The sequence below is a fragment of the Nicotiana sylvestris genome, chromosome 6 (assembly GCF_000393655.2).
Source record: "Nicotiana sylvestris chromosome 6, ASM39365v2, whole genome shotgun sequence".
In the NCBI taxonomy this organism is placed as follows: Eukaryota; Viridiplantae; Streptophyta; class Magnoliopsida; order Solanales; family Solanaceae; genus Nicotiana; species Nicotiana sylvestris.
In genome coordinates, this window is record NC_091062.1 from 169,848,113 (window position 1) to 169,920,201 (window position 72,089).

At 39.8% G+C, this 72,089-nt stretch overlaps 4 protein-coding genes and 1 long non-coding RNA gene across 5 annotated transcripts; 2 read left to right on the forward strand and 3 right to left on the reverse strand.

The window, feature by feature from the left end:
• Positions 1 to 10,589: 10,589 nt before the first annotated feature.
• Positions 10,590 to 32,556, forward strand: LOC138871665 (uncharacterized). The gene is made up of 2 exons (XM_070149560.1): positions 10,590 to 10,760; positions 32,371 to 32,556. The coding sequence occupies exons 1-2, from the start codon at positions 10,590 to 10,592 to the stop codon at positions 32,554 to 32,556; spliced, it is 357 nt and encodes a 118-aa protein (XP_070005661.1).
• Positions 32,557 to 42,442: 9,886 nt separating this feature from the next.
• Positions 42,443 to 48,709, forward strand: LOC138870075 (uncharacterized). The gene is made up of 2 exons (XR_011400301.1): positions 42,443 to 42,728; positions 48,130 to 48,709. It is a non-coding gene; the product is annotated as an uncharacterized lncRNA (long non-coding RNA).
• On the reverse strand, positions 44,050 to 47,032 carry LOC104248834 (cytochrome P450 76T24-like). Its single transcript, XM_070147650.1, has 5 exons — positions 46,839 to 47,032; positions 45,580 to 45,954; positions 45,320 to 45,405; positions 45,204 to 45,232; positions 44,050 to 44,571 (listed from the first exon to the last, which is right to left on the reverse strand). Exons 1-5 carry the CDS (start codon positions 47,030 to 47,032, stop codon positions 44,050 to 44,052), a joined length of 1,206 nt encoding a protein of 401 aa, XP_070003751.1.
• A 1,016-nt stretch (positions 48,710 to 49,725) lies between the features above and the next one.
• Positions 49,726 to 53,935, reverse strand: LOC138870074 (geraniol 8-hydroxylase-like). Its single transcript, XM_070147624.1, has 2 exons — positions 53,021 to 53,935; positions 49,726 to 50,572 (listed from the first exon to the last, which is right to left on the reverse strand). Exons 1-2 carry the CDS (start codon positions 53,900 to 53,902, stop codon positions 49,949 to 49,951), a joined length of 1,506 nt encoding a protein of 501 aa, XP_070003725.1. The 5' UTR covers positions 53,903 to 53,935; the 3' UTR covers positions 49,726 to 49,948.
• Positions 53,936 to 67,457: 13,522 nt separating this feature from the next.
• On the reverse strand, positions 67,458 to 67,874 carry LOC138871666 (uncharacterized). Its single transcript, XM_070149561.1, has one exon. It carries the CDS (start codon positions 67,872 to 67,874, stop codon positions 67,458 to 67,460), a length of 417 nt encoding a protein of 138 aa, XP_070005662.1.
• Between the last annotated feature and the right edge of the window lie 4,215 nt (positions 67,875 to 72,089).

Consider the following 72,089-nt stretch of genomic DNA (forward strand, 5'->3'; position numbering starts at 1 on the left):
TGTAGATGTTCGATTGGAGATATCAAGGCATCTCTCAGCCCAAAGACCTTAGGTTTATAAGCATGCGTTGCACTCTTTTTTTCATAGACGTCTCAAATGGGCTTTACTGGCAAGGTTTTAACGAGGCAACACCTATATACTACCTAAGGAACATTCAACAAGTATTCAAGCTTCTTTTTAATCAAACTCGAATACTGGGGGGGCATCACCCTCGGAGGTTATGTTTTTTGAGAAAGATATTTCACGCCTAAGAAGGCCTCGATAGGAAAACTTTGTAACGGGACAAACGGCCAGATGAATTGTGTCCATATAGAATAGTCGAGCCCTGACGGCAGAGCATGTACGCATGTATCAATTATTCGAAGAAGCATTCTATTAATATCAAAAACACCTTGTGTCTCAAAGAAGTCTACTATTATACGAGCTCTACACTTATAATCCTACAGGAAACAAATGAAGAGCCAAAGCATAAAAGCACCCCCGAATACTCGTGGACTGTCATCGACAGTCAGTATATCCGAGTCATTGAAAACTCGGACTCATAAGACCTCAAGGTTTTACCCCCTCGAAACAAAGGCCAAAGCCAATATACTCGGGGACTAACTTTTTGGACAAGTTCGAAAAGTTATTGGGAAAAAGGTTCAAGTGACATACATGAAGGCTACAACCATATTAAATACTACGGTCATATAAAGGCTACGGCCAAAATAATACGGCTTAGAGACATCCAACTTCTTCCATAAATTAAAGGCCTTCTAACATTAAAAACCGATTAAATTAGGCTACCCATAGCAAAAGCAAAATATAAAGGGTTTCGATAAATTCAGACTCCGACATATTCAAGGGCTTCGATAAATTCATCCCTCGAATAATCCAAAGGCTTCGATAACATCAGCCTTCGGAAAAACCTCAAGGGGTATCCGATTATTATTACGCAAACAAGTCACAAATAAGGTTCTGATACGTGGAACCCTTGAAAAACCCAACGGGTGCAAAAATACATGCTAAGGCATAACTAAAATTTCACTAAGTCTTTTAGCCGAAATGAGGGAAATATTATACATCCATTTTAGAGGCCGAAACGGTCAAATTTAAAGAGCCTAAGGGCCATCTTTAAAAGAGCCTAAGGGCCCATCGTTCTGAGCTCACATCAAAAGTAATTTGAAGTTTAACTCAAGGATCATCTAAAACCTTAAGGGTTACGATCTTGAGCAATAAAATCCTACTCGTTTACTACGAGTTTAGACCTATACTCAAGCTTAGTATTTGAATCATCGGAATTTTTCATAAACAGAGACAAAAGTCGACACAAATCAAGGAGAGAGCAAAAGATACTTTATGTTCATTAAGGAAATTTACAAAACATATTACAACTCCCACAAGGGGCTCTTACACAAAAAAAAGGAGCCTAATCTATTTTCGAGGCCATATTCGCGGGGGTGTCGGCTTCATCTTCTGGAGCCTCTTCCCCTTCGGGAACATCTTCTTCACCTTTCTCGTCCCAAAGCCACTCTCACCACATCCTCGTCATCGTAAGAGACAAGAAACCTAGCATTGGTTTCCTGCGCCTTTGCTTCTGCTATCTCCCCGGCGAGGTTGAACCCTTGGGCATGGATTTCCTTGAGAGTCTCCCTAGGATCTTGGCACTTAACTAATTCATTGCTCTGTCTCTCCCGATCGGAGGCCTCCCTCAACTCAGGTTGAACGGTCACGGCTTTTGTCATGTATATAGCTATGGATTTATCTGCCGCAGCCTTCATCTTCTCAGATTTGACCTTAGCATGAATAGCTTCAGCCATAGCCTGTGTAGTTTCGGCCCTGGTTTTAGCCAGCTCGGCCTCCAAGCCCTCGATTATTCTGGCCTGAGCCAGACCCTTCGCTTCAACGCCTCAGAGCTGAGCTTCAGACGAGGCTAGTTGGGCTGCAATAACTTCCTTGTCAGCAGCGAGTTGATCCATGTTCTTCTTCCACTATGACAATTAGCCCGAACTTGTTCTACCTCACCCCGGAGCTACCCAATCATATTCATCTTTTACTGCAACTGAGATACCGAAGTATTAGCCTTCGAAGTAAGGCCAAGATGGCCAAACTCTGTTAATCACAGTTACCTACTCGTCTAGCTCAGACTCGCTTTTTTGAGCTTTGGCCAACGCGATTCGGAGATCCTTAAGCTCATCTTCCTTCTGGCTACGGAGGATCCTCAAGGCCTTCTCTCCGCCCGAAACTTTCTTAAACTCGGCCTCACATTGGCTCAGTTCGACTCTAAACTTTGCAACGGTTCTATACATGAAATGGAGACATGTCAGTCGAAAGAAAATAAAGAAAAAATTATAAAGCTAAAAGTAAGTAATTACTCAGGAAAGGAGTTGTTGAGCCTCTTCAAAGGTAGCTGACGCATCATTCAGGTCATCGGCATCCTCAATCCCAACGTAGCAACTCTGGAAAAGATCATCCTCGATGACTTTGCTCGGATCGGGCTTGGGTAGAGCATTGGCTTTATCAATTGCCCTCTCGGAGTAAGTCGGCAAAGAAAGGGAATGACCTATTGTTGTGGCCCCGAGCTCCTCACTCGGGGCATTCTTATTAGCATTAGGGGACTCAACGTCTACCCCTTCCAATATAGTTGCTGAAGATGGAGGGACAATCTCAACCTCCGGGGACATAGGGGCCTGGCCCGTTCCTTCTTTCAGGGCATCCTCACCACGGAATGAGGTTTCGGGTTCGGAAGACTTGGCGGCCTCGACTGGCTTCTTGGTCCGAGTCACAAATGCTAAATCTTCAGCATCTGGGGAGTCATGGGCCAAATCTGCACCCGTTTGAGCAAATCTTTTCCTCAACTTTTGAGCGGAGGGTCTCTTGTTTTGAGGATCATCGGGCTTCGAAACCCTTTTCCTTTTATTGTCCTTCTCGGACTTTAGATTTGAAGGCTTGGATTTTTCCTCAATCGGAGCCGGCCTTATTTCAGACTAATTTCCGAGGCCTGCACAAGTAGGCGTAAATAAAATGTTGCCAATATATGAAGAGCATTTGAAACTGTTGAAAGACACCTACCGTGGTTCTTGGCCTCCCACTGGCCCTTTGCTAATTCGTGCCACTTGTGCTTGTTGTATGAGGAAGTGGAAGCTAACTTTCTGACCTAATCCTCGAGGTTGGGCGCTCAAGCTGTGGCTGCCAAAAGAAAGATAGGGACATTATGGAACATGAAAGAATAGGAATGTATACAATAAATACGAACTCCACTTACGATTAAAATTCCACTTCTCCAGGAATGACATTTTTTCCTCATGGATGATGTCTGAAGTTCTTACTCTAACGAACCGGCTCATCCAACCCCAGTCTTTGGGTTCATCGGTGTTGGTGAAGAAGGACTTCGTTGTTCGGTGTTGCAGCTTGATGAGCCCTCGAAATAACTGGGGCCGATACAATCGAACCAGGTGGCTAAGGGTGAATTCCAAACCCTCGGCCTTTTCAGAAAAGTATTGCATCATGATCACGATACACTAAAAAGAAGGGTGGATTTGACTGAGGGTGATTTCGTACATCTTGCAGAAGTCTATCACCACCGGATCAAGGGGACTCAATGTGAAGGGGTAAGTGTAAACACATAAAAACCCCTCCTTGTGGGTAGTTATGCTTTCATCGGGCCTTGGGATTTGAACCTCGACCTCATCTCCCCATCGATAATCCTTCTTTACTTAATCAGTGAGTTGCTCCGTTATCAAGCTAACGTATTAGGAGACGTGCTCGCATCGGCCTTTGACATTGGGAGGATTGTCAATACCAAAGTCCTTCTTGATGATGCAATCACCAGGGGTGATTTCCTCAAGTGTTGGAGACACCACCATTGTGGCCGGTTGGGAGGCAGAGGAAGATGATGTGTTGTCCTTTTTGGGGACCGTCTTGGAAGTTTTAGCTATGGTTGTAAGCTAAAGAGTGCAGATGCACAGGGATGTGGTGCTTCCGGCAAGAGCTTGGTATTTTCCGGCGCTTGAAGAGGCGGAAGAAGTGAGTGATTGAAGAAAGAGATGAAGTTGGGAAAAGATAGAAGAAAGGGTAAAGTTCTTCGCTTAGAGAAAATGCCTCATATTTATAAAGGAGCAGCGATGGTTTGGCAGCGTTAGTGGCCGACCATCCCTGGCGTGCATTCAATACTTTTGGGGAAGTGGGCCCATGGGATGTTCGGTCACTTCGAACGTTGGCATTACGAGGATGATATAATCAATAAGGGCTTCGGGAACCAACCGTTTCATATCATTTCATTCTAAGAAATGCGGGGACCATCTGTATACGGTCAAAATCAAGGAGCCCAATTTCGAAGTCTTGAATTAAGCTATGAGTCCGAGTCCGGGTGACTCAGAGTAGGGGTCGGACCCGGTTGAAGGACGCACACCTCGGGGAAGCAGATCGAAGGCCTGGCATGGCCTACACCAAGGGCAGTCCATTCTCGAGGGCACTCAAGAAAGAGCAGAAATTTCTCAAGGACACGTGGATGAGGGCATAAATTAGAGGATAAGATTTGTACGAATGGTACAGGTCCGTACTAGGTTGTTATACACCTGTACCAATAGAATTATTTACCTCAATTAAGAATGTACTATATTGGGATTTTCTCCTAGGGGACCCCAATCATTTTGTAAGACGCATTATCCATTGCGATAGAATATTCTACTCTGCTTTTCTGGTTTAACGTGCTCTACAAGTATTTTTCAGCTTTATTGCTTTTACTTTATTGTTCATATTCCACTGCTCTTAGCTGACCTCGAGGCCACAAATAAAGTCGAGCTCGAGGTCCCCCTTGTTATAGTTACACTGGTTTGGTTCATCAATTCTTATTACTTAAACTTAATATTACTTGTATAATCACTAGTATTAAAATAAATCACATATCTTTAAAACCACAAATTATCTTTAATTGTTACTTCCAATTTTCGAGGTAAACCATTATCTTTGCATAAATGTCCTTATTGTCAGCCTCGTAATAATTTGATCTTTGGGCAATGCATGTCTTTATTGTGGGGCTACAGCTGGGATTGAGTTAAGGGCTCGCTTGGTATGAGGAAAAAAGGATAATTAATCCCGCGATTAAATTTGAGACGAGTTTAACTCATATTTGGTTGGGATAAAATCATGGTATAACTAATCCCGAAATTAATTATTCCGGGATTGTAGTATTTTTTTATCCTTATGAAAGCGTGGAATAACTAATCCCGAAATAAGTAATCATGAAATAACTTGTTTCCAACCAAACAACCCTTAAGGCGGCAACCATCACTTCTCTATATAGCTTTATGAAGAAAAAAATATAGCTTTATGAATCACTTCTTTGCAAGAGCGTACCACTTTTTGTAATTATTATTTTTTCCTCCTTTATTTTTTTAATCATGAAATTCTAGGAACTAGGAAGATATAAACATTATTGATTTTGAGATCTCTTGATATGAATCAAGTATAGCTTGACTTGTTAACCCTCAGGTCAAAGCTTCGTTAGCCTGCATTCTTTTTGTTTTCAAAGTTTATTTTAACAAAGCCATTCACAAAATACTTTGGCAATAGCGCCATTCGCAAACATAGTATTATTTGAAAAGTTAGTTTGCAAAAAATATCACATTAAAACTTACATTTTGAGTAGTTAATTAATTTTAATTTTTGAAAGCTGTAAAAAATATAATTAAGAAAATTAAGATCAAATCCGAATATAAGAAATAATTTGTTTTATTGAAAAAATTTAAATTTTCCCTTATCCTCTTTGAAATTGCTTAATGTTATCGTTAGACGACATTTGGTATATTTATGGCTTTGTTGTTACCAACTCATCTCATACTTTACATTAAGGTTTAAAATTATCTTCTAATTGAAGCATGATACCTTTACTAATTTTTTCCTTTCCTTTATGGCTTGCTGGCTGAATTAGCTAGCTTCAAAGCGCTTATTTGAAAGGAGTAATATAACACCAAAAGTTTGAAAATGAAACTTTTTTATAAAATTGGGGGAGGGGACATATAAGATTAGACCAAAAGTTTAACGTGGGGTAGAGGGCGGGAGATAAGATTAGTCTAAAAGTTTAACGAAAAGTAAAGTTGCTCAATTTTATGTCATGGTCTATAGAGTCGTTACAATTAAAAATGGGATAGAGTTCAATTATAAAATGCAGAAGGACCTCTTTACAAAACACAGAAAGGTTGGAAGGTTGAGATTTGTTCAACAGGTATAGATCAACGGCTCAGATTAATTCCAAAGGAAACAAATAACGACTGGAGGGAGGAGAAACCAACAAACCTCTGGAAACTAAATTCTTCTCTCTCTTCTGATTTCTCTCCCTTCAATCCAAATTCTCTTCTCACCTATATCTGCTCTTCTTTCTGTTGCAGACTTGAGCTCATCAATAATGGTGTTCATCAATTAGTGTTTCTTATCATTTCATTTTCTTCAATTTTAGTTGTAATAGTTTCACTTAGTCAATAAATCGAAAATTGTCCCAAAAATTACTTGTTATTTGAATATTTTATAATTATGGTTTGGCTTGAGTCGAGCTTAGAGCTTGACAATTGGTATCAGAGCCTTGTCGATTTCCCGCCAAATCAGAGATACTAATGGTTGAAGGAACTCCCATGAAAGTTATGGATAAAAAATTAACCCATCATGACAAGCTATTGGCTGAGCTGAAAGAGGAACAACAAGCTTTGAAAGACACCCAAGCCGGAACTCAAGGAACCTTGGAACAACTTTTTGAAAGGTTAAATATCATGGATTATAGGCAACCTAGGCCACCTGAGCAAATTCCCGGAGTTGGAATTGGACTACTTCCCTTACCGGCTGAGAATAGAGCAGCTAGACCACAACAAAGGCAAATTCCTAATCCAAAATGGGAATTACCAAGCTTTGATGGTACTAACCTAAGGTATAGATTCAAAAATGTGATAGATTCGTCAATCTGTATAAGGTAGCTGATGATCTTAAAGTAGAAGGGGTTGTGTTTCTATATGAATGGCAATACTAAGTTATGGTATAATTCCCCGATACTAAGCAGGGGAGTGATTACATGGGATGAGTTGAAGGAGAAGGTATGCAATTGGTTTGGGGAAGTGCTAATGGAGGATATAGTGGAAGAATTTAGTCGACTACAACAAACAAGCAATGTGGAAGATTATCTGGTAAAGTTTGATGACCGCTCAAATGATAATGAGGAACCCTGCACTAAATGAGGCACATTTCTTTCTAGCTTTGTAGGAGGCTTGAAGGATGAAATCAAGTATTTAGTGAAGTTATTCAAACATAAAACCTTGAGTTGAGCCATTAAGCATACTACAATGTAAGAGAAGGCTATTGAGGCTGCCTTGAAGAAGAACCAGCCAGTGGCAAGATTGACCACTATTGTTAAAGCTTCAGTTCCAACACTGGTGCAAAGACCAACTACAGCTGCTACATCCAAACATGGTCCCTTGATACTGACTCTAGAGGTGTATGAGTATAGAAAGGCCAACCAACTATACTTCGGATATGGAGAAAAGTTTGGTTCTGGTCACAAGTGCCAATTCAAACAACTACAATGTTTGACTGGAGAAGTGGAGGAAGTAGCTACTATACAAGAAGAACCCCTACCTGAGATAGAGATTGAATTAGACATGGGACTAGAAATGCAGGAGGTTATTTGCTTTAATACCTTGTCTGATACTAATATGGGAGTCAATACCATACTAGTCAGAGGAGTGTTTAGAAGAAAGGAGCTAACTATCTTGGTGGATTCAGGTAGCACTCACAACTTCATTAACGAGATTACTGTCAAGGAGAGTGGCTACACACCACTGTTTTCTAATACCTTAAGAGTAATAGTGGCTGATGGCAATTACATGTATACCAACTCTGTTTGTCCCAAGTTCAGCTGGAAGATGGGTGAAAAATTATTTGAAGAAAACTTGAGAATACTACAGTTAGGAGGTTGTGACATAGTCATTGGCAATGATTGGATGAAGAAGTTCAATCCAACCAAATTTGACCATGAGAAGTATTGTGTGACCATTGGAAAAAAAGGCAATAAGGTGGTGTTATAAGGCATCACCAACAGGGGCAATTAGGATGGACCAGTGGAAGCACTATGGGAAAACTAATAAAGAAGGGCCAAACTCTCATGGCACACTTATTCTTGGTGCAAGCAGTAGCAGCAAAAGAGGAGGAGCCCATTGATTCCTCCATCCATACAGTATTGATCACCTATCAGGATGTGTTTGGTAAGCCTAAATCCTACCGCCTATAAGGGACCAAGATCATGAAATTCTACTCAAACCAAGATCTGCTCCTATCAGCCTGAGGCCCTACAAGTATAATTTCTTTCAAAAAGAAGAACTAGAGAAACAAGTGAGGGAAATGATGCTTAATGGGATCATTAAAGATAGTCAGTCATCCTTTTGTTCACCAGCTTTACTAGTAAAGAAGAAAGATGATACTTGGAGGTTTTGTGTGGATTATAGAGGACTTAATGAGATAACCATCAAAGATAAGTATCCAATTCCAATAGTGGATGACTTGCTAGATGAGTTATTTAGGTCAGTTATTTTCTCAAAAATTGACCTTAGGTCTGGGTACCACCAAATCAGGATGAAGAGTGAAGACATTTACAAAACTGCTTTTAGGACTCATTTGGGACACTATAAATTCAAGGTGATGCCATTTGGGCTAACAAATGCTCTAGCTACATTTCAAGCATTGATGAACCAAGTTTTTCAGCCTATACACAGAAAATTTGTGTTGGTATTCTTTGATGACATCCTCATCTATAGTAAATCTCTACCTGAACACTTGACACATCTGGAGGTAGTGTTAAAAATCCTGAGAGCTTAGACCTTGTATGCAAAGAAATTTAAGTGTTCTTTTGGACAATCAAAGGTGGAGTACTTGGGGCATGTGATCTCTAAGGAAAGGGTATCTACTGACTCTAAGAAGGTCAAGGCTATAGTAGATTGGCCCACTCCTACTACCTTGACAGGTTTGAGAGGCTTTCTGGGATTAACAAGCTATTACAGAAAATATGTGCTCAATTATGGAGTTATTACTAAACCCTTGACTGATTTTCTTAAGAAGGAAGCCTTCAAGTGGAATGAGGAAGCTACAACTACCTTTGAAACTCTGAAACAAGCCATGATCAAAACCCCAGTCTTGTGTTTAACTGATTATTCGCAAGACTTTATAGTGGAGACTGATGCTAGATAGAATGGTATAGGTGTTGTGTTATTACAAAGGGGGAAACCCATTGCTTAGTTGAGTAAAGTACTTGCTCCTAGACATAGAGGAAGGTCTATTTATGAGAAAGAATATATGGCTCTCTTAAATTCAGTAGAAAAATGGAGGCACTACTTGCAAAATAAACATTTTATAGTGAGAACTGATCATCATAGGCTCAAATTCCTACTGGAACAAAGAGTGACCACTGCCATTCAATAGAAAGGGTTAACTAAACTACTAGGACTTGATTATGAAGTTTAGTATAAGAAAGGGGCAGAAAATAGAGTTGTTGATGCACTCTCCAGGCAATTGAGGGTCAATAAGGTGAAACCTTGTCTAATACAGCTGAGTTCATGGCCATTAGTGTAACAATTCCTACTTGGATACAAGAAGTCAGTAATAGCTACGAAGGGGATACCCATACATCTATCTTAATCTCTGAGGTACAGTGGCTACTCAAGGACCTCATATATACCATTACATAGCTGGAGTATTGAGAAAGAAAGGTAAGATTTACATAGGGGATCATGATCCACTCAGACAACAATTATTGATAACCTTTCACGATTCACCAATTGGAGGGCCTTCAGGCCACCTTGGCACTCTAAAAAGGCTTTCACAATTGTTCTATTAGCCTAGTATGAAACAGATGGTGATTGACCATGTATATGCTTGTGATGTGTTCCAAAAAAACAAAGGAGAAAATGTTCCTTACCTGGCCTACTGCAACCTTTACCCATTCTAGACCAGGTTTGGAAACAAATCACCATGGATTTTATTGAAGGACTACCAAAGTCTAAGGGCAAGGAAGTGATCTTTGTGGTAGTTGATAGGAGGTCAAAATTTGCTCATTTTATGACTCTTGCTCACCCTTACACTGCAGTGAATGTGGCTAACAAGTTTTTCAAGCAAGTGCATACCCTGCATGGGTTACCTAACTCTATAGTTTCTGATAGGAAAAAGGTGTTCTTAAGAAACTTTTGGCAGGCACTATTTAGGTTGCTGGGAACTCAACTTCATTTTACTACTGCCTACCACCCTCAGAGTGATGGCCAAAGTGAAAGGGTAAATAAATGCATTCAGAATTATCTTAGGTGCATGACTTCTCATAGGCCAGTACAATGGAAGCAATGGTTACCCCTAGTTGAGTGGTGGTACAATATAAATTTTCACACCAGCTTAGGATGCACTCCCTTTGAAGTCTTGTATGGCTTTACTCTACCACAGTTATCAGTTGGGCCATTGTTAGATACTACTGTCCAAGCTACTAGTGATGTTATTATGAGAAGACAACAGGTTCAACAACTGTTGTAGGATAATTTGATAAAGGCTCAAGAGGGATGAAGTTATATGCAGATCAAAGAAGAACTAAAATGGAATTTCAGGCGGGCGACATGGTTTTTCTAAAGCTCCAGCCTTATAGACAAACATCCTTAGCTCTCAGAAGAAACCTCAAACTCAGCTCCAAGTTCTATGGGCCATACAAAGTCATTGCCAAAGTGGGGCAAGTTGCTTACAAACTAGAACTACCTCCTACCCCTAAGGTATACCCTGTATTTCATATTTCTCTATTGAAAAAAAAGGTTGGACGTCACGACCCCAACCCCGGTCATGATGGCGCCCAACACACTGCTAGGCAAACCCGACCATTCAACAACATTATCCCAAATTCTTATTCAGATTATAGATAAATATCACAGAGAATTTACTAAGTCATTTCATTCAAGTGTATAATTAATAATAAAATCTGCGGAAGTTCAATTAAAATACCACACCATAGCCCAACAGAATCCGGTATCACGAATATGAGCCTCTAATACAGAATATCCACCTATTACAAGTCTGTCTATGAAAAATACGGAATAAAAGATAGCGATAGAGGGGAGAGATCAAGGCTGCAAAAGCCATGCAGCTACCTCAATACTCCCGGATACTGCCTGCTCAGCTAAACAATTCCTCACTTAGCCTATGGTGTACCTGAATCTGCACGCAAGGTGCAGGGAGTAATGCGAGTAATCCGACCTAGTGAGTAATAAACATAAATAAGGCTGAGAATAAGAAATCATGGAAAAATACAAAGTAAACTATAACTGGCAGTTTAGAACAACAAATAGTGAAACAACAAGTCAATTAAGTCAGAGTACCAAATACTGAGACAGGTATAACAGATAAAAACAAATGCATGAGTGAAATGCAATGCATATAATGGTACACTCTAGTACCCACTGCGGCGTGCAGCCCGAGCTATTCATTTATTGATCATCGACGGCGCTCACTAGGGTGTGTGCAGACTCCGGAGGGGCTCCTACAGCCCAAGCGCAATATCAAACCATCTCGTGGCATCAAATTTAGGCCCTCGGCCTCATATCAATCTCAGTATAATCACCCAGGCTCTCGGCCTCAATATCAATGTAATCAACCAGGCTCTTGGCCTTAATATCAATATAACACTGTTGCGGCGCGCAACCCGATCCATGCTCAGTCCAGAAATCATCATAAGCCCCTTGGGCATTTGTAAAACAGTAGTTCTCAACCCGAAATGTCATTTAGAAATATCATTTAAGTTTTTAAATCTTAGAAAATGGCTGAGTTTGCAAAATAGTATTTAATACCTTGGACTGAGGTCAAATGATATGCAAAATATGTGAAAGCAGTGATATCAATCCCTGAAGGATTCAAATAATTGGCAAGAAGCCCAAATGTAACAATTAAATCCAAGTAAGGATGATTCTCAATTTAGTTCAAGTAGAAAGTACAGTAAAAACATCTCCCGGGACGAACCAAGTCACAATAACCAACGGTGCTCTACCCCACGCCCGTTATCCGGCGTGCAAGTCCCCTCAATATAGCGTTACGATGTAAAATTCCGGGGTTTCAAACCCTCAGGACATCATTTACATCAATTACTCACCTCAAGACGGTCAAAGCCTAGCTCGCTATGCCCTTGCCTCTCAAATTACCCTCCTCGTGCGACGAATCTGCCTAAAATCACAACGAATATGTCGCATTATGCTAAAGAGACAATACCCAATCGAAAGCAATCGAAAAATATCAAAATTCACGAATTTGACAAAACCCGAGCCCCGGGCCCACGTCTCGAAAAATCAGAAAATTAACATCACCGGATTCCTTGTCTCTCCACAAGTCTATACATACCAAGAACTCCCAAATCTGAGTTCAAATGACCCATCAAATCCTAATTGTTTAGTTTCAAAATTCAAGCTCTAGTTCTTGATTTGTAGGCTTGTATTTCATGAATCTTGTGACGATCCGAAGGGTCATCACCGTAGTTCTTCCTTGTTCCGCGCTTTCGAGGCCTTGAAAACCTCGCTTTTAGTTGTCTCGATTGGTGTACGTAGTTCGGGCGCGTAGCCGGAAAGTTTTTATGTTAGAATATGTGAATTATGTGAAACATTTGATGAATTTTGGTATTAATATGCATAATGTTGACTTCGGTCAACATTTTGGGTAAACGGACCCGGACCTGTGATTCGACGGTCCCGGAGGGTCCGTAGAAAAATATGGGACTTGGGCGTGTGCCCGGAATCAAATTCTGAGGTCCCAAGCCCGAGAAATGAATTTTTGAAAGAAATTGTTTTTCTGAAATTTGATATGAAAATTTGAAATGAAAAGGAGTTAGAAAATATAGGTATCGGGCTCGTATTTTGGTTCCGACGCCCGGTACAAGTCTTAAATATGTGTTAAGCACTATCTGTAAAGTTTGGCTAAAAACGGACGTCATATGACGTGTTTCGGACTAAAAATGGAGAATTTGAGTTATGAAAGTTGAAGAAAAGAAAATCATGTGTTTGAGGCTTGATCCTATGTATATGATGTTATTTTGGCGATTTGATTGCACGAGTAAGTCCGTAAGATGTTTTTAAGGTTGTGTGCATGTTTGGTTTGGAGCCCCGAGGGTTCGGGTGAGTTTTGAATGGGGCCCGGGAGGTCTTGGACTTAGAAAAAAAAATATACAGGTTCAGATGTTGCAGGCCCAGCGCGGCCGCGGCCATTTCCGCGCGGTCCGCGTTGGCAGCCACGCGGCCGCGGTGCTTTTCTGTGCGGTCCGCGTGGTGGGGTTCAGAGGGTCGACCAGCGCGGCCGCGCACCAAATCAGTGCGGTCCGCGTTGGGTGGGTTCAGAGAGAGCCCACTTCTTCCCTCCCTCGGCGCGGCCGCGGTACATTTCCGCGCGGTCAGCACTGGTAACCATGCAGTCGCGGTGCATTTCTGCGCGGTCCGCGCCAACCCCCAGCATATATATAAATTCAGGATTTTCAGTCATTTTTTCCACTTTTCAAAAACCCAAAACCTAAGAGGCGATTTTCCAAACAACTTTTCTTCTCCAAAATGATTGGTAAGTGATTTCTAACTTAATTTCTTTATTCCTTAACATCTTTTAGCATAATTTCAACTTCAAATCAAAGATTTTCATAGGAAAAATTGGGTGTTTTGGGTAGAACCTAGGTTTTCTACAAATTGAGAAGTTGGACCTCAATTTGGGGTCCGATTTAAAAACAAATCATATATTGGGATTCATGGGGGAATGGGTAACCGGGTTTTGGTCCGAACCTCGAGTTTCGACCACGTGGGTCCGGGGGTATTTTTGACCTTTTTGGGAAAAACCTTGAAAAATCTATTTTTCATGCATTGGGGATGATTCATTTAGTAATTATTAATGTGATTAAGTAACTTATGACTAGATTCGAGTGGATTGGTGGTGGAATCAAGAGGTAAAGCTATACTAGAAGCGTGAGTTGAGTTTGGAGCATTCGAGGTAAGTGTTTGTTCTAACTTTGGTTTGAGGGAATAGGATTAGGATGATATTTTCTACGTGCTAATGTGGAGTACGGTGTATAGGCACGGTGACGATTATCTATGCACCGGAGTCTAGCATGACTGTGAGTCTTGATTGCTTTTAATTCGAATAATGTGACACAAGTTCCTTGTTTATTTGATGAGTTTTCATATAATGTGAACGGTTGAGGTAAAATTGTGATTGGTGTACTTTTGGAGCGTTAGCTCGAATATAATTGTGTTAGTTGAGGAAGAATGGCTTTAAAAGGAGAATGTGTTGTGAATACTCCCTTGCCGGGATGTGTAGACTGATATATATATATTCTTCCTTGTCGGGATATCTTGGGTTGTTAGTTGTACCCTTGTCGGGTTAAAGGTATTGAGTTGTTATTCTCCCTTGAAGGGGTCTACTATATGAAGTTAGATATTATGAACTATATTATGGGATTGTGTGGCACGCCGTCCACTTATATATGATATTATGGGATCGTGTGGCACGCCGTCCACTTATATATGATACTATGGGATCGTGTGGCACGCCGTCCACTTATATATGATACTATGGGATCGTGTGGCACGCCGTCCACTTATATATGATATTATGGGATCGTGTGGCACGCCGTCCACTTATATATGATACTATGGGATCGTGTGGCACGCCGTCCACTTATATATGATATTATGGGATCGTGTGGCACGCCGTCCACTTATATATGATATTATGGGATCGTGTGGCACGTCGTCCATTTATGTATGATATTATGGGATCGTGTGGCACGCCGTCCACTTATGTATGATATTATGGGATCGTATGGCACGCCGTCTACTTATATATGATATTATGGGATCGTGTGGCACGCCGTCCACTTGTATATATATATATATATATATATCAGGGAAACCGGAGTTTCTTCTGTTTATTTCCGATATTTCATTTTTATCTGTTACTCCCCGATAGCATGTCCCCTCCCAGTTTTACTTTGTATTATCTTGTTATTGTTTTCTTGCACTTGTTGTATATATATCTGTACAGGTTAATTGTGGTAGGTACTGTCTAGCCTCGTCACTACTTCGCCGGGGTTAGGCCAGGCACTTACCAGCACATGGGGTCGGTTGTGCTGATGCTACACTCTGTGCATTTTTGGTGCACAGATCAGGGAGCAGCTTACGGACCGCAGCAGTAGGACTTCTGGGAGCTATCTTCAGTCCAGGGACTCTCGAGGTAGCCTAGATGGCGTTCGCAGGCCGAAGTCCCTTTCCATGTTTTTTGTTTGTTTATCTTGTATCAGACAAACATGATGTATTTTCCCTTCAGACATTGATTGTAGTATTCTGTAGTAGTCCGTGAGCTAGTGACACCAGACTCTGGGTAGCATTTTGGTTCAAACTTCCGCACTTTTGGTTTTCAGTTGCTTTAGATTTAAAGTCTTCCGCTTAGATTTTGTCTCGTTTATTATATTGTTTGAAAGAAAGCAGGAAAGGTGTTTTAAATATTTGGCTTGCCTAGCTCCGATAGTAGGCGCCATCACGACACCCGATGATGGGAAATCCGGTTCGTGACAAGTTGGTATCAGAGCCCTAGGTTTCTTAGGTCTCACAACTCACGAACAAGCTCAGTAGAGTCTGAGGGATCAGTACGGAGACGTCTGTATTTATCCCGTAGAGGCTACCGAGTTAGGAAAACTTCACCTTGTTCATTCTTGTCGTGCGATTCTGTTTCTCAAGTACTGATTGTCTTTCCACTCTGTTCTTTTGCAAATGGCGAGGACATGTGCTTCCTCTTCTACCGCGCAACAGCCTGAGCCCCCAGCAGCAGCCCCTATTAGGGGCAGAGGGCGAGGCCGAGGCCGTGCCAAAGGCTGAGGCCGGGGCAGGGCTCAGCCCCGAGCAGCATTTCCAGCGACGGAGCCTCAGGTCGATTTTGAGGAGGAGGTTCCGGCCCCAGCTGTTCCAGTGGGCCCAGCTCAGGTCCCAGAGGGTTCCATAGCCACTCCAGTGCTTTAGGACACTTTGGTCCGGCTGGTAGGCTTTATGGAGGGCATTTCTAGAGCGGGTTTGCTTCCCAGAGCTCCAGCCACATCTCAGGCTGGGGGAGGAGTTCAGACTCCCGATACTCGTACTCCAGAACCGGTAGCTCCTCAGGCTCAGGTTACAGCAGTTCAGCCAGCTGTGGCAGCCCAACCAAGTATTGCGGCTCAGTCCAGCGATGGTGCGGCTATGTCCGCGGATGCTTTGTGGAGGCTTGATCGTTTCACCAAGCTCTTCACTACTACATATAGTGGCACTCCCTCAGAGGATGCTCAGGATTTCATATTCAGTTGTCATGAGGTTCTACGGACTATGGGCATTGTAGAGATCAATGGGGTTGACTTCGCCACTTTTCGCCTGGCAGTATCCGCCAAGACTTGGTAGAGGGATTTCTGTTTAGCCAGGCCAGCAGGGTCGCCATCATTGACCTGGGATCAGTTTTCAGAGTTATTTCTGGGGAAGTTTCTTCCAGTTACTCAGCGAGATGCTCTTCGCAGGCAGTTTGAGCGTCTCCAGCAGGGTCCTATGACGGTCACCCAGTATGAGACCCGGTTCATTGATCTTGCTCGTCATGCCATTGTGATACTCCCCACCGATAGAGAGAGGGTGCGGAGGTTTATTGATGGGTTGGCCCAGCCGATCCGTGTTCAGATGGCCATGAGTGCCGGTAGTGAGATTTCATTTCAGGAGGCGGCAGATGGTGCCCGCCGGATAGAGATGGCACTTGCTCAGGGAGGTGGTCATGGGTCTGATAAGAGGCCCCGTCATTCTGGTAGATTCAGTGGTACCTCGTCTGGAGGTAGGGATTCTTATGGTAGAGGCCATCCTTCGAGGCCCTTTCAGTCAGCTCTCCAGGCTTCTCATGGTACACCAGGTGGTCATGGTTCTCAGCCGTAGTATTCTGACCAGCAGCTCTTCAGTTCACCATCAGCACCTATCAGTGCACCACTACTTCGTTATTCTCAGCAGCCGAGGGCTTGTTATACTTGCGGCGATGTGAGTCACATTGCCAGATATTGCCCTCGAGCTTCCAGCAGCTCGCAGCAGCAGGGTCCTCGCCCGATGATCCAGGCACCAGTTGCCCCACAGCCTGCCCAGCCAGCTAGAGACGGGGGTAGAGGACATAAAGGTGGAGGTAGAGGTCTTAGAGGTGGAGCTCCGACCGCTAGAGGTAGGGGTCAACCAGCAGCAGATCGTCCCAGGGATATGATTCAGGGAGGTGGGGCCCAGCCCCGTTGTTATGCTTTTCCAGCCAGGCCAGAGGCTGAGTCATCAGATGCTGTGATTACAGGTACTATTCTGGTCTGTGATAGGGATGCTTCTGTGCTATTTGATCCCGGATCTACGTATTCATATGTGTCGTCCTATTTTGCACCCTATTTGGTTATGCCTAGTGACTCGTTGAGTATTCCTGTTTATGTGTCAACACCGGTGGGTGATTCTATTGTGGTCGACCAAGTTCATCATTTTTGTATCGTAGTGTTTGGGTGTCTTGAGACCCGTGTTGATTTGTTGCTTTTGGACATGGTCGACTTTGATGTTATATTGGGGATGGACTAGTTGTCCCCGTACCATGCTATCTTGGATTGCCATGCCAAGACCGTGACCTTAGCCTTACCGGATTTACCCCATTTAGAGTGGAGGGGGACTTCTGGTCATTGTACCCGCAGTGTTATCTCGTATGTGAAAGCTCGGCGTATGGTCGAGAAGGGATATTTGGCCTATTTGGCGTATGTTCGCGATTCTAGCGCGGAGGCCCCTTCTACTGATTCTGTGCCAGTTGTTCGGGAGTTTCCTGAGGTTTTCTCTTCAGACTTGCCGGGTATGCCACCCGACAAGGATATCGACTTTCGTATTGATTTGGCCCCGGGCACTCAGCCCATTTCTATTCTACCATATCGAATGGACCCGCCGGAGTTCCAAGAGTTAAAGTAACAGCTGCAGGATTTGCTTGAGAAAGGTTTCATTAGACCCAGTGTTTTGCCTTGGGGTGCGCCGGTGTTGTTTGTTAAGAAAAAGGATGGTTCGATGAGAATGTGCATCGATTACCGGCAATTGAACAAGGTTACAATTAAGAATAAGTATTCACTGCCGAGGATCGACGATTTATTCGACCAGCTTCAGGGTGCGAGGGTATTTTCAAAGATAGATTTGAGATCGGGCTACCACCAGCTGAGGATTAGGGCATCTGATGTCCCTAAGACAGCATTTCGCACTAGGTATGGGCACTATGAGTTTTTGGTCATGTCATTTGGATTGACTAATGCCCCAGCAGCGTTCATGGAGTTGATGAACCGAGTGTTCAGACCTTATTTGGACTTGTTCGTGATAGTCTTCATTGACGATATTCTTATATACTCCCGCAGTCAGGAGGAGCATGAGCAACACCTCAGAGTGGTCCTTCAGACCCTAAAGGATAGTCAGTTGTATGCTAAGTTCTCAAAGTGCGAGTTTTGGTTGAGTTCGGTCGCATTCCTGGGTCATGTCGTATCAGCAGCAGGTATTCAGGTAGACCCGAAGAAGATAGAGGCAGTCAAGAACTGGCCTCGACCAGCTTCAGCTACGGATATTCGGAGTTTCCTGGGGTTAGCAGGTTACTACCGTCGGTTCGTGGAGGGGTTTTCATCCATTGCAGCCCCTATGACCAGATTGACCCAGAAGGGTGTCCAGTTCAGGTGGTCGGACGAGTGTGAGGCGAGCTTTCAGAAGCTCAAGACGGCTCTGACTACGGCACCAGTATTGGTTTTGCCCACAGGTTCAGGGCCATATACGGTCTATTGTGATGCGTCTCGTATTGGGCTTGGTGTAGTGTTGATGCAGGAAGGCAAATTCATTGCCTATGCTTTGAGGCAGTTGAAGATCCACGAGAAGAATTATCCGGTTCATGATCTCGAGTTGGCAGCCATTGTTCATGCCTTGAAGATCTGGAGGCATTACTTATATGGCGTGACGTGTGAGGTTTACACTGATCACAAGAGTCTTCAGTATCTGTTCAAGCAGAAAGAGTTGAATTTGAGGCAGAGGAGGTGGTTAGAGTTGCTAAAGGATTATGATGTTACTATCTTATACCACCCGGGGAAGGCCAATGTGGTGGCCGATGCATTGAGCAGGAAGTCCGCCAGCATGGGTAGTCTTGCTTATATTCCAGTCAGCCAGAGATCGCTTGCTTTGGATGTTCAGGCCTTGGCCAATCGTCTTGTGAGGTTGGATATTTCTGAGCCTAGCAGAGTGTTAGCTTGCACGGTTGCTCGTTCCTCACTATTAGAGCGTATCCACGAGCGGCAGTTTGAGGATCCCCATTTGTGTGTCTTGAGAGACACGGTGCAGTGTGGAGGTGCCAAGAAAGTAACCTTAGATGATGATGGTGTATTGAGATTGCAGGGGCGAGTTTGTGTGCCCAATGTTGATGGGATTCGAGAGTTGATCTTAGCGGCGGCCCACAGTTCTCGGTATTCTATTCACCCGGGCACCGCGAAGATGTATCAGGATCTGAGGCAGCACTATTGGTGGCTTAAGATGAAGAAAGACATCGTTGCGCACGTGGCTCGGTGTTTGAATTGTCAGCAGGTTAAGTACGAGCATCAAAGACCCGATGGTCTATTTCAGAGGATTGCACTTCCCGAGTGGAAGTGGGAGAGGATTACGATGGATTTCGTTACTGGACTTCCGATGACTCGGAAAAAGTTTGATGCAGTTTGGGTCATTGTTGATAGGCTGACCAAGTCAGCGCATTTTGTTCCTGTTGCAGCCACCTATTCGTCCGAAAGGTTAGCCGAGATTTATATCAGGGAGATTGTTCGCCTTCATGGGGTGCCGCTATCTATCATTTCGGATCGGGGTACGCAGTTTACCTCGCATTTCTGGAGAGCGGTTCAGCGAGAGTTGGGCACCCAGGTTGAGTTGAGTACAGCATTTCATCCCCAGACGGACGGTCAATCCGAGAGGACTATTCAGATTCTTGAGGACATGTTCCAAGCCTGTGTCATTGATTTTGGAGGCTCGTGGGACCAGTTTTTGCCTTTAGCAGAGTTCGCCTACAACAACAGCTACCAATCTAGTATTCAGATGGCTCCGTATGAGGCGTTGTATGGTAGGCGATGTCGGTCTCCAGTTGGATGGTTTGAGCTGGGAGAGGCTCGATTATTGGGTACGGATCTGGTTCAGGAAGCCTTGGACAAGGTCAGGATTATTCAGGATAGACTTCGTACAGCTCAGTCCAGACAGAAGAGTTACGCAGACCGCAAGTTCAGAGATGTTGCCTTCATGGTTGGTGAGCGGGTATTGCTCTGTGTATCGCCTATGAAGGGCGTGATGAGATTTGGGAAGAAGGGCAAGCTCAGCCCTAGGTTCATCGGTCCATTTGAGATTCTTGATCGAGTGGGAGAGGTGGCTTATAGACTTGCCTTGCCACCTAGCTTGTCAGCTGTGCATCCCGTGTTTCATGTGTCTATGCTCCGGAAGTATCACGGAGATCCATTGTACGTGTTAGATTTTAGCACTGTCCAATTGGACAAGGATCTGTCATATGAGGAGGAGCCGGTGGCTATTCTAGACCGGCAGGTTCGACAGTTGAGGTCGAAGAGTTTTCCTTCGGTGCGTGTTCAGTGGAGAGGTCAGCCTCCTGAGGCATCGACCTGGGATTCCGAGTCCGATATGCGGAGCCGTTATCCTCATTTATTTCCCGACTCAGGTACTTCTTTATTTTATCCGTTCAAGGACGAACGGTTGTTTTAGAGGTGGAGAATGTGACGACCCGAAGGGTCATCACCGTAGTTCTTCCTTGTTCCGCACATTCGAGGCCTTGAAAACCTCGCTTTTAGTTGCCTCGATTGGCGTGCGTAGTTCGGGTGCGTAGCCAGAAAGTTTTTATGTTAGAATATGTGAATTATGTGAAACATGTGATGAATTTTGGTATTAATATGCATAATGTTGACATCGGTCAACATTTTGGGTAAACGGACCCGGACCTGTGATTCGACGGTCCCGGAGGGTCCGTAGAAAAATATGGGACTTGGGCGTGTGCCCAGAATCAAATTCTGAGGTCCCAAGCCCGAGAAATGAATTTTTGAAAGAAATTGTTTTTCTGAAATTTGATATGAAAATTAGAAATGAAAAGGAGTTAGAAAATATAGGTATCGGGCTCGTATTTTGGTTCCGACACCCGGTACAAGTCTTAAATATGCGTTAAGCACTATCTGTAAAGTTTGGCTAAAGCCGGACGTCATATGACATGTTTCGGACTAAAAATGGAGAATTTGAGTTATGAAAGTTGAAGAAAAGAAAATCATGTGTTTGAGGCTTGATCCTATGTATATGATGTTATTTTGGCGATTTGATTGCACGAGTAAGTCCGTAAGATGTTTTTAAGGTTGTGTGCATGTTTGGTTTGGAGCCCCGAGGGCTCGGGTGAGTTTTGAATGGGGCCCGGGAGGTCTTGGACTTAGAAAAAAAATATACAGGTTCAGATGTTGCAGGCCCAGCGCGGCCGCGGCCATTTCTGCGCGGTCCGCGTTAGCAGCCACGCGACCGCGGTGCTTTTCTGTGCGGTCCGCGTGGTGGGGTTCAGAGGGTCGACCAGCGCGGCCGCGCACCAAATCAGTGCGGTCCGCGTTGGGTGGGTTCATAGAGAGCCCACGTCCGCGCTGGAAGGGTTCAGAGAAGCCCCAATTTTTCTCCCACTCGGCGCGGCCGCAACACATTTTTGTGCGGTCCGCGCCAGGTCCTCAGAAAGGTATACAAGTTCGGAAAATCTCAGTCATTTTTCACTTTTCAAAAACCCAAAACCTAAGAGGCGATTTTCCAAACAACTTTTCTTCTCCAAAACGATTGGTAAGTGATTTCTAACTTAATTTCTTTATTCCTTAACATCTTTTAACATAATTTCAACTTCAAATCAAAGATTTTCATGGGGAAAATTGGGTGTTTTGGGTAGAACCTAGGTTTTCTACAAATTGAGAAGTTGGACCTCAATTTGGGGTCCGATTTAAAAACAAATCATATATTTGGATTCATGGGGGAATGGGTAACCGGGTTTTGGTCCGAACCTCGAGTTTCGACCACGTGGGTCCGGGGGTATTTTTGACCTTTTTGGGAAAAACCTTGAAAAATCTATTTTCATGCATTGGGGATGATTCATTTAGTAATTATTAATGTGATTAAGTAACTTATGACTAGATTCGAGCGGATTGGTGGTGGAATCAAGAGGTAAAGCTATACTAGAAGCGTGAGTTGAGTTTGGAGCATTCGAGGTAAGTGTTTGTTCTAACTTTGGCTTGAGGGAATAGGATTAGGATGATATTTGCTACTTGCTAATGTGGAGTACGGTGTATAGGCATGGTGACGGTTATCTATGCACCGGAGTCTAGCATGACCGTGAGTCTTGATTGCTTTTAATTCGAATAATGTGACACAAGCTCCTTGTTTATTTGATGAGTTTCATATAATGTGAACGGTTGAGGTAAAATTGTGATTGGTGTACTTTTGGAGCGTTAGCTCGAACATGAATGTGTTAGTTGAGGAAGAATGGATTTAAAAAGGAGAATGTGTTGTGAATACTCCCTTGCCGGGATGTGTAGACTGATATATATATTCTCCCTTGTCGGGATATTTTGGGCTGTTAGCTGTACCCTTGCCGGGTTAAAGGTATTGAGTTGTTATTCTCCCCTGAAGGGGTCTACTATATGAAGTCAGATATTATGAACTATATTATGGGATCGTGTGGCACGCCGTCCACTTATATATGATATTATGGGATCGTGTGGCACGCCGTCCACTTATATATGATATTATGGGATCGTGTGGCACGCCGTCCACTTATATATGTTTATTTCTGATATTTCATTTTTATCTGTTACTCCCCGATAGCATGTCCCCTCCCAGTTTTACTTTGTATTATCTTGTTATTGTTTGCTTGCACTTGTTGTATATATATCTGTACAGGTTAATTGTGGTAGGTACTGTCTATCCTCGTCACTATTTCGTCGGGGTTAGGCCAGGCACTTACCAGCACATGAGGTCGGTTGTGCTGATGCTACACTCTATGCATTTTTGGTGCACAGATCAGGGAGCAGCTTACGGACCGCAGCAGTAGGACTTCTGGGAGCTATCTTCAGTCCAGGGACTCTCGAGGTAGCCTAGCTGGCGTTCACAGGCCGAAGTCCCTTTCCATGTTTTTTGTTTGTTTATCTTGTATCAGACAAACATGATGTATTTTCTCTTCAGACATTGATTGTAGTAGTCCGTGAGCTAGTGACACCAGACTCTGGGTAGCATTTTGGTTCAAACTTCCGCACTTTTGGTTTTCAGTTGCTTTAGATTTAAAGTCTTCCGCTTAGATTTTGTCTCGTTTATTATATTGTTTGAAAGAAAGAAGGAAAGGTGTTTTAAATATTTGGCTTGCCTAGCTCTGATAGTAGGCGCCATCATGACACCCGATGGTGGGAAATCCGGGTCGTGAAAAATCTCTAGTTGGAATTCACAATAAAAACGACTTCTAAGTCCAAGAAACTTACCTCAAGTCGTTCCCCATTGAATCCCTCTTTAATCTCCACCAAGAAGCTCTCAAATGATCAATCATGGAGGAAAAATGACCCAAAATCACGGATGAAGTGTTTTATAAACTCACTGCCCAGAATTTTTCGGCTACTGTTCACGCGTGTTACTGTACACGGTACTGTTCACGGGGTACTATTTCTGCAATTTTCTCCAAGTTTACTTAGTCCGAAATCACTTTGAAACACTCCCGAGCCCTCGGGGATCCTAACCAAACACATACACTAACTCAAAAACATACTACGAACTTAACCGTGCGATCAAATCGCCAAAATAACGTAATATACCACGAATTAAGCTTTAAAATCCAAGAATTCTTTCAAATTTCATAAAACATCAAATTTTCCATTTTGAGTCCGAAACACGTCAAATGACGTCCGTTTCAACCAAACTTTACAGAAAGTGCTTAAACTATATATAATACCTGTACCGGGCACCGAAACCAAAATACGGGCCCGATACCATCACTTTCTAATCAAATTTCATTTTCATTTTCCTTAAATATTTTCAGAAAGCAATTTTACTCAAAATTTCATTTCTCGGGCCTAGGACCTCGGAATTCGATGATTCTTGTTCCTATGAGTCACAAATAATAATACGAACATAGCCCTTCAGTCGAAACTAAATTCGGAGCTCATTTGCTCGGTTCAATACCCATTTCGCTAGTTAAACAATTAACTCATGTTTCGTGTCAAAAACTCAATCGCGACTTGATGAAATTAGACCAAAATTTCCAGATCACTCCTATAATTCATTATTTAAATTCTGGAAATCTCGAAATAAAATTTCAATCTCTAGAACTAAAAATGGACCTTTGGATCATTACATGCTTATGCTCAAACGACAAAAGTCTTCCAAAAACTCTTCCAAAACTTATTCGAGCCTCATGGGACCCCGACCAAACATGCCAACATAATTCATAATATTATTCAAACCTCTTCCAATCATCAAACACCTCAAACAACATCAAATTACCCAAAACTCATCGAATTCAAGCCTAATTTTCTAAAAACTTCTGAAATACACTTTCGATCAAAAACACGACCAAACCACGTCCGAATGACCTGGAATTTTGCACACATATCCCAAATCACCTAAAGAAGCTATAGAAACTCTCGGAATTCCATTCCGACTCTCGGATCAAAATCTCACCTATCAACCGGAATTCGCCAAAATACTAACTTCGCCAATTCAAGCCTAATTCTACACCGGACCTCCAAGATTACTTCTGATCACACTCCTAAGTCACAAATCATCCCCCGAAGCTAACCGAATCATCATGATTCAAATTCGAGCCCTCTAACACATAAGTCAACGTCCGATTGACTTTTCCAAAACAAACCTTCCTTAAAGAGACTAAGTGTCTCATTTCCTACTAAAACCAATCCAAATCAACCCGTTCACACCTAACACTGATAATGAAGAATAAAGAAATAGGAAATGGGGAAAACGGGGCGGTAACTCACAAGACGACGGGTTGGGTCGTCACATCCTCCCCAACTTAAACAAACGCTCGTCCTCGAGCGTACCCAGAGTTGTCCAATAAGCCAACCAATAGCTGAACGACTTTACTTAGAATATACCCGTGGGTGATCCCACACTACCCTATCTCGCATAGGTCCGATAACATAACATAGCTAAAATTTCACAATCCATCTAGTCCATAAACCATAGAACAACACTGCACGTTCCGAAATTATACATAAGATTAGAACTTCACATCCATACTCAGAATAAGCCCGAACCAGCTGTAATAACCCATACCTGCAACATCAGGTGCAATTTTCTGATATACCACATAACTCAAACACTCGAAACAATAATTTCTATTCACAGTAGTTATACATAATAATCGAATATCGATAGGAAACCTCTTAAAAACTAAAGCCTCATTCCAACACTTTCACATACTGCCAATGATAAAGGAAACACGCAATAAATCATAACCATTTCCTATGTCAACCATTCATGAAGTCATTTCTCTCCTGGTAATTACCATAGCAAATTTTGAACCGAACCTCAATATTTACCCATCACACATACTGAAATCGAATTCGTTCGCATTCATTAATGATTTCAACGATCTCTTCTGACCAAACACACTACTCAGGTGACATGACACATCAATACATGCCTAAGCCACAACTTGCACAATACGTGCACCAATAATAAATGATATGAATATACTCAATTCATGAAAACGACTCAACTGAGAGAGCTATACCTCAAAATCACCAGTACTGCTACAACACAAGGCTGAGACCCTGTCTCACATCATAGAAACAGGACACAAATTTGACCCGCAATGTCATGTTTCCACACAGCTTTGCTGCAACGCGCGTTCATATCCAAATACTACTCCACAGGAAACACCTCAAGTCACTATGCTTGAAATCGACAACCATGCTCAATTGATGTCTGGAGCCAAAGCAAATCATTACACCCATAGTGAAACAAATAATACACACCACGCAAACCTGATAGAACATAACTGGTACGTTATTCACCGAACAACACCCAATTACTCATCCCGCTCGACTTCCACTACTACAACTCCTATCGGAGCCAGACGATCCAGTGCCCGACACCAAATTAATACCGAAAACAACAACCTCACCCGGCGACATGCCTAGCCATATGAAACTCATCTGAAAAGTCCCCCAACACCGGAACTGAATTAATGATAGCAACCTTTGCACTGACATCCATCACGAATGCCCAATTAAGAAAGCAATCCTTCCCAACCGTCCGCTGGTCCTTTGAAATATAAACCACTCTGCTAGAACATAATCCAATGCACTTCATCACTCAACCCGTGGCATTTTCGGTATTGCCCGTAGTGCAATAGTTCAGAATCACTCAACACTAAGACAACCAGTCTGAATTCCAACATCACATCCAAAATCTAACATACTAGCAAACAAAGATCCACTCGAGCCTCCAAATCTCGATTGTCGCTAAACAGTGCCGAATACACATGATCCACCACCACAACCTAGCATGTACATAAGAACTCCCAGTCTCCAACTCCATATGGCACACAAATCATCAACCTGATTCAAGTTTCCACCGTGTGAATACATGCACACCTTTGATACCCAATCATTCCACGACAGATACTCAAATTTTATTTTTTATTTTTTCTGTGCTACCAAGCAAACCAGAATACCACCAGTGGACCCACCAAGAACATGCCGCAATACTACCGAAATATCATCACTTTAATCACATTACCTTTTTTTGAGACATATACTCTTATCAAATCATTTCCAATTAGCAATACCATTTCCTTAATCATCTGAAGATCATTCACCCTAATCATCTGAAGCTCATTTATCTAATCACCTAAAGCTGCCCGTACCGCTCAAGAATGTTATGAATTTCCATGCAGAACTGAACCGTAACCTTACACGCGCAAATCTCAATCCTTTACGACATATCGCATATACCATATCATCCTAAGGTAACATAAGGACTTCACCTCCCTTCTGAACCATGAACGTCTACGTACTCAGCTAGTCAAGAACTTCCATTGATCCCATCTAGAAGAAAAAATCATTACACATCCCATGCTCTGCATGACATACATGGGTCTTGTTCAAATTCTTACAATACCAACACGACGGATGAGATCTGTATAAATTCATAACACCGCCGAATCAACAATTCATTGGGTCTATACTTCTGGCAAGAACTATCACCTCATTATGAACCAAACAATGGTCTTAGCCCCTTAATTTACTTCATATACTCAGATTGCACTGATCTCGAATTCAATGATCTCATCTCACCCATTACGAACTGCTCAGGCAATAAGCCACCCCAGACATAATCAAAAGCCTCATATGATGCCCTAATATGCCAATAGGCTACCAATTCGAACGCGATACAAAAAAGAAAACAAACTCTGGAGGGAATTACCAATCCCACGCACTAATACGGACTTTACTTAGAAAACAGGAAGCAAGGCATACAAAATAGCATATAGAAAACTATACTCAACATCACACTGTTGCAAACTTCATACTTGGTTTACATCTTTAATCAATCAAGTGATCACATGCCACACTTATATAATCTTCGCGTGGGACACACTTCCACAACCTACCACAACAATATCTGGAGCGTACATCCAAACCACCGGTCGCACTAACGCTAAAGAGTGATCAAGAATTATTAACCAGGACGCAAAACCCTTTTTACAAAACACCGATCTTAGGTGACGCTGAAGACAATACCAACTTACCGTAAACATCGAAACTTATCTCCTGCTCATCCGAGCTCATGACATCTTGTCAAAAAAATTCCTTCACTCGTGCCATTCTCGGCCCAATTTCCACAACCATAACTAATTCACCAGCATGCATCAAATCAGAACTAATATAGTACATACCCGCATAATCTGCTAACCAATAGCAAGCTCCCCAATTTAGCTCGAAGCCATAGATCACAACACACTATACTCATAATGCATATACTCCATTGTTGCCTCAATACCATAGTGAGGTTAAACTCAAATCCTCTGTAAGCTTGTGTAAACACAGTTCATCTAGTACTTCAACTCTTTGGCGATCTCGCAACAGTTAAACTCACTCTCTTAAGTGAACCAAAAATTTCAGACTTCAATACTTACAATTCATTTGCACGTGAGATCTTCTGTCATTCACATGAGGAGCACACCGCCTCAGCACACTTCGCGGGAGATAACCCACCTGCTTTGCCTCAATATAATATTTCTGTATACCTTCCACCACCATAAGCATTACGCAGTCACTTGATCTTCCTGATTCTGTACTCATACCGCAATATGAAATTTACTTCACTCCCAACTAGGAGTCCTGAAAAGATGCTTCACACGCCCATAACTCGGGCTATAACTTGAATCACGATGGACTTCAAGCATTTATTAGTTCTTTCATCATTCAGCAGACCCTTCTCGTCGCTTCCAAATCATATAGATACGCCTCGCAGTACTAACATACTCATCACATAGCCACAACCATCATTTCCACTAACAGGGACACTACCGAACATAGAAGTTCAAAAACACTTGTTCACACAATCAGCATCTCGGCGCTCCCGCCATAGGCAAAGATCCAACCTCAAGTCCTCCAGACTTGACCACTATAAACTCACAGAGATAACACCTTGCCCCTCGATCGGGGAATCACAAGCCATCGAGGCACATCTGATACTAAGCGCACATGCGCGCATACGAACGCGTGGAAGGAATTTCAAAAGTTTCTTTTCAAGGTGAATCAAGGACGCACGATAAGAATTCAAGAATGTGAAGTTTTCCTAAAGGTTCTGCAGCCTCTCGACGATAAATACAGACGTCTCCGTACCGATCCGCGAGACACTACTAAACCGGCTCATAACTCGCGAGACCAATTAACCTAGGCTTTGATACCAACTTGTCACGACCCCAACCCCGGTCATGATGGCGCCCAACACACTGCTAGGCAAGCCCGACCATTCAACAACATTATCCCAAATTCTTATTCAGATTATAGATAAATATCACAGAGAATTTACTAAGTCATTTCATTCAAGTGAATAATTAATAATAAAATCTGCGGAAGTTCAATTAAAATACCACACCATAGCCCAACAGAATTCGGTGTCACGAATATGAGCCTCTAATACAGAATATCCACCTATTACAAGTCTGTCTAGGAAAAATATGGAATAAAAGATAGAGATAGAGGGAAGAGATCAAGGCTGCGAACGCCATGCAGCTACCTCAATACTCTCGGATACTGCCTGCTCAGCTAAACAATTCCTCACTTAGCTTGTGGTGTACCTGAATCTGCACGCAAGGTGCAGGGAGTAATATGAGTACTCCAACCCAGTGAGTAATAAACATAAATAAAGGCTGAGAATAAGAAATAATGGAAAAATACAAAGTAAACTTTAATTGGCAATTTAGAACAACAAATAGTGAAGTAATAAGTCAATTAAGTCAGAGTAGCAAATACTGAGACAGGTATAACAGATAAAAACAAATGCATGAGTGCAATGCAATGCATATGATGGTACACTCAAGTACCCACTGCGGCGTGCAGCCCGAGCCATCCATTTATTTATCGTCGACGGCGCTCACTGGGGGTGTGTGCAGACTCCGGATGAGCTCCTACAGCCCAAGCGCAATATCAAGCCATCTCGTGGCATCAAATCTAGGCCCTCGGCCTCATATCAATCTCAGTATAATCACCCAGGCTCTCGGCCTCAATATCAATGTAATCAACCAGGCTCTCGGCCTCAATATCAATATAACACTGCTGTGGCACGCAGCCCCATCCATGCTCAGAATAAGCCCCTTGGGCATTTGTAAAACAGTAGTTCTCAGCCCGAAATATCATTTAGATATATCATTTAAGTTTTTAAATCTTAGAAAGATAGCTGAGTTTGCAAAACAGTATTTAAAACCTTGCACTGAGGTCAAATGATATGCAAAATATGTGAAAGCATTGATATCAATCCCTGAAGGATTGAAATAATTTGCAAGAAGCCCAAATGTAACAATTAAATCCAAGTAAGGATGATTCTCAATTTAGTTCAAGTAGAAAACACGGTAAAAATATCTCTCGGGACGGACCAAGTCACAATTCCCAATGGTGCTCTACCCCACGCCTGTTATTCGGCGTGTAAGTAACCTCAATATAGCGTTACGATGTGAAATTCCGGGGTTTCAAACCCTCAGGACACCATTTACATCAATTACTCACCTCAAGACGGTCAAAGTCTAGCTCGCTATGCCCTTGCCTCTCAAATTACCCTTCTCGTGCAACAAATCTACCCAAAATCACAACGAATATATCGCATTATGCTAAAGAGACAATACCCAATCGAAAGCAATCGAAAAATATCAAAATTCACGAATTTGACAAAACCCGAGCCCCGGGCCCACATCTCGAAAAATCAAAAAATTAACATCACCGGATTCCTTGTCTCGCCACGAGTCTATACATACCAAGAAATCCCAAATCTGAGTTCAAATGACCCATCAAATCCTAATTGTTTGGTTTCAAAATTCAAGCCCTAGTTCTTGATTTGTAGGCTTATATTTCATGAATCTCTAGGTGGAATTCACAATAAAAACGAGTTCTAAGTCCAAGAAACTTACCTCAAGTCGTTCCCCATTGAATCCCTCTTTAATCTCCACCAAGAAGCTCTCAAAATGATCACCCATGGAGGAAAAATGACCCAAAATCGCGGATGAAGTGTTTTATAAACTCACTGCCCAGAATTTTTCGGCTACTGTTCACGCGTGTACTGTACACGGTACTGTTCACGGGGGTACTGTATATTGTACTGTTCACGGGGTACTGTACACGGTACTAGACACCGGGTACTGTACACGGTATTGTTCACAGGGTACTATTTCTGCAATTTTCTCCAATTTTACTAAGTCTGAAATCACTCTGAGACACCTCCGAAACACTCCCGAGCCCTCGGGGCTCTTAACCAAACACATACACTAACTCAAAAACATCCTACGAACTTAACCGTGCGATCAAATCGCCAAAATAACGTCATATACCACGAATTAAGCTTTAAAATCCAAGAATTCTTTCAAATTTCATAAAACATCAAATTTTCCATTTTGAGTCTGAAACACGTCAAACGACGTCCGTTTTCAACCAAACTTTACAGAAAGGGCTTAAACCATATATAAGACCTGTAATGGGAACCGAAACCAAAATACGGGCCCGATACCATCACTTTCTAATCAAATTTCATTTCCATTTTCCTTAAATATTTTCAGAAAGCAATTTTACTCAAAAATTTATTTCTCGGGCCTGGGAACTCAGAATTCAATGATTCTTATTCCTATGAGTCAAAAATAATAATACGAACATAGACCTTCAGTCAAAACTAAATTCGGAGCTCATTTGCTCAATTCAATACCCATTTCACTCGTTAAATAATTAACTCATGTTTCGTGTCAAAAACCCTATCGCGACTTGATGAAATTAGACCAAACTTTTCAGATCACTCCTATAATTCATTAGTTAAATTCTGGAAATCTCGAAATAAAATTTCGATCTATAGAACTAAAAATGGACCTTTGGATCATTACATGCTTATGCTCAAACGACAAAAGTCTTCCAAAAACTCTTCCAAAACTTATCCGAGCCTCATGGGACCCCGACCAAACATGCCAATATAATTCATAACATTATTCAAACCTCTTCCAATCATCAAAACACCTCAAACAACATCAAATTACCCAAAACTCATCGAATTCAAGCCTAATTTTCTAAAAACTTCCGAAATACACTTTCGATCAAAAACCCGACCAAACCACGTCTGAATGACCTGAAATTTTGCACACATATCCCAAATCACCTAACGAAGCTACAGAAACTCTTAGAATTCCATTCCGACTCTCGGATCAAAATCTCACCTATCAACCGAAATTCGTCAAAATACTAACTTCGCCAATTCAAGCCTAATTCTACACCGAACCTCCAAAATTACTTCCGATCACACTCCTAAGTCACAAATCATCCCCCGAAGCTAACTGAATCATCAGGATACAAATACGAGCCCTCTAACACATAAGCCAACGCCCGGTTGACTTTTCCAAATAAACCTTCCTTAAAGAGACTAAGTGTCTCATTTCCTACTAAAACCAATCCAAATCAACTCGTTCACACCCAACACTGATAATGAAGCATAAAGAAATAGGAAATGAGGAAAACGGGGCGGTAACTCACGAGACGACGGGTCGGGTTGTCACATTGGATCCAAGGTCACTACTCAAAATACACAGCCACAGACCGGAGATGATGGACAATTTTTGGTTGCTCTAGTTGCCATCTTACAAAGACAAATGGTTAAGAAGGAAAATGCAGTTGCTGTTAAGGTCTTAGTGCAGTGGTCAAACTTAGCTCCTGAGGATGCCACTTGGGAAGATTATGCAGATTTGAAAGCTAAATTCCCTCATTTTGATCCTTGAGGACAAGGATCCTTTCAAGGGGAAGGGTATGTCATGGTCTGTAGAGTCGTTATAATTAAAAATGGGGCAGAGTTCAATTATAAAAGGCTGAAGGACCTCTTTGCAAAATACAGAAAGGTTGGAAGGTTGAGATTTGTTCAGCAGGTATAGATCAAAGGCTCAGATTAATTCCAAAGGCATCAAATAACGACTGAGAGGGAGGAGAAACCAACGAACTTCTGGTAACTAAATTCTTCTCTCTCTTCTGATTTCTCTTCCTTCAATCCAAATTCTATTCTCACCTAAATCTACTCTTCTTTCTGTTGCAGACTCGAGCTCATCAACAATGGCGTTCATCAATTAGTGTTGCTTATAATTTCATTTTCTTCAATTTTAGTTGTAATACTTTCATTCAGTCAATAAATCGAAAATTGTCCCAAAAATTACTTGTTGTTTGAATTTTCTGTAATTGTGGTTTGGCTTAAGTCGTGCTTAGAGTTTGACATTTTCATAGAAACAAAATTAACCAATTTTCCTCTCCTTAAAGTGAATTTCCCCGATTTGAAGATGAGATAAATGCCTACTATTACTTGGGAAGGAAATCTTTTAGTGTTTGATTGGAGTTGATAAAGTAGAAGCACTACAAGAAATTAAGTTTTTTCGTAGTATTTAGTGGCTGCTATGATAAATATCATATTATGGTGGATGTCTACTCTTCCTCCATGATCTTCATGTCAAATGCTTAATGACATATTCAATGACATATTTTCTTCACTTTGCATGCCTATATAAAGGCCTTGTAATAGATAGGAAAATAAACACAATTGAAGAAGAAAATCTCTTCTTTCTCTCTATCTCCATTTCTTGTTTATGTTTTACCAAATTATTTTTATTTTCTTGTTCTATATTGTTACTTTGAGTTATATTTCATAACACGTTATCAGTACGAAGCTCTAATTTTTATTTCAACTATCATCTTAAAGTACGAAGATAACCAAGTTCATCGTTGAACTACAAAATATTGAATACCTAGAATCAGTTACGTTCTCGATGGAAGTTTGAGTATTTTATATGTGAATCAATTTGCTTCAATTGTCCAGGGAGTATCTTTTTCATTTTTCCTATGAATTCTCATTTTAATAATTGGGATTTAAGATTTCGTATTATTCATATTACACAAAAGTACAATATTATTTGTGCAGGAAAATAAGCGGGTTGAATCAAGAAAAAATATATGTAAGCTTACAGTTTACTAATTTTCATTTATTGAACTTGAAAATTTTCCAAAGCTTTCAAGGATGTGATTCTTCCCTGTAAAATATGTGAGATATGTTTCCTTCACTTAATTTTCTTAGCCTAACAAGTATATGTGGTCCGCTTTGGAACTCTTATATCATCATTTATTAATAATATTCTTAGTTACATTGATTTTTAATAATAGCTAAGCTTTTCATATGTACGCTTTCAAAACAGAACTTGCTTAAGTTGAACTATGGTTTGAATATTCAGTTTTTTTAAGTACTTTAATTTTTGTTTGAATTTTTCATCAATTTGGATTTCTTTTGAACCTCTATGATCACTTTAAACTATTTTAGTCTTTGTGTAATTGAAATAGCTAGATCAAGTGTGTTGATTTATTCAATAGATATTGAACATGGATATATTTTTAATTTGGCTACTAATATATCATGTAAACACTTAGTGATTTTTTTATGTGTCCTATAATATTTATCAAACACTATCATGATTTATTATAACTTATTGGATGTAAATTTGCAGCCTATAAATATATTGATAATTTTGAAGATGTCTCTCTCTCTTTTAGAAAAGAGGATTTTAAGATTCATTTTATTTGGAAAGTGGTAACTGACCGATGTCAATGCTTAATTATGAGATTTAATTGTCAATGGATCATAATAATTTCTTAATCGTTTTCTATATGGTTGTTACTACTTTGCTGATGGTTTATCAGTACTTAAAATATATTATATAATATTTATTTAAAATTGAAAATCTTGCATTATTAAATAACACTTGGATTATAGCAAAGTTTCATGATATACATAACTTGTAGAAATGATTATATTCTTATAACTAATCCCGCTTCTACTGATGACCACAAGATTGATAACTGATATTTTTCATTAAGGTTCAAGGGTGAGTCATAGTGCACTTTGGCATATTATGACAATGATTTTATGATACGTTTAAATTCTAATAGAATTTAGAAGAAATATTCTGACTACAAACAGTTGTATTTCATATAGATGCTACAAATAATTGATAAAGCTTTACGCTGATTTGAGATTTGTATACTTTAAGAAAATAAATTTGATTTGTTAAGTTGCAAATTAGTTGTGTACAACTTTATTGGCATGTGGTTGAAATTAAAGCTTGAGAATGAATCTCAATACTGTTTAGCCTATTATTCCATTGATTGTGGGTAAGACATCAGGATCAAGTCCTGATGCTCCATAATGATAAGATTTGGGTTTGAGTCCTAATTTATTATAGCTTAACATGCCTTTATATTGGTAAGACATTGGTTTGAGCCCCAATGTACCATATTGATGATATAATGATGACTAAAGAAAAATAATATATTTTTCATGAAAAGGCATGAAGATTGTCCCGCTTGATTAGCTCCATTCTTGAAGTGAATGTGGTAGCAATGCATAATAAGTCTAAATGAAGAAAAGTGGTTGAACAATGAACGTGAGCATTCCAAATAATAATAATCATCACAATGATTATAAAAGGAGAACAACAAGGGTTCTCAAAATAATCCTTCAAAATGTGAAGGCAATGTTTACCATCAAATTGGTATGAAGCACATCGCTGATTATGATCCATTCCTTGAAGAGAATGTGACTTATGATAAACATTGAGAATGCAGACCCATTCCTAAAGGTGAATGTGGTAATATGTGATAAAAGTAATCAAGGCATGATTGGATGAATACCACACAACTTACCTTTGAGGAAGGTTTGAGTGAAATAAAGAGAATAAATATTATTGTGTGATTACATGAATATGTCATTGGTCTCGTACATGTGATACGCCAAAATAGTTTGGCATGCCTTATAAAAATTATTAAAGGCAAAATTAAAGCAAGAAATGATTTTGCTTATGATAATTTTGACCATGACAATTTATTATGATATAATTTTCTCAGTGAAAGAGACATTTACCATATGAATGGTATGATAAAAGATCTTGTAGTACAAAAGTTGTTAAGAGATCCGTAAAAACTAATTTATTACAATCCGGATGAATAAAACTATTCATGACATTGATATTGTAAAGTCTCAAAAGAAACTTTTTGAATTTCAAATGTATAAATCAAAGTGATTGGCATATTGAGACTATAAATGAAAGGAAGATTGAATATCTTCATATTTCTATAATCATACCGGGTAAATATGAAAGTGTCACGACCCAATTGCCGAACCCGGTCGTGATGGTGCCTCTCGTGAAGACAAAGCCAGCAAAACCAAAACAGAACACCTCTTTTAAATAGTTAAATATCATAAACAGTTCTAAAGCATGATATAATATCCATAATTTGCAGAATTAACGATAACAACAGTAAAAGTCATCCCGACACAGCCCAAACCGGGGTGTAGCAACTAAGGATCCTGATACGAGTCTACTAGATATAATATCTGGTACAACTGTTTGAAGAATATCAAAGTAATAAGATAAGGGAAGCACGGGGGCTGCGGACGCCAACAACTACCTCGTAGTCTTCGAAAACACTGCCTGGACTGGGAGGATCAACTCTCAGGAGCGGACTCTGCGATGCCTGAATCTGCATACACGGTGCAGGGAGTAATGTGAGTACTCCGACCTAGTGAGTAATAATCATAAATAATGGATGAAAGCAAGAAAACACGTAAAAGCACTAAGTAATTCTATATCAAAGCAGTAAATCAGTGAAGAAGTCAAGTGAAATCTCTTTAAATCAGGTAAAACCGGTAATTTAGCAGGTAAATAATAAGTAGAAATCCGCCCCTCGGGCACAGTACCAATCACTCAGAACAGTATCAGATCCTCGGGCTCACTCTCATCACTTAATGCTCATTCTCAGCTCTCGATCCATATATCTCTCATAATAACAGAAATCAGAATAACCGCTGCGGTGTGCAGCCCGATCCATATAGATAGTCGACTGCGCTCACTGGGGGTGTGCAGACTCCGAAGGGGCTCCTACAGCCCAAGCGCTATATTGTTGCGGCGTGCACCTGATCCATATAAGTATTGTTGCGGCGTGCAGCCCGATCCATAACATATATAATATCCTCACCATTGGGTTTTCAACCCCTCTCGGTCATTAACCTCACATCCTCTCGGGCACCATAATAGAAGATAGGGATCTTAGCCCACAAATTCCTCTCATTTAGGAATAGTATGATAAAACCGGCTCGAATCGTTTAAAACAGATAGAAACATGACCTAGGATATGATTTTTAACAAGTATAGTGAGGAAAATCAGTCAAAATCCCCGAAGGGTTAAAATAGTTGGCACGAAGCCCAAATATGGCAATTAGCCCAAATCATGATGATAACAAATAAGCTTCAGTCAAATACGCGGTAAAATCATCAGTCGGGACGGACCAAGTCTCAATCCTCAGTAGTAAAAGACCCCACGCTCATCATCCAGCCCGTGTCTCACCTCAATATAGCACTACGATGTGCAATCCGGGGTTTCAAACCTCAGGACATCATTTACAATCATTACTCACCTCGGACCGGCTACAACTCTAGCTCGCGACGCCTTTGCCCCTCGAATCGGCCTCCACGTGCGTCGAATCTATCCAAAATGAGAACGAATACGTCACAATATGCTAAGGAAACAAAGCCCAAGCGAAAACAATCAAAAAATATCAATAATCCCGAAATTAGCAAAACCCGAGCCCCGGACCCACTTCTCGAAACTCAAAATATTTTACATCAACGGGTTCCTTCCACGAGTTCATACATATCAAAAGTTCTCAAATCCGACCTCAAATGGTTCATTCAAATCCCAATTTAAAAGTTCAAAATCTCAAGCCCTAGTTCTTCCATTTTTAGCGTAGGTTCCATGAATTTCTAGGTTAATTTCACAATAGAATCACGTTTTAGGTTCATAAATCTTACCTCCAATCACTTCTCCTTGAATCCCTCTTCAATCTACCTCAAAGAGCTCTCAAAATGATCAACTATGGTGGAAAAATGACTCAAAATCGCGGATGAAATAATTTAACCACTTTCTCCCTAGTTTTGACCTCTCTTCATCGCAATCGCGGCCCAAGCCTCGCGATCGCGAAGAGAAAAATTCCAAAGATCCAAAAACACGCTACGCAAACGCGACATGAGCACTGCGAATGCGATGCTTCCACTTTCCAAACTATGCGAACGCGAGACCTATAGCGCGAACGAGAAGAGCAATTCCACTGGACCCCCAAATCCTTATATGTGAACGCGGACCTCCTCCTGCGAACACGAAGCACAAGTTTCTAACCTTCCGAGAACGTGATCCCTCAGACGTGAACACGAAGTTCTAAATCCTTCCCTTCCAAATTTCTTCTACGCGATCGCGACACAACCTACGCGATCGCGAAAGACAAAATCTCTGCAACAACTGAGTTGATTTTCTGCCACTCTTCAAACTCAAAATGGTCCGATTGACCACCCGAAACTCACCCGAGGCTCTCGGGACCTAAACCAAAAGCACAAACACATCCTAAAACCTCATTCAAAATTGTTCCAATCATCAAAATACCTCAAACAACACCAAAACCATCAATTCACATTGAATTCAAGCCTAAGTTTTCTAAAAACTTCCAAAATACGCAACCAAACCACGTCTGAATGACCTGAAATTTTTCACACACATCACAAATGACATAACGAAGCTACAACAACTCTCGGAATTTCATTTCGACCCTCAGATCAAAATTTCACCTACCAACCAGAAATCGCCAAAATATAACTTCGCCAATTCAAGCCTAATTCTACACCGGACCTCCAAAACCAATTCCGATCACCTCCTAAGTCATAAATTACCTACCGAAGCTAACCGAACCATCAGAACTCACATATGAGCTCTCTAACACATAAGTCAATATTCGATTGACTCGATCACATAAAACGCGGATAACGAAGCATAAAGAACCAGAAATGGGAGAAATGGAGCGGTAACTCATGAGACAACTGGTCGGGTCGTCACAGAAAGATTACCCGATTTTCTTTCTATTTGTACTACACAAATATAAGTATGATGCTGGAATCACATGCCACAAGTAAACTAGAAGTTTACTAAAATAAATATTAGTTGGCATGACCGGTTGACCATCCCAGTTCAATTATGATACGAAAAAGTAATTAAGAATTACATTGACATATATTGAAGAATAGAAGATTCTTCAAGAATTTTCTTGTGCTGCTTATTCTCATGATATACCAGTTAAGGTTGGGATTGAATCCCTTGATCTCTGGAACGAATAAAAGGTGATAAATATATGGGCCCAGTCACATGCCATGTGGACTGTTTACTATTATATGATTTTAGTAGATGCATCTATTCTATGGTTACCTGTGCATTTTGTTATCAACTTGCAATTTGGCTTTTGCAAGATTGCTTGCTCAAATTATTACAGCACAGTTCCGGAATATAAATTATGATGATTTATCTTGATAATACTAGTTTAAATCCAAGTTGGTTTAGCAGAAATTGTATGCCTCCAATTATAGCTAAATCGTTGGTTATGAAAACAAAACTCCCAAACAAAATTTGGTATGAGATGTATTATTTAATATACAACAACACTTGTACGCATCTAGCCAAGTTATAAAAATTTCTCCCTATCACAATCGGTTCAGGGTCAGGAACCAAATAATTTCTATATAGAAATATGGATGTGCTATATGATTTAATTATGCCACCAAAATGCACAAAGATGAGTTCCCAAAGATGGTTGGGAAATGTGTTGGTGATCCCAACATTAGGGGGAGAAAATGGGCAGCTGAGAAAGTGATACGTGAAATGAATTATTATGAATACATATAGATCCTCGTACAAGAAAATATAAACTTGAAGTTCAAGTGATAATTCATTTACAAATTATTGCCAGACGCATTTGCTGACCCAAAGCTAAATGTCATATTTCAGCTGCTAATGCTCCAAATAGAATAAAGTCCATGAGGGACAGAGTCTATGGCACGCATGAAGTGTAACAGACCAATCGGTTCCAAAGATAAAACTCCTTGAAGAAGGAGAGGGGCAAATATTCAAAATGGTCATAATAAGGAGGCAAGTGCCCTAGAAGAGCACCACGACATAACACTTCATAAGACCTCATGGGAGAGGCTCAGGTACCTGAAAATAATGAAATAAAGAGATCTCAATAAGTTATGTCTTTATTGGGTAATAATGGAACCGACGTAAAGTGATCGTCGACGATATTATTAACATTATGTAGTGCTCAATATTATTAATATTGACGAGGATCTTGGCTCAAATCTGTCATAAAATTTGGACAGATAAATGATTGGCCAAATGAAAAATACATAATGAAAATTGAATTCACTTGAAAAAATGTGAAGTTGGGCGGATAGTCCCAACACCTGAAAGTATAAAGCCAATAGAGGTATAAATGTGTTCTTGTTCAAAAAGTTCAAGTCGATAGACATAAAGACGACTTGTGACATAAGAAAATTAGTAAATATCCTCACATTGATTATATGGAGACATGTTTTCTTATGGTGGATATAATCATTTCAGGTTTTAATCTGGCAATACATGAAAACTTGATATGCGTATAATGGAAATCATTGAAGGATTAAAATTGTTCTGAAGCATATTAATGTCTTCTCATCTATCTTCTTTATCTTCCGATCGGATTGTCTGGCTTCTTTCAAGCCTCAAAAATCCTTATACGGATTGAAACAATCATGGCGAATGTGGTATAATTGCCTATGTGAGTACCTATTGAAAGAAGGGTACAAGAATGATTCAATTTGTCCTTGTATCTTTATAAAAAGATGTGGATTTGAATTTGTTATAATCTCTGTGTATGTTGATGATTCAAATATCATTACAACTCCCAGGCAGCTTCCTAAAGCAGTAGACTGTTTAAAGAAAGAATTTGATATGAAAGATCTTGGAAAGGCTTTTTGTCTTGGTCTACAAATTGAGTATATCAAAGATGAAATTTTTATCAATGAATCAGCACACACTAAAAAGATTTTAAAGCGATTTTATATGGATAAAGCACATCCATTTAGTATCCCGATGGTTGTGAGATCACTCGATATAAATAAAGATCCATTCCGACCTCATGAAAATAATGAAGAACTTGTTGGTCCTAAAGTACCATATCTTAGTGCGATTGATGCACTAATGTATCTTGCTAACACTACAAGGCGTGACATAACGTTTTTAGTTAATGTCTTAGCAAGATATAGCTCTGCTCCTACAAGGAGACATTGGAGTGAAATCAAACACATATTGTGTTATCTAAAAGGGACTACCAATGTGGGCTTATTTTATGGCAATGATCAATCCCGATCTTGTTGGTTATGCCGATGTAGAGTATTTATCTGACACAAACAAGGCTTGATCTCAAACATGTTATGTGTTTACATGTGGAGGCACTGTCATATCTTGGTGATCGACTAAGCAATCAATCGTGGCTACTTCTTCTAATCATGCTGAGATAATTGCTATTCATAAAGCAAGTCGAGAATGTATTTGGTTGAGGTCTATAATATATCTTATCCGAGACAAATGTGGTTTGAAGTGTGACAAACTACCCATAATTATGTATGAAGATAATGCAGCATGCACAATCCAATTGAAGAGATGATTCATAAAAGGAGATAAGACAAAGCACATTTCACCAAAGTTATTTTTCACACATGATCTTCAAAAGAATGGTGATATCAATGTGCAACAGATTTGTTCAAGTGATAATATGGTTGATTTGTTCACCAAATCTCTACTGACATCAACCTTCAAGAAACTGGTGTACAAGATTGGGATGCGAAGGCTGAAGGATGTAAATTGATGCTCTCATCATGGGGAGTTAATACGCGGTGTACTCTTTTTCCCTTACAAGGTTTTGTTCCACCGGGTTTTCCTTGCAAGGTTTTTAACGAGGAAACCAAAATGTGTATTTCTAAATATGTGTACTTTTTTTCCTTCATTATGATTTTTTTTCCCATAGGTTTTTTTTCCTAATAAGGTTTTAACGAGACACATTATTTATGGACATCCAAGGGGGAGTGTTATGATAAATATCATATTATGGTGGATGTCTACTCTTCCTCCATGATCTTCATATCAAATGCTTAATGACATATTCAATGACATATTTTCTTCACTTTTCATGCCTATACAAAGGCCTTGTAATAGATAGGAAAATACACCCAATTGAAGAAGAAAATCTCTTCCTTCTCTCTATCCTCATTTCTTGTTCATGTTTTACTAAATTGCTTTTATTTCCTTATTCCATATTATTACTTTGAGTTATATTTCACAACAGTGGCGACTTAATTTAATTATAACAATTTATTTTTTTGGAGACCTGAGCAGTAGCTATAGAAGATAAATTTTTAATGACACTTTTATTAGGTCGCCTCTTAGGTGCAGACTGAATTTGCCATTCCCGCTAAGAACAAAGTTTGACTCCAAAGTTTTACTTTTATACTCTCTCCGGTCCAAAATAAGTGATTTTTTGGCCTTTTTTTGTGGTCCAAAATAAATAATTTTTTCAGATTTCAAGAATGAATTAATTATATTTTTCCTATATTGTCATTGGAGTAAATAGTGTTGGAGTATGTATTAGGAGTATTTATGTAAGATAATAAAGATTAATATGATCAATTTGATTGCTCGTGAATTTCCTTTTGGACCGGAGCGCGTAGCAACTTAAAAAATTTGACTCCAAAGTTGTATTATGGGTTCTTCTCTTTGCTCATATCTCTCCAGAAATTTCCCCCACTCCATTTTCTCTCCGCTCAAATCACAAATTATGACCCATGTGTTATCGACCCAAATGCCCTAATTTGAAATTGTGACTCCATATATGACTGTATGTGCTCACATCTCAAATTCAAATCCTTTTTCAGTGGTTTATACAGTTAGCGAGAATGATGATTTCAACAACTTTACAAATGATTTCGCAGAATTTGCGCAAGTCTTGGTTAGGGTAAGTCGATTTCACTTCTGCAATATTTCTTGGCTGCTTGTGAACAGTGAAACACAGTAAGCAACTACTTGCTTTCTAGGTGGAAGCCACTTTTCCCCGTCGGAACTGGAAAAAAAATTCTTTCATATGATAGAACCATGAATTATCTTAAAAATTTACAAGTTACTTCTTTTTATCTGACAATTAATTCTATTTTATCCCAAGCCTAAATGCCTCTGACATGTTATTCCTTAATCTGCTGTATAATATACGTAGTGACTGAATTTTGAGTTTATTTGTGTAGTACAACTGGTATTGGTTGGTGTTGTTCTGTCTACGTCAATGGCTTCTTTGTTTTTTGGAGGTATCTTGGGCTGAGGTGCGGTGGCGAGAGTTGGCGATGTTAGATAGTGCGCATAAAAATGGAGTATCTTAGGGGCTGTTATTGCATTGCGTGATAAAGATTGGTGCTTAGTCTATTAACAAACAACTCAGAAGTCAGAACCATTAAACGTCGCTAATGAAATGTACCAAATAGAAATATGATGAGCAGTTGTACAAAAAAATTCTAAATGAAGAACTAACTCTTTGTCTGAACAATTTGATACTTGATGTTTCTGCTCTATGCCTAGGTGATGGTACAATGATGACTACTAATTAAGTTCTTTCATCAATACAGTACTGCGAATAGAGAAGAAGAGATTTCTGAAGGGTACAATAGGCAAGGACTTAAATACAAGTAACAACAATTTAGAACATATTCCCAATTTATGCAGTTCTCTGGGTTATAAGTTGCTTAAAGAATATAATTTTAGTTATTATCTTCCTCTACGGTAAGCTACAAAATTTTAAGGTATTGAAGGTGAGCTTTGGAGCAACGGTAAAGTTGTCTCCGCGTGAGCTATAGGTCACAGGTTCGAGCCGTGGAAACAACCGCTAATGCTTGCATTAGGGTAGACTGTCTACATCACACCCTTAAGGTGTGTCCCTTTCCGTGACCCTGCATGAATACGGGATGCTTTGTGCACCGGGCTGCCCTTTTATTCGAATAAATTTCGGAAGATAGAAGAACTGTAGAATAATAAACAGACGTATATGAGATGCTTCTATAGTATCTTAAGATGGTGAATGTAAAGCCTAAATGAATCTAAAGAAACTAGCATAAGTCTCAACTTTGCTTCACTCACCAGATTCCTGCTGAGCTATAGTTGGATAATGGAGGGCAAGTTCGTCAATACTAGTACTTAATGTTGCTTTTTTCTGCAAACAGGTGAATTTTGCTGTTAGGGCGAACTCGTTTCTTCCATACTGAACAATAACTCTGCTTATTATATCTTCCACTTTACAGTCTTGCTACTGAACAATTATTAAGTGGTTGAATAATAGAAGCCAACATCAAATTCACCATCCTTATAGCAAGTGACATTCCGGGACAAATTCTCCTGCCAGCACCAAATGGTATAAATTCAAAGTTCCTACCTTTGTAATCCACACTTGATTTGATGAATCTTTCAGGCATAAACTCCAGTGGCTTTTCCCATGACTTTGGGTCTCTTCCAATGGCCCAAGCATTCACGAGAACTTGAGTGTTCTTGGGCACAGTGTAGCCCAATACATCTATGTCATTTTGAGCTTTATGTGGTAAGAGTAATGAAACTGTTGGGTGAAGTCTCATGGTTTCTTTTACAACTGCTTGGAGGTATGGAAGTTTCTCAATGTCTGATTCTTTTACTGGCCTTTCTATGCCTATTTGTTGAAGAATTTCTTCTCTTACCTTCTGTAACTCATGAGGATTTCGAAGGAGTTCTGCCATTACCCATTCCATGGTTATAGCAGATGTGTCACTTCCAGCCATTAATAATTCCTGCCATCCGATGTCGTGTCACACACATGCAAGAACCTATTAGCTTAATATATGTTCTGTTTAGTACAAGGTGCATAATATATATTACTAACTTCTTATATTTAATTAAGAAGATTAAATCAATAAAAAAAACTTGGTACATTGAAAATATTTGTTTCTACAAGTTGAGCTCTCTGGTTGACAACCCGTTGAGTTAGGGATTGTCATAAAAACTGTTCAAGTGCAAATGGATAAACTTCACAAGTAGTCACTTTTCAGCTCTGTAATTAAAAAATTAGACTTTCAAATTTCAGGTGAAATTGAAACTCAATGACAATAGCTATTTTTCAATTACATGGCTGAAAAGTGACCACCTAAATATTTGTGGAGATTTTAAGAAAGTCACTCGTCGTCATGGACGAGCTTGTAAAGCCTAGAATTTTTTTTTTTTCTATTTTAAACAAGCCTAAAGGGTTGATTTACATAGCCTTGAAGTACATGTGGGATCACATAAGGATAACAGGGGCATTAAGATACTTGGGTATAATTATAGCACAAGTTGAAAGTCTCCACGCTAAGTGGCCAAGTGCCCAACTTAAGAAAAGTTGACTAAGTTGAAGTTGGAATAAGTCATTGATACTATGGTCTCAAACGTAGACAGGGTTGTCCATCTGTAGCCATGCTTTCACAAGAGACCAAGAAAGAGATCAAGAAAGGAATTACGAAACCATGGCGTGAACTGGGGTCACAGATCAAGCGTGGCCTTTACAGAGAGAAGAGGAACGCCTAATGGCCTGAAGATCAAGAGTCCACCGTGGAGCAAACAGTTCCTTTTCACTCAAGTATAAGGTGGAACTCAAAATTTAAATGTAAAAAGGAAAAAAGAAAAAAGAAGAAGCATTACCACCATAGGAGGCTTGATCGTTGTGCCAAAATGGTGTTCGATATTGAATTCAATGTTGCCGCAAAAGCAACACGTCCGATGTCAACAGCTGTACCAGTTTGACGCTCTTTCCTTATATGATTCACTAGTTTTGCAGCCTTTTGGTGACGAAGTTCTTGGAAAGAATCGAGTCTGTGGTTAGTGAACATATGTGTGCTAAGGATCTTCTCTTTTTCTTCCATAAGTGATCACCATTGATCCATGCCACTGTCGCTTCTAGGTTAGGCTGGGCGGCGACAGCAACGGGAACAGTGCGTGCTGAGAAAGTTTCGTCGTGTTTATGGAGGATCTCTTTCGCTGTTTCAGGGGAGGAGGCTACTATGGTAGTGACTGAACCAAGTTTTAGAGTCATGAGAGGGCCATGGATTTTGGCAAGCTCGGCTAGTGATTGGTTGGGTCTTGAGCCTAGCTCTAGTAGTGAACCGATTATGGGGAGACCAGGGGGACCAGGTGGTAGATTTCTGGATTTAGAATGGATATAAGGTTTGAGGGACGCAGAAGAGAAGGATATTATGAAGTTCCAATTTTGTATCTTGAGGACAGATGCAAAGATATATTACTCCTTATATAGGCTTACTAAAACCAGCTCCATCTTATTAAAATGGAGCATGGAAAATGCTACTAGCTGGTATTACAATTTTATATTGTAACTTTTTTTTTTTTTTTTACCATTTTGCTGTTTTACTTATTATTTTTTATAACATTGTACTTTTTCTTTTAATCATGTGTGTTTTCAGTCTAACAAATCCTGAAAACAGACAATTAAAACGTCATACCTTGTACATTTCCATGGCATTCGTGTATGACGTACCTCTGTGAGTGTGTGTATTTTTCTGGCTTCCAAAAGGAATATTGTGATTGGTAAAACGCCAATCCTGTATTTGGCAATTTTTCTGTGTCTTCATTAGGGGATTCCGTGATTCTACTTCTACCTGCCCCGTGCAAGTAGGCTGAGTGGTTTTGAAATGTAACAATATTTTTCTTGTTCTCTCCTTTATTTTTAGTTTAAGCTGACATAAACTCAGGCAATAATTACATTCTATATTCTGCATAAGAAAAATATTGCCAATACATTCTACTAGCTAGTATTCTTTTAATCCTTTTTGGTGTGAGAGATTGACTGTGATGGGTTTGAGGAGAGGTAGAGGTAGGCCGAAGAAGTATTGGGGAGAGGTGATTAGGTCGGACATGGCGCATCTTCAGCTTACCGAGGACATGATCCCTGATAGAAGGGTGGAGGTCGAGGATTAAGGTAGTAGGGTAGTAGGCAGTTGAGTATCTTTTCTCATTTAAGGAGTAGTAGTGTCATTCACGTATTTCCATATTCCTAGATTTCTATTACTACCTGAATGCTTTTCTTCTGGTTATTCTATTCTCTTGTTGGTATTGCTGCTTCTTTGACTTTTTCACTATTGTGTTATTCTCTTTATTTTGTTGTGATTGATTATGTATGCTTGCTTTGATTGGAGGATCTATCGAAAATAGCTTTTCTGCTTGCACAAGGTAGGAGTAAGGTTGCATACACACTATTCTTTCCATATCCCACTAGTGGGATTATACTGGGGTATGTTGTTGTTGGTGGTGTTTTCCTAGTAGTTGTCTTTCTTTCGTATGGGCTCCCAGATAGCACCTTATAGACGGAATCTGAAAGGAAAGAGATTCAGAAAAAGCTTTAATTTGTGGAACAAAAATCACTCTTTGAAACTTGGATTTTAGGCTTAAAAAATTTTAAGAACTTATTAAGGCTTGGATAAAAGTTAATTACTAGTACTATTTTCCCTAATATAATATATTGTGCTATTACGTTTGAGCAATTTTTCGATGAACGCAGCAAAGATTATCTTAACGTTGCAACCCCGATAATATATTGATCTCTTAACGTTGCATACAATATTATGTTAATCTCATCCCAAAGCTGATTTGACATTAAAGTCAGCTGTGGAGTAAGCCACCAACTTTGCATAGTTTATACGATCGATCTTGCTGACGTTCCTTGTCTCCATTATTTATCCTCAAGCAATACAAAATAAGCAAAAAGAATAGCTTAATCTTTGGGCAATGGCAGATCACTTATCAGAAAACCTCAAGATTTATACAAAGTACGAGAAGAAATTATTCAACAAATAAGCATGGAAATGTCAGTGCAAGAATCATACATTGACCAATAAAACGCATATACCTTCAAGCAGTTGTAAAAGAAACCATGAGACTTGATCTAGCAGCTTCCTTACTCCTACCACAAAAATCTCAAGACGAGACAGAAATGTTCGGTTTCACTATTCCAAAGAACAGTAAAGTTTTCCAGAATTTATGATCAAATAATAGCCATAGGTTGAATGCTAGCATATGCTCACCATCTTCATCTTTTGTTTAATTTTCTTCTCAATTTCTTCTTGGCTTTCCTTCTTTGATCATAGCATGATCCTTGGATGGCAGTGAAGATAGAAATAGAACCTGTTCATAGTTATCTTTACATAAATGTCCGTCACTTGTGGGCCTTGGATTAGTTACCTCATATAGCAAATGTTGATACCTTATTTATGTTAAATAAATATCATTTTAAAAAATTATATTCTATAACTACCTTTTGATTTTTATAGCCAAATACTTATTTATGGTCATCTCCTATCCTTAAGCCATAAAATACGCTGCCCTCTCTCTCATAAAATACGCTGTCTCTCTGGCTTGACCCTAATGAAGGCAACGAAATCTCCACGGCCAACTCCAGTATGTTTCTTCTTCTTCTTCTTCTTCTTCCTTTTCGATTTTGATTGTTTTCTTCTGCCAGTATGTTTCTTCTTCTTCTTCCTTTCCATGGCGAGTAATTTTTTGGGACTTTAACTTCTTGGCAATTTCTTCTTTAGTGGGTGCTAGCAATTTATTCCGATTCGTTACCGGCGGATGCTAGCCAAATTCAGTTCTGGGACTTTAACTTCTTCAGATGCGTTACGGATGCTAGCAATTTCTTCTTCAGCGATCTTTCTTGTTTTCTTCTTCTTTCTCTCATCACTGCTTATGGAATCATGGTCGGAATCCGATGGGTCGTCGGAAAATCGTCGACTAAAATAGTTCGTCTGAAGTTTGGGGTTGAGCAATTTGAAGATTTTGTTGCCTTTTTTTTAAGAGCATTGTATCTCGCTGTATTTCTATGTATTTCATTGTATTCACTATCTCTTTTTTCATTATAATTCAATGTATCTCGTTGTATTCCATGTATTTCATTATATTCAGTGTCTTTTTTTCTCATTGTATTTCAATATATCCCGTTGTATTCTATGTATTTCATTGTATTCACTGTCTCGCTATATGCCATGAATGTATTCATATGTGTTTTTTTAATTAATATAATTTATGTATTCAAATGTATTATATAATTTCTCTGAAGCTTGCTATGTTTTTGGGGTATTTTTCGGTTGAGCCTTTTTTATAACTGAAAAATACAAAATTTGTGTGTTATAATTGAGTTTGTTGAGTTATATTAGGAGTCTATTATGTTAATTGATTCACTTTCCGATTTAAAAACAGTGTAATCCCCTATTTCACGCCATGGATACAGTCGAATACAATAATCTGTCCAGCTGTAATCTCATGTTTCACTCCATGAATACAATCAAATATAATAACTGATTAGCTGGACTTTCCTGATTCACGCCTATTTTTGCTACTGTATTCATGAATACAATAGCTTAAATACATCAAATACATCTTATAACCACATAAAAGATATCTATAATCTGTAATATAGCAAATGATATCTACAGATGACTAATTATTACTAAAAGATAGTGCTTTATAAAACTTTCTCTACAATATTTTGGTCTTCGGCCCACAAAAAAGGGATGTATACAATGTCCTCATTGTGGGCCTTAAGCTGGGATTGAGTTCAGGTTTCTCTGAGCCCAAGGCAGCACAGCCATCACTTCTGTAGCTTTATGAGTCACATTTTTGCAAGAGAGTACCATTTTTTTTTTTTGTAAGTTTTGTTTTTTACTTTATGAAATGCTAGTTCGGAAGATACCTAATATATTATAATAGTAGAGCGGACATGAAGGTAAAGGTAATACGGGGTGAAATCACTAAGGATTGGGTGGAACCCTGTCGTTGTGAATCAAGGAGCACAAAAAGAAATGAAGTGGAAATTTAAACAAAAAAAGCGAATATATGGTGAAAGTAAAATAGAACTTCTAAGCATATGCTACCATTCAGTATTATCCCCAATCTGACACAAATCAAAGTGGCAATTGGTACTCACCTAATGAGTAGCCATGAAAATATTGATCAAGATGTTGAAGTTCGTTATTAGTTTCAAGTTTCTCGTCTCCAATTAACATTCAAACCTTATCTATGAGATGATAATACATCTCAGTTCTCACAATCAAATAGCTCAAAGAAACAGCCCATAAGGTTTTTTTTTTTTTTTTAAAAAAAAACAAGTGGCAAATAAAATTGTATAGACTAAACAATGATCTTGTTTTCTTCCATAATAGGAATGGCAACAAGAGGAACGGCCTTCCTCAAGCTAACTCCAAATTGTTCCTCCATGTTCAATTTCTCTGGTGCCATTCCATCAGGTAGCTTCCAACTAAATGGTTGAATAATAGAAGCCAACATCAAATTCACCATCCTTATAGCAAGTGGCAATCCAGGACAAATTCTTCGGCCTGCGCCAAACGGTATAAACTCAAAGTCCCTACCTTTGTAATCCACACTAGACTTAATGAATCTTTCAGGCATAAACTCCAGTGGCTTTTCCCAGGACTTTGGGTCTCTCCCAATGGCCCAAGCATTCACGAGAACTTGAGTGTTCTTAGGCACAGTGTAGCCCAACACTTCTATATCATTTTGAGCTTTGTGTGGTAAGAGTAATGAAACTGCTGGGTGAAGTCTCATGGCTTCTTTTACAACTGCTTGAAGGTATGGAAGTTTATCAATGTCTGATTCTTTCACTGGTCTTTCTGTGCCTATTTGTTGAAGTATTTCTTCTCTTACTTTGTTAAGTACTTGAGGTTTTCGAAGAAGTTCTGCCATTGCCCATTCTGTTGTTATAGCAGATGTGTCACTTCCGGCAATGAATAAATCCTGTCGTCATGTCATGGCAAAAACAAGCAAGAACTTATTAACATCATATATATATATATATATATATATATATATATATATATATATATATATATATATATATATATATATATATATATAATATTGTGCTTAGCACAAGGGTTTGTATTTAATTAAGTAACAATAATAACAAATCCAGTAAAATCCCACGAGGTCTGGGGAGGATAGTCTGTACGCAGACCTACCCCTACCTTACGAGAGTAGAGAGGCTGTTTCCGACCTTTGGCTCAAAAACAAAAAAAAGGAGCAATAAACAAATGATAATAACAATAATGTAATAACACAAAGAAAGCAAATTAAGAAGATTGTATTTAATTAAGAAGATTGTTTAATAAAACTTGATGTGTTTAAAATATTTGTTTCTACAAGTTGAGGCCTCTATCTAAGAACCCGTAAAGTTAGGGCGTCGTCATTAAAAATGTGCTGTACAAATTAGGTACTAAGCCCCAAAAAACAAATGGACAAAAACATAATCTGGTCCGCCTAAATATTTGTGAAGATTTTTTTTAAAGAAAAAAGTCATTCGTCGTCTTTTGTCGCAAATTATGTCTCATGGTATTATTTTGTTAACTATTGCTCGACCAAAAGCAAAATTATGTATACTTATTCAGTTATTCCATCTCATTTGATGCGAATGTTTTGATTAGAAAACTAAAAGATTTTTTTTAGATTAAATCAATATCAAAAGACAGAATTACTCTTTATCTTTTTCACAAATCGATCATCAATACCATTTCAATTATACTACTTCGTATTATTTTTAAAAAATAAATTCATATTTGAATTCTCTCCTGGATATTCCCTTTCTAATATAAAGTTTAAAACGCCTGATAATTTTTTTTTCTATATTCCAATCCTTGCATAGTTAATATTTGCAGTATAATCCTTACATAACTTGTTTCCAACCAAATGGTCCCTTAAAGTATGTTTTCTCATTTTTAACAGAGTGATAGCTTCATGAACTATGCCCACGTTGACTTAAAATATTTTATTCCTTCCATTTCAATTTATGTAAACCTATTTGTTAGAGTCAGAATTTAAGAAAGAAACAAAAAAATTCAAACTTGTGATATTAAATATATCATAATATTTGTGTAACTACGTGTCTTTTAGAATTTGTGGTCTAAAAGCTTGTCATAAAAGAAAATAGATTTAAATAAATTGAAGTGTAAGGAGTACCAAATAGAGTAAAAAGGAAATTTAAGATTATAAATTTAAACAATATATATAGAAGATATAGCAAATTCGACGTTAGATAACATTTTCCCCTCGCACCCAAAGTCAATACAAAAATAAATAATATTTTCTGAGTTTAAGTTATACATTCTTAGTATATAGAATTTTTACACCAAATTTACATATTATTGTAATAGAGAACGTATATTATTTTCAAGATTATAAATTCTACATTTAAATAAGCTAAGGCTTATTTATAAATATCCAACTAATTTAGGGTTTGTTTGGTATGAATATTTTCCGGAAAATGTTTTCCAATTTTCCCATGTTTGGTTGACTTAAATATTTTGGAAAACATTTTCCTTATCAGCTCATTTTCCTTCACAAAAATATTTTCCAAAACTCTTTCTCAACATTCCCCACCCTCACCAACCCACCCCACCCCTCTCCAAAAAATGCTTTTTTTTTTAAATTTTAAATTTCAGTTTTTTCGTTACCACCCATCCTACTACCCCTCCACCCCCACCCCCACCCAACCCCTACCCCACCACAAAAAAATTATTTTTTTTTATCTAAATTTGTTTTTACAATTTTAAATTTCTGTTTTTTCTTTTTTCTGCACCACCCACCCCCACCTGCCTTCCCCGCACAAAAAAAAATACTTTTTTTTATAATTTAAATTTCTGTTTTTTTTTTGTTTTACTGCCTCCTGCCCCCTCCCCCGGATAAAATATTTTTTAAATATATTTTTCAGTTTTAATTTTTTATTTATCAGTTTAAAGGTTCAAAATTTTATAAGTTCCAAAATTATAAGTTCGGAGGTTTATATGTTTGGAAGTTTACGAGTTTAGAAATTATAAAGTTTACGGGTTCGAAATTCCGAGGTTTTGAAAGTTTAGCGGTTCGAAAGTTTATGAAATTTGTGGGTTCGGAAGGTTGTTGGTTTAAAAGTTTATGGCTTCATGTTTATTATATCTAAATTATTTATGAATACTCTTGAGAAGTCATTTTTCTTAATTTGCGTACCAAACACTGGAAAATGAATAAGATTACTATTTGTTTTCCAAGAATTTTTTTTCTTGGAAAATATTTTCCGTTATACCGAACACACCCTTAGTGTTGTAAAAAAATAATGATTTTATATATAACTTAAATTGTTAAGTATTTCGGTTGAATATAGGTGAATTTCAAATAAAATTTTAAAGGAAAAAAGAAAAAAGAAGAAGCACTTACCACCATAAGAGGCTTTATCTCTTTGCCAAATCCTGTCACATCAGCTTCTTCAAATTGATCAAGTAGTACATCCAAGAAATCACCATTCTTCAGCACCCCTTTGGCTCTAGCTTGTAGTCTCTTCTCAATTACTTCGTTAAATATTTCATGCAACCTTAAATACGCTGGCTCTATACGACGCTTCACTCCTTGCAAATCAAACCGCTTTAAAACCGGAAAATAATCAGACAAGTTAGGTACCCCAGCATCCTCCATGATTGTCCAAACCAATTCCTTGAATTCATGAGCTGTCTTGAATTCAGGGTCCACCATATCAATCGAGAAAACGGTGTTCGATATTAAATTCAACGTCGTTGCAAAAGCAACACGTCCTATGTCAACAGCTGCACCACTTTGACTTTGCTGCCTTATGTGACTCACTAGTTGTGCAGCCTTTTGGTGACGGAGTTCTTGGAGAGAATCGAGTCTTTGGTTAGTGAACATCTGCGTGCTAAGAAATCTTCTCTTTTTCTTCCACAAATGATCGCCGTTGACCCATGCTAGGGTTGCTTCTGGGTTCGGCTGGGCAGCAACAGCAACGGGAACAATGCGTGCTGAGAATGTTTTGTCGTGTTTATGGAGGATTTCTTTGGCTATATCGGCCGAGGAGGCAACTATGGTTGTGACTGAGCCGAGTTTTAGAGTCATGAGAGGGCCATGGATTGTGGCTAGCTCGGCTAATGATTGGTTGGGTTTTGAACCTAGCTTTAGCAGTGACCCAATTATTGGGAGACCAGTAGGACCAGGTGGTAGCTTTCTGGATTTAGAAGAGAGATATGGCTTGATAATGAACCATAACAGTGAGATGAAGAAGAGAAAGATGGAAAGGATGGGAAGCTCCATTTTTGTAAGTTGGGATAGATGCAAAGATATAAAACTCCTTATATAGACTTTAAAGGCTCCATTTTATGGAAAATGCTAAAGATATAAAACTCCTTAAATTTATTATCTTATCCATTTTTTTTCCTGCATATGTAGCGACACGTGAAAAGAAGTATTTGGCCCAAAATCTCCACTTACCTGTCAAACACCTCCACCCACATATTAAACACCTCCACCCATGTTGGGGCTACTTACATGAGAGTCATGACAACCATCTTCCATGATATAATACACAAAAAGATAAGTGATTTTATTTTGCGTCTCACACAACTTATATTAATTGTGTGAAACATTTTTTTATTCCACATATTTGTGGATTCATATCTTACATATTTGGGTCCACAAAATTCTGGGACCCACACAAAAAAGAGGTCACGTCTACTTTTTCGAGAAAGAGTCCTAAAACGTACGTGTGCGCACGACGATTGCTATACAATAAGAAAAGATACCTCGTTTTATATACATACAACACACATAGAGAAAGAGTCATAAAACATACGTGTGCGCACGAGGATTGCTCGGTAGATGTAGTAACAATATGTTTTTCCTACGTACTCATTTGAATTATCAAACAAAAATCCTATTTGTAAATTCCAACTAGATGTATTCAAAAATCTATGTATCAGACATTGTACAAGTGGGATCCTTGGCCACATGTATAGTTCCATTTTTCTATCTTGGGATAGATACAAAGATATATATATAAACTAATTAAAAGCATCCTCTTTCCAACATTGTTAGGTACTATTCCCCCCCTTCCGATATTATTGGGTGTTTTTACATCTTCATTTTCATCCAAAATAAGCGGTGTTTTACATAATCAAGAAGACGTTAATTTATGTTTTCAAATTTACTCTTGATTTTTATACTTCCAACGTGAAAATTACAAATTCCTACGCTCTTTATACTTATCAGCTTTGAAAGATGCAAATTTAATTAAGGATAGTATAGTCAAAGTTCTTCTTAATTTTTAGGAGTGAGTAGTTTATTAAATGATGTGCCAAAGGAATATCCACCAAATAATATGCACAAGAGGGAGTAATTAATTAGGGTCGTTAAATTTCAAACAAATGAATACGATCTGGCTAATATTTGGTCCCTTCATTATTGATACTTTTATATGTTGTTGACTTGTTCCATATGTGATAGTATTTGGTTACGCATAAGGTTCAATTAAGTACTTTCTCCACTTTTTTTATTTGTCATTTTAAAAAATTAAGAAGGTATTAACTTTTTTAACTCCACTCTTAATACTCCAAGAAAGCACGTATTTATTTGCGGAAGATATACATATAAGTGTAATTTAGTAAAATATTCTTTTTAATTTATGTTATTAATTAGTTTCTTTTACAAAAACTTTTGATTAGTTCTGTTAAATAGGTTTCTTAAGTACCAAAATCTTAAACCACAAACAAAAAGTAGTGAAGATGTGTATTTGGTCTCTTTATATAAGAAATATATTGTATTTAAACTATTTCTATAAATGTATTATGCGCATAATATTGTCTAATATAGTTTAAAAAAATTAGCATAACACGCGATATTTAATTCATTAATTTTGTAGGAATTCACAAACGGATAGATCCAAAGCATACATTTCACTTTTAAACTCTAAATGTGTTTAACTGAATATATATCACAAAGACAAAATATTAGTAAAATTATCAAAAGTTGTGCTTCAAAGGAAGTGTACTAGCATTTCATTTAATTCTATTGGTTGGTTAGATTAGATTAAGTGGTCTCACTTCAATATTTTCTATCGAGGGAGAAATATGTTGGGTAATTAGATTGTCAAATTTCATTTTAGATAAGTAGCCCAAGAGCTTTGTACGTCTTTTAGTGCTGTGCCTATTATTCTCGATGTATGCGGTGAAATCGGAGGGTCCATTTCCCCGTCATCGAGGCACGTCAGAAGATTATCTCGAAGCCTCGAGACTACAAGGCTATGGTCGAGTTTCCTCCCTCGAGGTTCGTCGACGCCCGACCTTGAGACAATGTTGGCCACGACTATGGTAGAAATGGGGAGTTCCCAAGGTACACAGCTAGGACTGACAGAGCCTAGTGGACTGCCCTAACCCTGAATCAGGGTGTCATCTAGATGTCCCATCTCCGCTTCTTTGTCATTAATGTATTTTGTACTATGTTGGAATTCCCCTCCTATATAAGGGGGATCCTTATCATTTTGTAAAGCCCGGTTGCTTCAGTTGCTCCATACGAAATATACATGAACATTTGCTCTGCTCCATAGCATATTCTCTTGATATTGTTACTTCTGTTTATTATCTTCGTCATTGTGCTTCATTTGTTGCTTATCATAAGCCATAAAGAGCCTTCGTTGATTTTATTATAACTGTTAGCCATACTTCGACCACCTTCGATAGCTCCCAAACGAGCTTCGGAATCGACCTCGAGACCCCGATAATTAACCTATCGGTTTGGTTATCACCTTATCCTTAACTCTTATTTCGTTTCTATGTCTCACATACATAGTATCAACTGCTTAACAACTAGAATAAAAATAGATCACGTCTTTTTAGAGTCCCATAATCAAATTTAATTGTTATAACCATTTTCACAGTAAATAGTTTGGCGCCCACCGTGAGGCTAAAAATAATAGTGATTATTTTCTTGCTGGTTTTACTACATAACGCAAGTTATCTTTCACGCTTTCTCTTGTCCAAGATCTTCGATTTTAGGTCGAAATGTCTAACTCATTGAGTGGAGGTGAAAACAAAAATCTTGAGGACCACAGAGAAAACGGTGTGGCTGCTCCAGGTGTTGGTATGCCACCACGAAACCTCGAGAACGCACCAGGACCAATTCTGGTGGACGCAGTCTCGCGCGACACCCAACAGGTCGATATAAGCTCGCACACCAACATGAGTGTGCACCAAGGAGATCAACAAGAAGCTCAGAAAACCCCAACTAGGGAAGAACGAGAGGTTAGCCTTTATGTTATTTTTGAAATGTTGCAGGAACAACAACTGGCTATTGCTCAGCTACAAAGTCACCAGAAAACTCCTAGCACAGTAGCACCGGGGACAGCTCCCCCAGCCGTCGGAGAGATCGAGCAATAATGGGTCATCATGCTCACGCCTGGCTCGGCCAGCTTCATTCCGAAGGCGCTCCAGGGCCTCCTTCTTTTTATGCAACTGAAATAAATGAAGTGTTATCCTCAGAAGCTAGAAGGCGGAATGCATGCTCACCCGGAGCAGAATATTACCTGCTCCTTCAAGTAGTTCTCATAATTCAAGCTCCAGCTCACCTCATACCACAAGTGTACCAACTCGACATCCTTTTCATCGCAAATGAGCCTAAGGGATCTCTCCTCATCCAGAGCTTTCAGGAGCCTGGCTTCATGACGAAGCAGCCCGGACTTAAGCTTGTCAAAGGCCTGCAAAAGAAAACATAATAAGGAAGAGAAGGCGTGAGTTCGAAAGGCCTATGCCAAAACTCACTACGAAGTGAAGTCGCTGGGCTTCCTCGAAGGCTGAGGGAACATCTACCAACCTAGTTCCCTCAATTCTGAAAGGGTTGACTCCATTCGAGGCACGATCGCTCGGTGTATACGACCCCAGGTTTCTAGTACCCCTCGAAGTACTGTCAACAAAAAAAAGGCGACAACAACGGGGAAACCATCTTTCCAAAACCAGGAACCACGGACGCGACAGGCTCGGACGATGCTTCCGCTCCAAAGCCCTGATCCTGTTTTGCCTTGCTTTGAGCGTCATCGCCCTGAAAAAGCATCTCTCGCTTATTGTTGTCGTTCTTTAGCCCGAAAGCTGGCAACCCTTCCCCCTCTCTAGAGGAGCGCGACCTCGCCTCGGAAGGCTCTCTGATGCCTACAACAGCAAGATTAATACGCATAAAGGGAAAATTTCTCTCCAAATGAAGGAAGTGAAATGAAAAAAATAGCACAACACGCACCATGATGTTTTGTTTCCCATCTGTCCCGGGACAAAGCTCGCCACTTGCGCTCATAATAGGTCGAGTGGGTCGCCAACTTCTGAACCCAATCCGGCAAATCAGGAACGTTGTCTGACGCCCATGAAACCGCTATAGAAAAAGAAAACAAGGCACGACTACGAAACCATTTTTTGCCATAGACAAAACTAAGAAGGCACAGAATGCATCACTTACGTGTATAGTTCCATTCCTTAGAGAATCGCATAATCTCTATGGGGATAATTTCAGTGGTCCGCACTCGGACGAATTGAATCATCCACTCCCGGTCTCATCTTCCTCATCATCAATAACAAAGGGCGTAGTTGATAGACATCGCAAGGTTAGCAGACCTCAATGGTGAAAGGGCTGGTACAATCTAATAAGATGACTGAGCATAAGTTCAAGCCCCGCCTTCTCTGCGAAAAATCTCATCATCAACACTAATCGCCAAAATGACGGGTGGATCTGCACTAAGGTAACTTGATACTTTAAATAGAAGTCGAGCACAACCCTATCAAGGGGGCCCAGTGTGAAAGGATACGTGTACACATTCAAAAATCCATCGGCACGATCCGTGATGCCCTCATTCGGGGAAAATGTCTGTAACACTACTTTCTCCCCCCATCCGCAGTCTTTTCTCACTAACTCAAGGTGCTCTTCTCCTATCAAAGAAGTAATCTCCAAGGTATACTCTCATTGGTCCTGAATGCCAGAGGCGGAACTCTCCCCTCTCTACTGAACAGACCCCGATGTAACAGTCATGGCTAATGAAAAATTAGAGAACTAAAGCAGGAATCTGTGCAAGTACGTTAGTACTGAAGTTATGGAAGACTTAACGCAGAAAAAGAAGGGTAACTACTTAGAATGGTGGGATCTCCAAAAAAGCATAAACAACCCTATATATGGAAAAAACAACATCATCGCAAGTCCCGAGGTGGTACCCGACCTCGAGGACCTCCACCAAAGAGAAGTTAGTCCTAAGAAGCCAACAATACCATTGCCAGTCCCGAGGTGGTACCTGACCTCGGGAACCTCCATCAAAAAGAAGTTAGGCTCTAAAAGGCCAACGACATCATCGCCAGTACCGAGGTGGTAGCCGACCTCAAGGACCTCCATCAAAATGAAGTTAGGCTCTAAAAGACCAACGACATCATCGCCAGTCCCGAGGTGGTACCCGATCTTGAGAACCTTCATCAAAGAGAAGTTAGGCTCTAAATGGCCAGTGGCATCATTGCCAGTCCCGAGGTGGTACTCGACCTCGAGGACCTCCATCAAAAAGAAGTTAGGCTCTAAAAATCCAATGGAATCATCGCCAGTCCCAAGGTGTTACCCGACCTCGAGGACCTCTATCAAAGAGAAGTTAGGCTATAAAAGGCCAACGACATCATAGCTAGTCCCGAGGTGGTACCCAACTTTGAGGACCTCCATCAAAAAGAAGTTAGGCTCTAAAAAGCTAACGGCATCATCGCAAGTCCCGAGGTAGTACCCAACCTCGAGGACCAAAGGTTAGGCTCCAGGAAGCTAATGACATTATTACAAGACTCGAGGTGGTACCCGACCTTGGGGACTTTCGTCAAAAAGGAGTTAGGATCCAAGGAAATAAGCACTTAAACTCCACCCGTATGGGCTTGGCCTCGGGGTACCATATGAGTTCGGGGAAACCCTCTTTCGGGATCTATCTACAACACCTTCATGTTATTTATGCTAAGTTCGAAGCAAGTTTCCTAGTGGCCCGAGTTTGAACGAACCTCCACTCGGGGAATACTCTCCAAAGCTCAAAGGCAGTCCCTATCCTTGGACCTCCGTGCAAATTTCCCCTCAAATATTACTGTGGGGCCTAGGTGATAAATCACGGTCTTAAGGCTCTAAGAATTACTTTCATTCAACTCGAAGTAAGGGGCCCGACGACCCAATTTTAAACGGCGAATGGTTCCACAAGAGGTCGTATTAGTCTATCAAAGGTCAGAAAAACACTTGCATCTGGGTTCGATATGGCAGCAGCCGATTGAGTCATGCATTCAGAGTCTCCATAAGTACAAATGAAAGGAAATATAGCAAGCATCGAAGATAAACTTGGGAAAATGTCTTTGTATTCAGAAAACACTTGATTATAAAAGCCCTCGAGGGGTCCTAACATATGATTACAAAAGCCCATGAAGGGTCCTTACACAGAAACAAAGAAGCAAAAGTATAGTAAAAAGCCTAGAGCCTAGCCCACTCTCAAAGGTGCATCCTCGGTAGCAACATAATCGAGCACCATCTCTTCGGGCATGCATCCCAGTGACATTATCTTCGACCGCCACCTCCTTTGGGGTTTCATATTGGTCCTCTAGAATAATATCACCGAGGGCGAAGATGAAGAAGAGGAAAGTGGAAAGATGAAAAAGAGGAAAGTGATGTAGAAGAAGCAGAAAAAAGAGACATAGCCGCCAAAGCCAGAGGTTGAAGATTCAGCGGGAATCAACCCTACTTTCACGGCTGCTCCTGCTCCGAGTCTGCCTTCCAGGACATTGTGCCGTGCAAGTCTAATGGCCGGTTGTGCCATTTTATCCCTTGCAAAACCAAGTGGAAGAAGTGACACACCAGGCCAGGATAGGAGAGTGAGTAGTGGTGTATAGTCCGAACGCTCTCCCTAGCAGCGATGTAGAGTCCAAATGTCCTCCTAAGTCAGAAGAAGTCAGCCCCCTATCTCATTACCTCGAACCAACTGTCGCACTCCCTTTTTCCCTCATCACAGAGAGAGGTCCGGGTTTCGACATTCCATGTGGTGCAATGATTCACTTCCTTTTTGTGAATTGGGTATTTGAAGAGTCACCACCTAACGGATTATGGTGCGTTAGGACACCTAAAGTGATTAACTCTTGGTTTGGTTTGCATTACCAGAGATTAGGGTAAGGGCTCGATATAACCTCGAGGTGTAGGTTTTAGGCACCCCTCTTGGTCCACAACTGTAGGTCCCGACCAAACTTACATTTCTACAAATTAGTCCATACAAATAATTGAATCAAATAGGTGCAGTACGTTTGAACAAGTCAAGTAGTAAAATAAAGGTTGAACAAATTATGAAGAAAAGTTTTAAACAAGGAGAATGTTAGGGCGTAAAGAGGGGTCCTAGGTTGTTTATCCTACGGGATCACCTCACGCAATGTCCGGTAAACACTCCTCAATGAGAGGCTACATGTAGCATTAGCGCGTAGTCATCAAATCCCACGTCTACCCTTCCAATCCCCTTATTGGTCATGTAAAGCGAGTGTTGGTTATCAATTCCTATTGCGTGCTGCTACCCGTCCCTTCTTAATAGACTCGAAGGGAATTAGGACATCTTCCTATATGCAGTTCTAAACATACCCCTAAGGCTTAAAGGCAAAATTCTAAGGCGACAGTCAAAGAAAAGTAATTTAGGACTTTCACATAAATGGAGCAATTAAAGGCCTATAGTTTCCTCCGCAAACAAGCATACATGCAACACGACTCAACCACAAATAAGGTCTTTAGCAATCCAAAGTCCTAAAGCAGGATTTATAAATGATTATGCAGGAATAAACCACTTTCAGATGCAGAAGTCACAACCTATTAGTTGTCGAGGATCTCTTTTAAAAGCTCATTAGGATTCAGAAACGTTGAGTGACAGAAACAACTTCAGAGCAGTGGAAGTTTTGAAAATGCCCTAAGGCTTGCCTACATGTAGGACTTATACTTATGTTAATGCAGAAACAAGCAAGTTTTGAAATAATCTTTTTTAAACTTATATGATATCTAGATGAGATTACAACAGTTTTGAAAAGACTAATTTTAGAAAAAAGAGTTATTGCCCGGTTTTGAGAAGTAAACTAGGTGAGGTACATTTGATCTATTAGGCTAATTCGAATTACCAAATAGAATTGCGAATTAGATCATGGTATCTAGGCGTATTACTGTTTTTAGTCAACTAGCAGTAACATATGAAAGGCTTGCTGAATCAGAATTACACCCTATAAGCATGGTATCTACGCTTGAGTTGATTTAAAACATGATGACTTGGAACCTAGAAACATGGTTTCTACATGACAAATGCAGGATTTAAGAACATGATTTCTATATGATGCAAGTGACATTAAAAGTGAAGTACTTACAGGCATGGTTTCTATTATGATGCAAATGAGATTGAAAGCGAAACCCTACAGACATGCTTCTACTATGCAAATACAATCAGATTCAACATGAATAGAAACCCTATAGGCATGTTCTCTAGTGAGTGAGGCAAGCAGATTCGAAATTAAATCCTTAAGTAGGATTCCTCCCAAGTTACCCCATAAAGTATACATCTACCCACCCTTTCACTAAATGCCCCAAATATCTGTTTACAAATTATTACAGGCTAATAAATGAATTACATAAGTGCAATAAAAATTAAGAAGTTATTCTATCGAGAGCCTGCAATCAGTCCATAGTTACCCAAAGCCTCCAATGCTCTTTAAATCCTTGTTTCCATAGACAAATTAGAGTTTAGGTGCATCAAAGTTCCCTAAGGGTCTCAAAGACCCCGGGCAATGCTTACACCTAGTCTTAATAGCCAAGCATTGAACCAGTGCAGTGTGGAAAGCCAGCCTCAGTATGCCAGAGTTCCAAGGGTTCTCAAGGGGATCCCAAGGCAGTACATATACTAGAGGGGGCAGAACTTATTAACTAGGAGTAGAGTGAAAGTGTAGGACACATGTTTGAAAGGAGTTTGTTAAAAATAACTGGACTGAAAGGTCCATTTTGAAAGCAATTAGTAATAGAGATGGTTGAAAGAAGTTGGATTAGTAAAACAGAGTTCAAACACCTCAGGGTAAGATCATACACAACAATTGAATAAATTTAGTAATCACACATGGGGTTAAGAAGGTTTGGGGATACATATACATTGACTGCAGACACCTGACCCCAGCAGGAGTATTAGGACTAGTATGGACATGCTTAGAGATAGTTGGACATTGGCATAATCACAAACCAGTCATGAACACTGAGAGGAGGGACAAGGGATTCACAAAGTGGTAAGTGCACAGTAGGTAAAAGAATACAATTGCCCAGATATGCTTGAATCACACAAAGGGAATACATGAATTTAAACGGAGGGTAATCTTATCAGCATGCTTAGATACAGACTTCACAACAAAACTACAAGTAAAAGCAGGTTAGAAATAAAAGAAAGAATAGAAACATGTTGTTGTTGAGACTTTAAATTAAGCTAGGACATACCAGTGAAGATAGAGGTCAGCAAAATGAAAGAACCAAGGTTTACAGATGATTAGCCTTGGCTTGCAGCCGACTAATAATAGTAGAATAACACCAATTTTTTTAAGTAAGAGAGGGGTTTTTGAAAGCCAAGTCTCGTGTCTTGTTAATGAAAGATTTAGGGTACTTATAGCTTTGAAAATAGGTAGAAAATAAGGTAACAAGTAAATGTTTAGCACAATCATAGAAGTAATCACAATTAGAATCTAATTAATACAAGTACTCCCCTTTAATCAAGGGATTACAACTTAAACAGATACCAACAGAGATAACCAAGGAAAGAAAATTAGCTGAGAAAGAATGGTTTTTACCATATAAGGGGTAGTAAAAGTATAGAGCGTATGATTGAGTCTAAGTACAGAATACACTAATTAAGGAAATGATTCAGCAGAATGAAGACTATAGCAAATAAGGAAATGGAATCAATCAACTTAAACATCCGAGTAAAATTTTAGGGTTTTATAAGAAAATCTTACAATCAAACCATAAATTAAGGAAATCGGGATTAATCAAGAGGGAGTCATGATTCTGTACATCAACATATAAATAGAGAAGAATGAACAGGTGTAGCAGTCATGCAAGATCAGCCATATCGACAGAAAAAAGCAAGAGATGAGCAAACTAGATGGACACAATCATATAGAAGTGACACGAGTAGGCTAATGAATCAGTAGGAAAACCTATTCGAAGCATGGTAACCAACAAAAACTTAACAAAGTCAAGTAGTCATGGCTAACACACAGAACCAAAGTGAAGAAAAACCACACATAAACAGGTAAAGAAGATCAGGCCAACACACAGAAATAAGTAAAGAAAATCTTAAAGAAATTAGGGCTTTTTAACAGAGTTAAAAAGTAGTAAGAACTTAGAATCGGTCAAGATAAACAAAGAAAAAGGTTTAACCATAAAGAAATCAGTCGAAACAGGTATAGAAAGAACTCCGAAAACCCTAGTTTCTCAAAGGGAGTAAAAATGGTTTAAAGTAGAAGATCTTTCAGAAGAAAGCTCGAGATAAGCAAGTCACAGAAGTAGATAGGCTTAAAGCATAAAAATAACATAGATCTGAGAGATTCAGAAGAGAGTTAGGGTTTCAAAAAAAAACCAAGTAAAAATAAAAGGAACCTACTGAAACTTCACCGATCGTGACATATAAGGTGTGATTTTGCCCAAAATCACACAGGAGACCCATAAGTAATAGGAACAGAAACCCTAGGTCCAAATCGACATGGCCTAGGACCCTTGAGGGCCATAGAAATGATGAGTAGGGTGATGAGAGACCCATTGGAGGCTTGGGTTTGAAAGGGTGGTCGCGGGAGATGACCGGAGAAGGAGGCGGTGAAAAGTGATTAGGGTTAGGTAGAGAGAGAAGAGAGATGAGAGCATCTGAGGGCGGCGCCCTTAGAAAAGTGATTAGGGTTAGGGGCGTCTCTTAGAATTAAAAAAGAAAGGTTGAACGAAGGCCGCTGATATAAGAGATCAACGGCCAGGATTTAGGATGGATTAGGTCGGGTAGATGTGTATAGGATATGGGTCGGGTGGTTTGGGTGTGAAATTGGGCGGGAGAGCGGTCCAATTTTGACTATAATTGAAAGCCAAATTTGGCTGTTATTTAAATAGCCAATTTTACCTATTTAATTTATAAAAAATAACAAGCAATTTCTGGAAAATAAATTTAATGTGCCAAAATAATTTGAAATACATAATTAACAATTTAAAAATACGAGATCCAATTTTATACATATAAAACATAATTAAATCTTAACAGGGCTAATATTGTAATTATGCGCAATTTTACTTTAAAAAAATACTAAATGTAATTGTAAAAATACATAAAAATTACATTAGCCATATTTTGGTATAAACATAGAAATTAGATAGATGAATTATCAAAACAATAATTTTGAAAATAATTATTGGGGATTTTATGGATAAAAAGGGAGAAAATAAGTCAATTTAATCCCTTAAAATTATGAAAAAAATAATTAAAACCTTGGGCACGCTTATATATGCATATATATATGCTATTTTGAAGGTACTTATGCATATTTAAAATATATAGGGAAAAATTCGTTATCAACAGCTGCCCCTCTTTACCCGGGAAGGAAGAAAGAGTTTATGGGTAAAGACGTGATGGCCAATTTTGACCGGAAGGGATGTTTTGAAACATAGAGGCCGAGATCTGGTTTTCGAGTTGCTTACATATCCTTGGTTTTATAGGAATCAGGCCATGTGTAGTTCTGGATTCACCTGCGGAGTATGCCGATGAAATTTTGTAAGAACGGACACGAGGTGTAGGAAGCGGTTACAGTGAGCATTTAAGGCTCGGGACGGTTGGAGGGAACTGAAGCGGGATTTCTCCTACTAGGATAGTGGTTACTTACTGATTACCTGCAGATAAAAAATGCTACAAATGTATTTGCGAAAATTTAAACATTATGCAAATTCCCTTTGGACAATGAAGGTTGTCTTCGGACTATTAAAGATGACATCCTTAGACCATGATGTCCTGGGACATGAATTGTTTAATAAGGGATTTGCAGGCCATGAAATGATGTTCTCGGGCCATGAAAATAGTGCCTCCAAACTATGACACCTTTGAATAATGACATGCAAATTTTGGGAGATCCTCATGTCATGGCATGATGTCTTCAGGCTATGAGGATAGTGCCTTTAGACTATGATGCCCTTGGATAGATTGGCGATATTTTAACCCATGATATGCAATAATATGATGTAACAAGACAAGTCTTAGTCTTGTAAGGTTGAAGGCAAATCTTAGCCCGAAAGAGAAGCGAGATAAATAGTGTTTGGGATAGCGCTTAGTTTCAAAGAAAATTAGAGGCAGAGCTTAGCCTCGGAAAACCGAATGGTAGCCTTATGCAGATTGGAAGGCAAAATAGTAGACTTATGTAATGCAGATGCAGGTGGAGGTAGAGCTTAACCTTGGAAGGCAGAATGGTAGCCTTATGCAGATTGGAAAGCAGAATAGTAGCCTTATGCAATGCAGATGTAGATGGAGGTAGAGCTTAACCCCGGAAGGCATAATGGTAGCCTTATGCGAATTAGAAGGCCGAATAGTAGCCTTATGCAATGCAAATGCAAATGGAGGTAGAGCTTAACCTTAGAAGGCAAAATGGTATCCTTATTGAAGAAATAAGGCAGAATGATAGCCTTATGCACTGTAGATGCAGATGGAGGTAGAGCTTAACCTCGGAAGGCAGAATAGTAGCCTTATACAAATTGGAAGGAAGAATAGTAGCCTTATGCTATGCAGATGCAGATGGAGGCAGAACTTAACCTCGGAAGGCAGAATGGTAGCCTTATGTAGATTGGAAGGCATAATAGTAGCCTTATGCAATGTAGATGCAGATGGAGGTAGAGCTTAACCTTGGAAGACAAAATGATAGGCAGAATGGTAACCTTATGCATATTAGAAGGCAGAATAATAACCTTATGCAATGCAGATGCAGATGGAGGTAGAGTTTAACCCCGGAAGGTAGAATGGTAGCCTTATGAGAATTTGAAGGCCGAATAGTACCCTTATACAATGCAAATGCAGATGGAGGTAGAGCTTAACCTCGATAGGCAGAATGGTATCCTTATGCAAGAAATAAGATAACAAATGACAGTAGAGTTTTCTTAGCTGATAGCAGATTGCAGCGTTGTGATTACTGGGAACATCGTGACATATGGAAGATCACTGGTGTGTGTTGATATCAAATGTTGGTAAGTGCAATGGTACTGAGAATCGTATTTTGAACCATTTTTGTCCCGTGAGTGTACAGTATGTCTAATGATTTCACAATCCTAGTGCCTGTATTCAAAGAAAAATCGTGAGTTTTGTAAGGGGGAAGGTTAGCTCGTATCCCTGCTGGCTTTGCTTGACTCGTTCGGCTTTGATTTGGTGATACCGTCAGTATTATTAGAGTAGTATTGGTAAACAAGTAGTTTCAATAATAAACATGCATGATTTTTGTAAGAGTATGACATGAAATAACTTTTAGATGAACCAACGACTGTGATGAGTTCAGGACATTGCAACCTCTCCTGCTACGGAATTTTGAGGGCTCTCCTCAAAATTATGCCCTAGTTTGATGGGTTGATGTTTCTGACTGTTGCTCGTGTGGCGATCGACTGAATTTACTTCGGAATTTTGAGGGTCCTCCTCAAAATTCTGCCCCAGTTTCCAATTGCGGGGGAAAATGAAATTTTATTGCATTATGACCGAACCCATAGGGCTACCTACGTATCCCCTCTTAAACATGAATTGAGTCAGACGTAGTTCAATTTACATCATATAAGGAAAGCATAAAGATTACACATAGTAACGCTTGACTGCATCTGAATTGATCGGCTTTGGCCAGACATCTCCGTCCATTTCTACAAGTATGAGGGCTCTTCCTGTCAAAAACCGGTGGACCATGTATGGACCCTGCCAGTTGGGAGAGAACTTCCCTTTGGCTTCATCTTCATGCGAGATTTTTTTTTGTAATACTAGCTGTCCCGGTGCGAACTGTCTTGGCTTGACTCTTTTGTTGAAGGCTCTAGACATTCTATTCTGATAGAGTTGAGCATGGCAGACTACATTCATTCTCTTTTCGTCTATAAGGGCTAGTTGCTCATAATGACTTTTTACCCACTTTGCGTTGTCGAGCTTAACTTCTTGTATGATCCTTAGGGAAGGAATTTCTACCTCAGCAGGAATGACAACCTCTGTACCATAAAACAACATATAGGGGGTAACCCTGGTTGATGTGCGGACTATGGTGTGATACCCTAATAGAGCAAATGATAACTTCTCGTGCCATTGTCTGTGATTCTTTATCATTTTCCTCAATATCTTGTTGATATTCTTGTTGGAGGCTTCTATAGCTCCATTTATCTGAGGTCTGTAGGTTGTGGAATTCTTGTGTTTGATCTTGAATGTTTTGCACATATCTTTCATCAAGTCGCTGTTGAGGTTGGAGCCATTATCAATAATGATTAACTCTAGAATTCCGAATCGATAAACAATGCTGTCGCGGACAAAGTCTGCCACGACTTTCTTAGTCACTATTTTATAAGATGCTGCTTTAACCCATTTGGTGAAATAGTCGATGGCTACTAGGATAAACCTGTGTCCGTTAGAAGCAGCAGGTTCGATTGGTCCAATAACGTCCATTCCCCAGGCGGCGAACAACCACGGTGAGCTTGTTATGTTATGCTCGTTTGGAGGTACCTTTATCATGTCTGCATGTATCTGACAGCGGTGGCATTTTCGGACATACTAGATGCAGTCCGTTTCCATAGTCATCCAAAAGTAACTAGCCCAGTGTATCTTCTTTGCTAAGACAAAACCGTTCATGTATGGGCCACAGGTCCCAACATGAATTTCCTCTAGTAGCCTGGATACTTCCTTTGCGTCGACACATCTTAATAATCCTAAATCGGGAGTCCTCCTATACAGGATTCCTCAGCTATGAAAGAAGTTGTTGGACAATCTCCGAAGTGTGCATTTCTGAGTTGAATTCGCAAGCTCCGGGTACTCTCATTTTGCTAAATATTCCTTGATATTATGAAACCAAGGCTTTCTGTCTGCTTCCTCTTTACCATAGGCACAATAAGCTGGCTGATTATGGATTCTCACCAGAATGGGATTAATGAAATTCTTGTCGGGATGCTGTATCATAAATGATAGGGTAGCCAATGCATCGACGAACTCATTCTGGATTCTGGGAACATGCTGGAATTCCGTCTTTGTGAACCTCTTTCTCAATTCCTGTACATGATGCAGATACGGGAGTATCTTGAAGTTCTTGGTCATCCATTCTCCTCGTACCTAACGTATAAGCAAGTCTGAATCTCCAATCACTAGCAGGTCTTGAACGTTCATGTCAATCGCTATTTTGAGTCCTAAGATGCAGGCTTCATACTCGGCCATATTATTGGTGCTGGGGAACCTGAGTTTGGCAGACACCGGATAATGCTGACCGGTACCTTCATAGGATTTCGCAATGTCTTCTCTTATGAATGATACCTCTTTATCAGGAAAATATGTTTTTAGGGGTTTGTATCCTCCATCCACGGGGTTTCCAGCAAGGTGGTCTGCCAGTGCCTGTCCTTTGACCACTTTTTGAGTTATGTAAACAATGTCGAACTCGCTCAACAGGATTTGCCACTTGGCTAGCTTGCCGATGGGGGCTTCTGAAAGATGTACTTCAAGGGATCCATTCTCGATATGAGATATGTAGTATAGGCGGAGAAGTAATGTCTCAGCTTCTGAGCTACCCAGTCAAAGCACAATAAGTGCGTTCCAATAGAGAATATTGGGCCTCGTATGGGGTGAACTTCTTACTAAGGTAATAAATGGCTTGTTACTTCCTCCCTGTTTCATCGTGCTACCCCAGAATGTAGCCGAAAGCTCCATCTAACACTACAAGGTAGAGTAATAAGGGTCTACCTGGCTCGGGGGGGAGGACTAATACTGGTGGTGAGGAAACGTACTCCTTGATTTTGTCGAAGGCCTTTTAGCAGTCATCGGTCCATTTGGTGGTGGCATCCTTCTTTAACATCTTAAAGATTGGCTCACAGATAACTGTAGACTGTGCTATGAATCGACTGATGTAGTTCAGCCTTCCCAATAAACTCATCACATCCTTCTTATTCCTTGGCGGTGGTAGTTCTTGAATGGCTTTGACTTTCGATGGATCCAGTTCTATTCCTCGGTGGCTCACAATAAACCCAAGAAATTTCCCAGCAACAACCCCAAATGCGCACTTTGCGGGGTTTACTTTTAGGTTGTATCTCCGTAGTCTATTGAAGAACTTCCTCAAATCTTCTATGTGGTCAGTGGCCTTCTTGGATTTGATAGTAACATTATTCACATATACCTCTATCTCCTTGTGTATCATATCATAGAAAATGGTAGTCATGGCCCTCATATAGGTGGCCCCTACATTCTTCAGGCCGAATGGCATCATCTTGTAACAGTACACTCCCCATGGCGTAATGAATGTCGTTTTCTCAGCATCTTCCTCATCCACCCAGATCTGATGATAACTAGAGAAGCAATCTACGAATGACTGTAGCTCATGCTTGGCACAATTGTCAATCAGGATGTGTATATTTGGCAAAGGAAAGTCATCTTTCGGACTGTCCCGGTTGAGATCTCAGTAGTCGACACAGACTCTGAACTTCCCTTCCTTCTTTGGCACTGGCACAATATTGGCTAACCATGTCGGGTATTCTACTACCTTGAGAACCTTAGCGTTGATCTGCTTGGTGACTTCTTCCTTGATTTTCAAACTCATATCCGGCTTGAACTTTCTGAGCTTTTGCTTTACCGGTGGACACATTGGATCGGTTGGCAGTTTGTGAGCCACAATAGATGTACTCAGACCAGTCATGTCATCATACGACCAGGCGAATATGTCCTCATACTCCTTTAGAAATTCTGTGTGTCCTTTCTTCTCTGATGGTAACAGGTGAATGCTGATTCGCGTTTCCTTGACGTTTTCTGCATCTCCCAGGTTGACAATTTTGGTCTCGTCCAAGCTGGACATAGGTCTGTTCTCAAAGTTCTCAACTTCTTTGACAATCTCGTCAGGTATGTCATTTTCCTTTGAATCCATGTCCGTTTATTGTGTTGTCTCATTGCATGTCACAGTCATTGATTCATCAAGACAAGTAATAGTAATGCTATATTGGTAAAGCAAGGAGACAAAACGATAGCAATAAATATTAATTCATAAGAAAAATCAAAAATGCTTTTGATAGATTGAGTAACGATTTTGAACATCGAAGATCTTATTGCAGGAATTGAAAAAAATGCAAAAAGAAAATCATTTAGTAAATAAAATAGTAAGTAATGCTTGTTTTAGCGTTGCTACCCCGAGGCTCGTCGGGCTTTGGTTGTCCTGATGGTCCAATTCTTGAGATGTGCCCCTCTGCTCACAGCCTGTATGGAAGGGCCTTCCTCCCCCTCCTCCTCGAGAATAACGCAACAGTCCATATCACTATCCTCTAGAAACAAGTTCTTCACTGTTTCAAGTGCTTCCTCTTCATCTGAGCCATAAATAATGTCAGCCTGTTGGAAGGTCTACTCCAGATGCGGTATTGGCTGCTCTAGTGGGTAGTAAGGACCGCACCATGGTGGCAACCAGCTATTGAATTCTTCACAAGTGTATTCATATCCCAAACCGAAGTTAGTGTCATGTTTCTTGAGTTTTATGGGTTTAGAGATTCCTTGGAGGTTCTTGCCGAGCCCTTTGCCAGGTTCGTACCCACTCCAACTCAGTATACTCTCAATTTTGCTATCCCACCATTTGTCTTTGTCGATAGCATTGACCCGCTCAATGTGGTGGTAAGTTTCCTCACCCAGCTTTCTTCTTCCCTCGATTGCCGGAATGGTTTGGCGACTGTATATAGGGTTGCTACCGTCGCCGTGAATGATCGCTTCCTGGTGATTCCATTCGAACTTTACTAACTGATGCAGCGTTGATGCTACAGCCCCAGCAACATGAATCCATGGCCGTACCAGCTGGTACATCTATTACCTAAAAATCGACCTCGAACCAGGTTGGTCCCATCTGCAGGCATAGACTAATCTCACCAATGGTGGACCTCTGAGAACCATCAAAGGCTTTCACATTGATTGCTCCATCCTTTATCTCATGCAGCCCTTTACCCAATTTCTTGAGTGTTACCAGCAGACAAATGTTAAGACTGGAACCTCCATCGATCAGGATTCTGGTGATGAAATAATCTTCGCATTACACGGTGATGTGCAATCCTTTGTTGTGCCCCAGCCCTCAACGCCCTGAATCTGGCTGGTCAATTTCTTAAGTTCCTCCGCCAAGTTCCTGATAAGCAGATCCTTTTCACCAGACTTAGGTGTACATGAGATAGGTTGGGTGGAGTGTGGCATGGTCTCCACGTAGATAAGAGTGTTATGGTGGCCTGGTGTATG

Bases quoted from the DNA above. Each gene is read 5' to 3' on its own strand.
- LOC138871665 (XM_070149560.1), top strand. From the start codon at position 10,590: ATGGAATTTCAGGCGGGCGACATGGTTTTTCTAAAGCTCCAGCCTTAT. The intron at 10,761-32,370 runs GTATACCCTGTA...CAAAATACACAG, and splicing joins AACTACCTCCTACCCCTAAG to CCACAGACCGGAGATGATGG.
- LOC104248834 (XM_070147650.1), bottom strand. From the start codon at position 47,032: ATGGAAAGAATAGTGTGTATGCAACCTTACTCCTACCTTGTGCAAGCA. The intron at 45,233-45,319 runs GTAAAGGCCACG...CTCTTGTGAAAG, and splicing joins TAGGCGTTCCTCTTCTCTCT to CATGGCTACAGATGGACAAC. The intron at 44,572-45,203 runs GTTTGAGACCAT...ATCGGATGGCAG, and splicing joins AGATGGACAACCCTGTCTAC to GAATTATTAATGGCTGGAAG.
- LOC138870074 (XM_070147624.1), bottom strand. From the start codon at position 53,902: ATGGAGCTTCCCATCCTTTCCATCTTTCTCTTCTTCATCTCACTGTTA. The intron at 50,573-53,020 runs GTAAGTGCTTCT...ACATGACGACAG, and splicing joins AGATAAAGCCTCTTATGGTG to GATTTATTCATTGCCGGAAG.
- LOC138871666 (XM_070149561.1), bottom strand. From the start codon at position 67,874: ATGTTGTTTTATGGTACAGAGGTTGTCATTCCTGCTGAGGTAGAAATT.